The sequence below is a fragment of the Herpailurus yagouaroundi genome, unplaced genomic scaffold (assembly GCF_014898765.1).
Source record: "Herpailurus yagouaroundi ecotype Mexico unplaced genomic scaffold, PumYag 193, whole genome shotgun sequence".
NCBI lineage: Eukaryota > Metazoa > Chordata > Mammalia > Carnivora > Felidae > Herpailurus > Herpailurus yagouaroundi.
In genome coordinates, this window is record NW_024412424.1 from 2,768,672 (window position 1) to 2,822,110 (window position 53,439).

General features: G+C 56.3%; 2 protein-coding genes across 3 annotated transcripts; both read left to right on the top strand.

The window, feature by feature from the left end:
- The first annotated feature begins 5,502 nt into the window (after nt 1–5,502).
- On the top strand, nt 5,503–10,643 carry TMEM59L (transmembrane protein 59 like). Its single transcript, XM_040444972.1, has 8 exons — nt 5,503–5,779; nt 6,757–6,913; nt 7,015–7,124; nt 8,270–8,422; nt 9,008–9,110; nt 9,434–9,551; nt 9,653–9,770; nt 9,988–10,643. Exons 1-8 carry the CDS (start codon nt 5,603–5,605, stop codon nt 10,114–10,116), a joined length of 1,065 nt encoding a protein of 354 aa, XP_040300906.1. The 5' UTR covers nt 5,503–5,602; the 3' UTR covers nt 10,117–10,643.
- Nucleotides 10,644–23,590: 12,947 nt separating this feature from the next.
- KLHL26 (kelch like family member 26) lies at nt 23,591–52,901 on the top strand. Of its 2 annotated transcripts, XM_040444974.1 has the most exons (4): nt 23,591–23,857; nt 25,667–25,764; nt 47,677–47,859; nt 50,025–52,901. In XM_040444974.1, the coding sequence occupies exons 2-4, from the start codon at nt 25,733–25,735 to the stop codon at nt 51,604–51,606; spliced, it is 1,797 nt and encodes a 598-aa protein (XP_040300908.1). In that variant the 5' UTR covers nt 23,591–23,857; nt 25,667–25,732; the 3' UTR covers nt 51,607–52,901. The 2 variants fall into 2 exon arrangements, with proteins under 2 accessions (XP_040300908.1, XP_040300907.1); XM_040444973.1 differs by lacking the exon at nt 25,667–25,764.
- Nucleotides 52,902–53,439: the final 538 nt, after the last annotated feature.

Genomic DNA, 53,439 nt, shown 5'->3' on the forward strand with positions numbered 1-53,439 from the left:
CAGCCTGAGAGCCCCTTCCACCCCCGCCGGCCCCCCCACTGAGTGGTCCCTGAGCCCCGCCTGCTCCCATTTCCACCCCTCCTTCTTCCCCAGGGGCCCAAGAGTCGTACCCCCCAGCCCCACGCCCTGGGCGCGCGGATCCCACCGCTCTCGGCCCAGTGCCCCCCGCCTCCCACTTCATCCCGCCTCTCCTCGGTCCTCCGCGCGCAGCCTCGGTCCCAGGCTTTGCTGGAGGGAAGACTGAGAAAAAGCTGGAAGCCAACGGAATCCCCGGCCCTGCCCTGGCTCAGCTGTCCCCTTCACGCAGGACAGGGCTGAGGTTCCTCAGGGGGCTCTGGGGGCCTTAGGAGGGAGCTCCGGCGCGGACAGACTGGGAGAAATGGGACCTGGTGGGAGCGGGGACGGGGATTTGCCCCGGTCCCGCAAGCGGGACGGGAAGGGTACCCACGAGGAGAGTGGTGAGGAGGCCCACCCCGACTCACTGACACCCCTCCCCACGGAAAAATCAGTTCAGCGGCCCGCGGGTGGGGTGCGCCACGCAGTGAGTAATAGCTCCGGCGGCCGCCGCCCGCCGACTCCAGGTAACGCCGGCTGCCCGGAGCGACGCATACTTTGTCTTCCTTTTTTTCTGCGCCTTCTCCGTGTTATTATTTTTGGCCACTGCTTGGGTTTCGGGACCCCTCCTGGCCCGGGCGCCTCACTCCCCTCCTGTCGGTCAGCACCCGATGCAGTGCCCAAGATAGAAGGGCTCCTGGCCTCTCCGGAGGTTTAGAGGGTGCTTGAGATGAGAGTTCCAGGGACACCTCCAGCCCGAAGGTTTGAGTCTCAGCCCTGCCCCCAGCGGTGTGCCCAGAGAGAGAAAGGGCTCTAACTTCCCTTACAGAGGGGTTCCCTTAGAGGCCTGGACCCTCTCTCTCCATGTCCCTAACCATCCAGAGGGGTAAAAGCTTCTGAGCGTGGCTCAGGAGTCCTCACCTTGTTTGCTCAAAAGCTACCCTCCACTCCTGTTGCTTGGATCCCCAACTCAGACCCCAGACTGTCAGAAAAGAGGATTGGAGGACAGGATCCTGGGGGCTCTGCACACGCACATTCTGGATTCTGGGTGGGTTGATGAGAGAGTAAAGCCCTGGAGTAGTACACTGCCGTTCACTGATGCAATCAGGCCTCAGTTTTATCCTCTGTACAATGGGTAGCTCTCAGACAGCCTAAGGTCTTCTGTGAGAAAATGCATTGCTACAGAAGGTGCCACAATCTAAGCCCTCGGCACGGCCGTTGGCACTGGAGGTATGTTCTTTTGTGGCAAAGATGGTCCCCAGGCCTCAGTTTGTCACCTCTGAAAAAGGGAGCCAGAGTTCTACCTGCCAGGTGGTCCAGATGGTTAAGAGGCATTGGCAGTTCGTCACTGGAATGGTTTGCAGGATATGCGCAACCCCTCCCCCACAATCTTTGCCCTGCAAAGTTTGACTCCTTCCAGGAGGACTTAAGACTTCTCGAGTGAGATCTTGATATCCCCTCCCCCTATCTCTGCTCCTCCCCCAGTCATTCCTGGGTTTTGGGAAAAGGCTCCCCCATCCACCCAGGTGCTCAGGCCAGAGACCTGGAGGCGTGCGTGACAACTCTCTCCTTCGCTCATCCCCCACGTCCAATCCATCAGCAAATCCTGTTGGCTCTGATTCCAAAACACATCCCCATTCTGAGATTCTGACCCCTTCTCCCCACCCCATCCCGGTCCAGGCCCCACCATCTCCCTCTGGGATACTGCTCGGCCTCCTCCTGGGCTTCCCCGGTGACCCTCCTGCCCTGGTCTGCACGGCAGGCAGGAGCTCTTAAAAGAAGCAAGGCAGGTCTTCTCTGCCCAGCCACCCTATCCCCCCTCCTCTCCCTTCCTCTCCTCCACTCTCTTTTTCCCCTTCCTCTCCCTCACTTCGCTCCAGCCACTGCAGCCCTGTTTCCCCAAACACATCAGGCTTGTTGCTATCACAGGTCTTTACAGATTTGCTCTTCCATCTACAGGGATGCGATTCCTCCCAAAGCTCCCCCCACACACACTTAGCACCTTATCTTCCATCAGGTCACAGGTCAAGTGTCACCTCAGAGGGCATCCCCCGCCCCCCCCCCCCCGCCCTTACAAGGCACCCTTCTACCCCTTCACCTTTTCAAGTTGTCTTTGTAACACAACTCTTTGAACATTGTCTTTCTCTTGAGACGTATTTTCTTTAGACTGTGAACGCCCTGAGAGCCATTAGGACCTCATGCTGGGCCCAGTGAGGGCCACAGGAGAAGAGCTCAATGAATATTTGCAAAATGAAAGGATGGAGAAGTTTCAGTCCTTCCAAGTGGCTAGAAAACGCAGTCCCAGTGAATCATGATGCCTGGGGTCTCAGTGAGTCCCACGCTGGGACCCTGACTTGCTGTGTGACCCAAACTGGTACCATCCCTCTCTGGTCCTTACCAACAGAAGGGTAGGGATCATTTGCCCAGTCCTGCCCTGGAGCATGCCCTCTACCCTCTGGGTAACTTTTACTTCATTACCTTTGACTTTAAGGAAAGAGACTTGACCCCTGGGTGCACACTTCCCAGCCCTGGCACTCCCGGAGGTTTAACCCCTTCCTTCCCAATCCACCGCCTTTTGCGAAGGAAGAGGAACCAGCATTGACGGCACTTCTAGCAAATATTGACCCAAGTCCTTGAAGGTGTCTGGGAATGTACTGAGGGGGCAGATGGAGAGAGGGCCCCACGGGGGCTGGGGGAGGACTCCTCCTTAGTCTGCATACTCTGTACCTAAGGATTAGGTCGGGGAAGACCCTCCAGCCCCAGCCCCCCATGTAATTGAAGAGCATTGAGGGGACACTGGGGAGGAAGCAGCAGTAACAGCACTGGCCCGGAGGAACCCAGAGCCAGTGGGAGTGAGCAGAGCAGAGATGCTTCTCCCACGCTGAGACCCCAGTGCTCAGTGGCCCTCAGTAGGGGATTAGCCTGTGTTCCAGGCCTGTGTTCCCAGGAGGCAGGGGCGGTGAGGGTCCGGACCTGGACATATGAGGTTGGGACAGCAGAAGGCGGGGCTTTATCATTGCTACCCTGGAGCTTGCGCCTGGGTAGCTGGGATGCCTAGGTTCAAAGCTTTGTGCGCTGAACTTTAAAAATTCAGACCCCATAGGCATTGGAGGTGGGGCCTCAGGAGTGCTGCCTGGGTCCAGGTCAGGGCCCCTGGACACTCTGGAGAACTTCGGATGTTTGGGTTCCAAGAGGAGAAAGTTGCGGTGTGGGGGGGGGGGCGGGGGGGGGGACGGACAGCTGGGTCCCTTTCTCCTCCTCCCCCCACTGTCAGCAAGCGCCGGCGCCACGGTGCCGTGCCTCCTCCTCAGCCTGTACCCAGCTTGGGGGTGGGGGTCAGCGGGGTCGTGGTGAGGGCGGCAAGGGACAAAGGGCGCTTGTCCGATGCCCGCCCTGACCTCGGCCGCCGCTTCCCGGACGCCGGGCCCGCCGCTGATTCACGCCCAGGCCCGCCGCAGCGCCCCGCGCCTGCCGCCCCCGGCCGGGCCGCCCCGGGGGGTAGGAAGTGGGGGGGGGGGCGAGGGGCGGCGCCGAGTCAACTTTCCCTCTTAAGCCCCGAAGGAATGTCGGCGGATTTCCTGAAACCCGACCCCGGCCGCCCGCCGGCCCTCCCGCCCCTCACCTGGACCTGCTCCCCCGGGAATGGCAGGAGGGGCGCGGGGGCTCACCTGGGGGGCCAGGGTCAAGTCCTCCTTCCGCTCCCGCCCCCAGCGGCCTCGTGGAGCGGAAAGGGGGGGGGTGGGTGGGTGGGCAGCAACCAAGCCCTGTCGCTCTTCTCCGGCAACCGACGCCAGCTCCCCAACCACTCCAGCCTCAGTGTCCCCTTCCCCAAAAGGATGCAGGGAGTCCTTCTTTCCTGCTGCTCTTTAAGTGACGCCTCTTCTGCCCTCGGCCCGCGTCTCTTTGCTCCTCTCGCTTGTATCTGGGCCCACTCCTTTCCCACCCTGAGCCTCAGTTTCCCCATCTGTAAATTAGACAACGCTACCGGCACTTCCTTATAGGGTTGTTGCAAGAACACACCTGGGAGGGGCTTTGTTTGCAATGAATGGAAGTCCAGTAACTGTGGAAGGTTTGAGCGCGCGGGGCTCTGGAATTGACATGTGTGGGCTTGAATCCTAGCTCTGCCGAGGGGTCCTGGGGCCCAAGTTTCCCACCTGTGAGGCGGGGGACAGTATCAGCCTTAACCAATGGCTGTTTCCCAAGGCACAGGGCCCAACGCGCGGGGGCTTAGCCCCGGGGTTCCCTCGCTTTCGCGGAAACCGCGGGCTGGAGGCCCTTGCCGCAGGGTCGCCGCGGCGTAGCCCGGGAGGGGCGGGGCGGGGGAGGGGCCGCGCCGGGATCCAGATGTTCAGGGTCCGCCAGGCACAGCCGCGCCTGATTAAGCCACGTGGGGGCCGGCCGAGGCCGCGGAGATGAAAGCGCCGCGGCCGGCCCGGGGAGGGGGTGCGCCAGGTCCCCCCGGGTCCCTTCCTCCTCGGCCGGAACCTGCGGCGCCCTTTGACCCACCGACCCCGCGTGGCTGCCGCCCCGTCTGTGGGGGTGGAGCGTTGATGGAAGCCAAGTGGACGGCTGCGCGACCTCCGCAGGCACCTGCACCGGGCATGCTAGCGAGGGATGGAGGGGTCATCTTTGCAGGGGACCGAAGCGTAGAGGGGCGCCCACACTACCCTGCCTGACTGAGAGGGAGCTAGGGAGACCTCTTAAACCGAGATACAGGGGGGTTCAATCTGTCACCTTGGAGCGTGGCAGTTATGGAAGGCAGCAGTGTCCCTGTGTGCCCCAAGCTTTCCCACAAGAATTAGGAATTTTAGCAGCACCTACACGCGCCTCTGTGCCCCCTCTCACTCAGCGCCGGGCCGAGAGGCTCCCAGTCTGGGGGAGAGAGTGCTAGATCCCCCAAGCCTGTGGATCAGGGCTGGGCCAGGAGGGGGCGAGGCTGGGGGAACCCTGAAGGGCCCGGAAAGGCTTCCTACAAGAGGCAAACCAGTTACAAAGTTACCACCCCTCTCACTTGGATGGCGCAGACCTTCCCGAGGCCTTCACCGACCCGGTCTTGTGATCCTCACGTCCCTCCACCTCCACTCTCTGGCTTCAGCACCACCACCCTCCTACCCGCCTCCGCGTTCTCCGTTACTTTTGCCTGGATTGCCCTCCCCGCTTGGTCAGCTCAAACTTTGCCTCCTTGGGGAGGCCCTCGCTGAATCCCCTGGCGAACAGAGACGCCCCAGCCCGTCACCCAGTTTGTTTCCTTTTGGCCCCAAAGCGCTGGCTGAGATTCTCCAGCCTGCGTACGAGGGAGGTGTCGCGGCACCCCCGAGATGGGACAGAAGGTCCACCTGCCCCACCCCACCCGCTCCCCGACGGTGCCGCAGCGCAGCTCCCCCGCCCGATCTCCGCATCCCCCGCCCCCCCTTCCCAGGCTGCCTCGCTCGGGTGACGTCAGCGACCCGGTCCCCGCCGCCGCCGCCGCCGCCGCCGCCGCCGCCGCTGCATCCTCGGTGCCTGCCAGGAGCCGGCGTCCCCCGAGCCCCTCGCGCCCGGCACGGCCATGGCTTCGGTGGCGCTGATGCCGCTCCTGTTGCTGCTGCTGCTGCTGCTGCTGCTGCAGCCTCCACCTGCCACCCCCGCGCCTTCCGCCCGCGACCCCTTCGCCCCGCAACTCGGGGACACGCAGAGCTGCCAGCTGCGGTGCCGCGACCGCTATCCCGGTCCGCAGCTCTCGCAGGTGAAACGCATGCGGCGCCAGCCGGAGGACCCGAGACCTCCCTGGTGGGGGAGGGGTTGGGGATGCGGTTCCCACCGTCGGGAACGCGAGACGGGGGTTCTTCGGAGGGGGAAGGAGTCGGAAATGGGGCTTCCACAATGGGGATGGGTCCCTCTGGCGAGGCAAGGGCTGGACTCTCTTCTGTTGAGGCGAGCGCAGGGGTCGGGTGCCCCTCCGATGGGGCTTGGGAGTTGATCCTCCCGCGGAGGAAGGGCTGGGGGGGGGGCGGTGGTGGTGTCCCTCTGATGAGGGAGGGTTTGGAGATGCAAGTCCCTCTGATGAATGCGGAGCTGGGGGGGGGGGTCCCTCCAAAGGAGGGGCTGGGAGGGGGACTGAGGTGTCTTAGTCCGCTGCGCAAAGACCCTCCTCGGGGCGCCCATCCCCCACCTCCCTCAGGCCTGACGGTCCTCTCCTCCTCCTCCTCCACCTAAGCGACTTCCACATCCTCCTCCCTCCCCTCCCCCCTCCAAGAGCTACCAGCCCTCATTCACCTCCTCCGCGCCCCCCCCCCCCCCAGCTGGATCTCCATTTTCCCAGGCCAGAAAATACGACAAAACCTCCTCCTCTTAGCCTCCTCCCTCCTTCCTGAGGCCTGAGAATCCCCCTCAATCTCTGCCCTCCTCCCTGGAGCCTTGGGGGGGGGGGGGGGGGGGGGTTTGGCGCCCTCTTATGCATTTTACAACCATTGCCCAAACCCAGTGCCCTCCACGGTCCATCCCCCTTCTCAAGCTCCCTCCCCTTCTCTCTTCCTCAGAGCTAAGAACCCCCACTAATATTCTTAGCCTTCCTCTCCCCACCTCAATCTCTCTGCATTTGGGGGGGGGGGAGGAGGAGGGAGAGGACCACAAATCTTCTATCTCCTGCTCTGAGCGTGTGCTTCCAGCGCAGATCTCCTCCTGCCCCTCCCCCTGGCCTGAGCCCAGCGTCCCCTCTCCCAGGCAGAGCTGGAGGAGGAGGACCCCACGGAGTCCCCATATGAGTATGACAGGGCTGTCCTGATCAGTGCTTGTGAGCGTGGCTGCCGCCTCTTCTCCATCTGCCGATTCGTGGCCAGGAGCTCCAAGCCCAATGCCACCCAGACTGAGTGTGAAGCAGGTGAGGGCTGGCTGGGTGGCCGGGGTGGGGAGGGGTGGCGGGGGAAGGGTCAGCCTGTAGTCACCCCTCCTGCCCCCTCCCCACTCCAACCCATCCCCCAGCCTGTGTGGAGGCCTATGTGAAGGAGACGGAGCAGCAGGCCTGCAGCGAGGGTTGCTGGAGCCAGAACCCGGAGCCGGAACCTGAACCTGAGCCTGAGCCAGAGCAGAAGGTGGGCACCCTCCCACCCGTGGCCCTGGGATTGTCACCACTCTTCTCTACCCCCGCCCTGCAAATCTGCACTCATATCCAGAGTCTCCCAGGCTCTGCAGTCCATTCTGGGCTTACCGGGTGCCCTCGATGGAGTCAAGTCTGGTCTCAAGCCTCAGTTATCACCTCTGTGATATGGGAAGTACTCTCTCCTCCCACCACCTTACGAAGAGTAAGGAAACAGCCACGGTTTGTCAGTCATTTGTCCTGGTCCAGGCTCAGCCATAGCCTGTCCCAAATTCCTCAGGCTACCTAGAGGCACCTGGGACAGCGCCACTCCCATTTCGTGCCTTCGAAGCAACTACCCGAGTTCATACATTTAGGGCTGTACGAGATGGGATTCAAAGCCAGTGCCACCAAGGCTTACGAACACCTCTCCCCTCACTCGTCTTCTGTGCTATTAGAGCTGACTTTATCGAGCACTTACTACATGCCAGGTGCTGGTCTGAGCACCTTCCTTGTGATGAACAGGTGGCCACTGTCATGGGGGCGGGGGCTCAGAACTGAGTTTCAGGGAGGAGCACCCCCCCACCCCCACTGCAGGGAGAAATAATAATTGCTCACCTGTCATGTCCATAAGTGAGTCTAGGAAACCCTATATCTGGGGAAACTAAGGCACAGGACATCATTCATCACAGCCAGAGACCCATGGACCGAGATTCCCCAGAAAGCTCTTCTCCCTTCACCCATTTTCCTCCACCCCCTCCAGGCCTTCACTGTTCATAAAAGCACACTGCACTATCATTCCTTCCTATTCTGAATTCTCTGCTGATGCTGTCAAAATAAGAAGGATGGTGGTGACAAATTTAATAATAGCATCTACTACACATTAGGCGCTTGTGCTGTACCGTTGTCTAGTTGAACTCTCATAACAACCCCATGAGGGAAGAGAATCATCCCCGTTTGAAGGTTCAGAGAGGGCAATCCACTTCTCCGAGGGCAACAGGAAGCCAAATGCAGCTCCTAAGGCCTGTGTTCGTTGTACGAAGCCCTGTTGCCCCAAACCACTTAGCAAATTCCAATCATAGTGAATTCTCCCAGCCCCCCTCCCATTGGTGAACGCCCTACCTTGGTGACATTTCTGTGCCTTGGGCCTTCCCTTGGCAGAGAAAGGTCCTGGAAGCTCCAAGTGGGGCCCTTTCGCTCCTGGACTTGTTTTCCACCCTCTGCAATGACCTTGTCAACTCGGCCCAGGGCTTCGTCTCCTCCACCTGGACATACTACCTGCAGACTGACAATGGGAAGGTGGTGGTGTTCCAGGTGAGGGGTCTGGCAGGGGCCACACCAGCGTGGTGGGTGGGTGATCAGGGTAAGAAGGTGGGATGCGTTGGTTCTTGGCTCATGGGATGCAAAGTCCTCAGGTGGTCAAGGAGGTTCAGACACAGCTAGATTCAGGGGTTCACTGTCTCACTCCCCTCCTTGACTCTGCTTTTTTTCTGCGGTGGCTTCATTTCCAGGCAAGCTCTTCCCTCCTGATAGCTGGGTAGATGCCCAAGGCTCTAGATTATAACCTCTCTGAAGTTTTAACCAAATTGGGACTTACTTTGATTGGCCCTGGCTGGGTCATGTGACCATCTCTCGGCCAATCCCTGTGATTCTATTGGCTTGGTCAGGAGCTAAAAAGGATGGGGTCAAGATGAATTGAGATGCCCACAATAGCAGGGAACCACATCCCTGATGTCACAGCCCAGAGCCCCACAGAAGGGTGTCCTCTCTGCACCCAGTGGAACGATGTGCCAGTTGGGCATGGGACAACGTAGCCTTCATGGGCCAGAGGTGTGCTTCCCAGGGCTAACGTGGTGACTTTCTAAGTGGCCCTTCTGTGCTGTCTTGTTCTTGACCCAGACCCAGCCTGTGGTAGAGAACCTGGGGCATGAAGGGGCCCGTCTGCAGCGAGTAGAGGTGACCTGGCGGGGATCCCACCCTGAGGCCTTGGAGGTACACGTGGGTAAGTTCTGAGGCTAGACCCATGCTCCTTCCACAGGCAGCTCCACTGCCATAAGGCATCCTCCTGGAAAATGAACCTCTAGGAATGGGATTTCTGTCTCTCAACTCTTAGAATTCCTTGGTCCATCTCTCAGGGTTCTGTAGTCTGTTTCCCAGGATTCCATGATCCATCTCCTAGAGTTCCATGGTCCATTTTCCCGGGTTCTGATCTCTCCCAGGACTGTATGTCCCATTGCCCTAGGTCCTGGCTTCCTTTCTCCTCTCCATGGCTGCTTTGATCTCTTGGGGGAGGTCTGGGAATTGCTAAGAGCAGACCTGTCTCAGACCCTGTAGGCCCCTTGGACAAAGTGAGGAAGGCCAAGATCCGAGTCAAGACCAGCAGTAAGGCCAAGGTGGAGTCCGATGAGCTGCAGGACAACGACTTCCTCAGTTGCATGTCCCGGTGGGTGACAGGACCCCGGGGGTGGGATGGGAGTGGAGCTGGAAGGGAGGGTCTCCCCAACCCCCACTAGGACCGCTGAGCGTGCCTTCTGGGTGGGTCAGGCGCTCAGGGCTCCCTCGCTGGATCCTGGCCTGCTGCCTCTTCCTTTCTGTGCTGGTGATGCTGTGGCTGAGCTGCTCCACCCTGGTGACCGCACCTGGCCAACACCTCAAGTTTCAGGTGGGCGGGGCCCAGTGGGGGGGTGGGAGAACTCTCCCCTGGAGGCAGGGTCTCCTGACTTGCCGTGTGACACTGGGCAAGTTTCTTCACTTCCTTATGAGATGGGGGGAACGATGCCAACCCATAGTTGAGGTGACCTGAGATCAGGGGTGGGAAGGAGCCTTGGCAGGGTGGGAGCTCATTAGCTCTCCCTCCATCCCTCTTCCTCCCCCTGCAGCCCCTGACCCTGGAGCAGCACAAGGGCTTCATGGTAGAGCCAGACTGGCCCCTGTACCCTCCCCCGTCGCATGCTTTCGGGGACAGCCCCCCACCCTACAAGCTGAAGCTGGACCTGACCAAGCTGTAGGTGTCCATCCACCCATGCATTGCCAAGTGCAGGGGCTCCGCGAGCCTCGCTTGCCCTGTGCCCAGGAGTCCAGGCCAGGGTGGGACCATCCTTGGGCTCCTCTACCCCCGATCCTTCTTCTTTCCCCGGTCCCACTCCTTGCCCCTCCGGGCCCTGGGATTGCCACGCCCCCAATAGGGGGGTGGGATCTGGCCTTGGTTCCTCCCTGCCCCCCCCTTCCCCAGAGTGTGCTACTTTTGTCTTCTATCTTGTAGCTTCTTGAGTACTTGAGCCCCAGTTCTGTGCTGCCTTCCTCTTTCCTCTTTCCTCCCCTTTTGGAGGGTGGGGGCTGAAGGCACAGGGGAGCCACCTTGTGCTAGGGCCCCCTCGTTTTACCCAGCTCACCTCCGGAGATCCAGTCCCAAGAGAGGAGGCCCCTGAGAGAGGAGGTGGTGGGCAGCTCCATGCTGGGAGGGCGGCTGAGACTGGGGTTGCAGCATGGGGGTCGGGAGGAATAAACCATGTATATAAAAGATATTTTGGACTGAGCCTGCTTCTGTCTGTCTTTCCATCTGTCCTTGGGAGAATAGCCTGGGCATGGCCAGGACCCCGGTCCACTTGGAGATGGGGACAGCCCTGGCAACTCCCCGTGGCTTGAGGACGGACAGCCCCTCTGCCGCCCAGCCCACATCACACTTCTGACTAGGGATGTCCCTAGAAAAGTGGCCTTTGCTACCTGCTTGGCCTGGATGGGTCAGTACCCTTTCTTGCCTCCCTTTTAGGGTCCCTTCTGTGAGACGCACAGGTAGAGGCTTGAGGGGGGATGTTTGTTAATGTTGTGGCCATCAGGGTTCCATTGCCCTTTCTTTTGGGGACGGAGTTCTGCTCCACTGGGAGCAGCTTCAGGGCACTGACCTTGGGTCTTATCCCCTTCCCTATCCAAGGGATCCATCCTTGGCATGAAAAAAATTTGTTTAATGTTTATGTATTTCTGAGAGAGAGAGAGAGAGAGAGAGAGCATGAGCTGGGGAGGGGCAGAGTGACAGAACGAGAGGGAGACACAGAATCCGAAGCGGGCTCCAGGCTCCGAACCGTCAGCACAGAGCCCGACACCAGGCTCAAACTCACGGACCGTGAGATCATGACCTGAGCTGAAGTTGGACCCTTAACTGACTGAGCCACCCAGGCGCCCCCATACTTGGCACGCTTACCCCGTACTTTGCATTTCAGGAGGCTTGCAGGACAAGAGCAGCCTCCCCCCACGAGGCCACAGCCATGGCTCTCCATCCTTCCTGTCCATTCTGCTGACTCCCTGAGATTCTTCCAATAAATCCTCTTTGAGCTTCAGCCAACTGGAGTCGTTTCTGTTGCCGGCAACCAGAGATTGCTGGGGAGAGTTTGGGACGAGGGGTGTGGTGGTGGTCAATGGGGTGGCGGTTTCCCAGGGCTGATGGACATCTATGGGTGACAAGTGGGCTGGGGGAGGGGCTTTAGAGGGAACAAGGTGTGGGGCTGATTATCAGCCCATCCATGCTTCACCTTACCTTGTGTCCCAGGAGGTGGCCATCCACTTGGGCTCTCTGCCTTTTGCTAGAGTCACCACAGGTGGGAGGTGGGAGGAGGGAAGAGTGAGAAGTCCGAGTGTTTCTCTTCCGGTGTCGGTCCCTGTATCCCCCAACCTCCAGCCTGTGCGTGGTCACAGCTCCTCTCTGTTGCCCTCCCAGGGTGCTGCGCCACCTCCTGTCGGTCACCCAACCCTGCCCACACCTCTGCAGATAGCCCCTTTACTACAACTCCTGAAGCATCCATTCTGAGCGGCTCCTGCCTGCACCTTCCTCCCTAACACCATGAACATCAGGACTCAACATATAGACAATTTAGCCCCCAAGGGATTGTTCTGGGTCCTGGTGGGGTTTCAAGGCAGCCCCTTGGAACGTTGCCAAGAAATGACACCTGGGCAGAGGTAGGAAGCAACAGCAGGCCCGTGCTGCCCAGGAGAGCTTTCTGTAATGATGGAAACGTTCTGTCTGCAACACCCCCACCCACATAACGTTATGGGTCCCTTGCGATGTGGCCAGTGAGACTGAAGACTTCATTTCTCATTTAGTTAGAGTTAGTGTACATTTAAGGCTTTCCCCCTATTTTTGTGTGGTGGTAAACTATATATATATATCACATATTTTAATCTGTTTTTAAGTGTACAATTCTGTGGCATTAGGTTCGTCGACAATGTCGTGTGACCATCACCACTATTTAAGTGGTTACTGTAGGGGCGCCTGGGGGACTCAGTCGGTTCAGCTTCTGACTCTTGATTTCAGCTCAGGTCATGATCTCACAGCTTTATGAGTTCAAACCCTGTATCAATCAGGTTCTGCGCTGACAATGCGGATCCTGCTTAAGATTCTCTCTCTCTCTCTCTCTCTCTCTCTCTCTCTCAGCCCTTCCCCTGCTTGCACTTTCTCTCTCAAAATAAATAAATAAACTTAAAAAAAAAAAAAAGGCTACCGTAACTGCTCAGTCCAGTGCAAAGGGGACCCTAGTGGTCCTTTCCGCCTTGCCCACGGCCTCCCGTCTCATTGACTCCAAACACCTGGGTGGCATCTCGAGTCCTCCCTGTCCTCCCTCCACCTTATCCCATCGGCAGAGCCTATCTCCCCCACCCCTCCAACCCACATGCTTTTCTTTATCTCCATGGCAACCAGCAAGGTCTAAGCCGCTACCACTTCTCAACCAACCACTGCACCTGCTTCCCCTTGGGGCTCCCCGCTTCCCCTCCAGCCCCCCTCCAGCTCCATGCAGCAGCTTGGAGCTGCCAGGATAAAGCGATCTGATCCCAGCTATCACCCGCTTCTGGGGTTTACTGCTGCCACGAGGAGTCCAAACAGCCACATGTACCATTGAGGCAACCCACCATCTGGCCCCAATCACGTCTCCCATCACTTCCGTGGAGGCTCTCCCCATCGCTCACTATGCTCCAGTCACACTGCTTCTCTCTGGATCCCTGGAGCCTACCTTGTTCCTTCCAGCCCCAGGGCCTTTGCATTTGCATGTGCCTATACCAGGAACTCCCTCATGGCCCTGCTCTGCCCAAGTCCTCATCTAAAAGGGCTCCTCCTCCGCAAAAGACATCCTGGCCTCCTCAGACTCCTCCTCCAGAAGCCCCTGTTACACCTGTGTTCAGTTCCTGCACCTGTGCTCACCACATTTATAGTTGATGAATGATCACTTATTTCAATGTTGGCCTTCTTCAACATAATTTCATAAACTCAGTGAAGGCAGCTCCTGAGGGGCTCGTGTGTGACCTGGCATCAAGGAGTAGGTATTAATTGTTTTTGTTGGAATGTCTCCCTATTTCTCAGACCCTAGAAGCAGCCTCATCTGGTCAAGTCCCTTCCGTGCATGGGGTTAGACCTTTTCCCTCCCTTGCTGATCACCACCCCCTCATCATGAGTTGTTATTGCCCTCAGACATCACCAGATTTCCTCTGTTTATCATTTATTTATTTATTTATTTTAATTTTAGAGAGGGGTGGGGCAGAGGGGCAGAGGAAGAGAGAGAATCTCAAGCAGGCTCTGTGCTCAGCATGGAGCCCGACACAGGGCTCGATCCCTCAACCCTGGACTCATGACCTGAGCTGAAATCAAGAGTTGGACACTCAACCGACTGAGCCACCCGGGCGCCCTTATCTGCTTCTTTTTGAGATTTTTGTTTTTAAGTAATCTCTACACCCATCGCGGGGCTCGAACTCGAAACCCTGAGATTAAGAGTCACATGCTCCACCGACTGAGCCAGCCAGGCGCCCTTACCCCTGCTTAACCTTTCAAAGGCTTCCAATATTCGCCAGCCTGGCAGCCACCATTTCCTACCTTTGGGTCTGAAGACAAAATGGGTCCTACCCTCACGGTTCCCTGCAGTAACATCAGTCAACGGTCTAACCTCCGGGCCTTTGGTAGAACTGCTCCTTCTGCTCGGAACACCTTTGTGGATTTGGTAGGAATCTTCCTGCCACCCTACGTCGCCTCCTTCTTGCTTCTGAACAGAGCGCCGGCTTGGTTTGATCAAGATTATGTGGCTTCGGGCAAGCTGAGCAGCATGACCCAGGCGCGGGTGGGGTTTACTGGGAGAGATACACACACACACACACACACACACACACACACACACATGCTGTCAGCTGGGGTTGTTGAGCCGGGAGGAGGAGGATGTGGGTCTGGAGCTGCCGAGGGCCATTTGTTACCACAGCAACAGAGCCACCCAGAGGGACAGAGAGAGACCGTGTCTTTACACGCCACCGCGGGAAGTCCTGGATCAAATGTGCCTGAAGTCCACCCTGTCCCTTCGTGTTTGCCTTAAGCCGGTTTGCGTTGGAACTGCAAAGTTGTGACTGGTCCCAGTCTCTTTGCCCTCCCTCCCCCCTCTCAAGTCTGAGCCCCCGAGGGCTCCAGGTTCTTGGTATGTTTCGATGCCATGTGTCTAGTGTGTCAATTCTCGAAGCTCTGGTGACCAGCCTAGGGCTGGGCCCAGAGTGGTTGCCTCAGAGATGTGGGATGAATAATGCCAGGTGGTGTGGGTAGAAACTATGAGTTCTGTGCTGTGTGGTGTGGGGAGAGAAGTCCCTTCCAAATATGTGGCGAGCGGCGGTTGCCCAGAAGAGGTGGCAGCTGACTTGGGCTTTGAGGGATGGGTGGAATCTGAGAAGGGAGGGTGTCCTGGATATGTGGGTGTGTTAGAGGTGTCCCAGGGGTGTGCACGTGTATATGGGAGGTGTGTGAGTGTGTGCATGTGCAGAGAAAAGCGATGTTCACTTATATACACCTACCCTTTGGAGGGCTTTGTCCACCACCCGCAAAGCCTGCATGGCCTGGCCCCTGCCACCTCCTCCCTGCTTCTCCCTCTACTTTCCTCTCTCCTTGCTACAACATGCACCTCAGGGCCTTTGCACTGGTGTGCCCTCTATCTAGAATTCTTCTTCCCTAGATTATCTGGCCCTATCCCTGGATTCATTTGTTTTTTTTTTAATCTGATAGTACTTCCTCCCTGAGACCTCCTATTCAGCTCATCACCTGCTGAGTCTTTCTCCTTCCTTGACTTGCTTACAGCTTCATGATCTGTCTCCTCCCCCACCCCAAACTGGACATGCTGCAACAGTCCAGGCTCTGTTCAGATGCATGATTGGGTCTGCTGTGGCCCCAGCATCCCTACTGGCTAACTTGAGGGATGCCCCAGCAGGGCCGCCTAGAATCGCTGGAGGAGACACGCCAAGTGCCGGACAAACGCCTTTGGGTCCCTCTTCCAAGTCACCCCTGTCCCCTTCTCGGAGTCTCAGGAGTGAGAGGGCCCTTTGCCTCTGTCCGGGGCTCGTCTAAGGAGTACAGGCCCGTAGAAGTGACCTCGTGGAAGAGCTCTGACTCTCTATAGCTCTCTGAGCCTCAGTTCCCTTGTCTGTCCCCACCCCCCCAACCCAGGTCTGTGAGTCATCTGGGAAGCTGCCCCCTCTGCCCCTTCCTCTGCCTTCCTCCCGCACTGATACAGACCTGATGGAGGGTGGGTGGCTGTCTGGCATCATGGCAAAAGGCAGGAGCACCCATGTGTCTGGGGAGTGCAGTGTTGCCATGGCAACTGGTGGTCCTGCTTCCCTGGTGACGGCCTGAGTTCTGGGCCCAGAAGTGGTAATCTGCAGAGGAAGGGAGGAAGGGAGGGAGGTGTCCCTGGCAACATTTATAAACACTTGGAGGAAAGAATGGGGACTCGTGTCTTTCCCTTTGGGGTAGGGGTAGTGGTGCGAGTTCAGGGCAGGCCCCAGTTAGGGGCTGCCCAAGTTCCTTCTCAGAGCCAAGCGCCAGCCCAGTGGGGAAGCCGAGGGGCCTCCAGGAGTCCTATGTCACGTAACACTGCCCACTACCCCTTCACACCTGGTCCTGCCAGGCAGCTCGCGGCACTCTCCCTCCTCAGGGTCCCCACATCCGTTGTTCCCTCTGCCTAAAAGTTTCTGCTCTCCTCCTGGCCAACTCTTCAGCCTGAGTATCGTCTCTGACCTCCTGGCTCAGCCTGGCCCCTCTAAGTCACTACGCCCCAAATCAAGCCTCTATCATGTTGACAATTAAGTTATTGCTTCTCTGCTTGTGTGATGATTGGTTTAATAAATGTTCCCCCTGCCAGATGCGACGCGCTAGCAGCCTCAGTCACAGCTGTGTCCCACACACCAAGGAGGCTGCTCTCAATACATCATTGTCGACACTCTCCCTCTCACTTCAAGCCTTGCCCACATCACCCCAGACAATGTGGTCTCATCTTTGTCCCTCAGGCTCTTTCTGGCACCAGGCTTGGGCCCTACACATCACTTCCACCTGGAATGTTCTGAAACATCCTGGGCCCTTCTACAATGTTCTGGAATGTCCCAGAACATCTTAGAACATTTTGTCCCCGGCTTTTATTAGAGCTGGCACATCACCTTCTCCAAGAGGCTCTCCCTAACCTTCTGGCTAAAGCAGTTTACCTCACCTGGTCACCCTCAGCCCATTGCCTTTATGACAGTTACCATCATCTGGAAAGGCCTTGGTTGTTGATCCTTTCATGTGTCTCAGGTATGTCTTATGCATTATAGGGGCACCTGGGTGGCTCAGTCAGTTGAGGGTCCGACTTCAGCTCAGGTCATGATCACGTAGTTCGTGAGTTCAAGCCCTGCGCCCGGCTCTGTGCTGACAGCTCAGAGCCTGGAGCCTACCTCGGATTCTGTGTCTCCGTCTCTCTCTGCCCCTCCTCCACTCACACTCTATCTCTGTCTCTCTCAAAAATAAATAAACATTAAAAAAAAAAAGAATACGTTATTGCAGAGTATCCTGGAGCATGAGGGCAAGATACCAGATCTTGTCTGGTATGCATATAGTTAAATTCCCAGTACCTGGCACACAGGAGGTGCATTATAAGCGTGTGTTGATTGAATGGAGGGGGTCAGGGATGAAACCAGGGGTTGGTGCTGAGCTCCAAAGTAGGACAGCTCTGACACCGTCCTGCTGGGGCCTTGGGAGAATTACTTATCTCCGTGAGCCACAGGGTCTTTCTTCCATTTATTTATTTTTTAATTTGAAAGAGAGAGAGAGAGAGAGAGAGAGAGCGAGAGAGAGAGAGAGCGAGAGAGAGAAGGGCAGAGGGAAAGAGAATCCTAAGCAGGCTCCATGTTGAGCGTGGGGCCCGATGTGGGGCTCGATCTCATGACCCTGGGGTCATGACCTGAGCCTGAATCAAGAGTTGGACACTCAAATGACTGAGCCACCCAGGGGCCCCTCTTCCTTTCTAATTGAGGTGTAGTTTACAAATGGCAAGGTGAGCCCATTTTCACTGTACAGCTCCATGAACGTTTACACTCTCCTGTGACGGAAATACAGAACACCCCCAGCTCCAGGGGGGCCCCCCTCATGCCCCCTTCCAGTTGGTTACCCCCTAGAGGTAGCCCCAGGTTTGACCTCTACCACCTTGGCTCCATCTGACCAGTTTCCTGTTTGTTTGTTTTTTAATAAGTCAGCTTTAATGAGGCATACTCGCCATCCAATAACACAACCGTTCTGAAATACCCAGTTCAATGAGTTTTGACAAACGTAAACCTCCCTGTTGTTCCATCACCAAGATAGCAGAACATCCCATCACCCTAAGTGCTGGGCGGCCAGGAAGGCTCCCTGGAGGAGGAGACCTGCAGCGGACGTGAAAAATGTGGAAGGATGTGCAAAGACCCCTCTGACCTTCCCCTCTGTCATGCCTGAGTGCACAGTTTCTTGTGGCGGACATAACAGACGACCACAGACCGGTGGCTTAAAGCGATAGAAATTTATTCCCTCACCGTCCTGGAGGCCGGAAGTCTGAAATCAAAGTGTTGGCAGGCAGGCTACCTCTGAAGGCTCCAGGGGAGAATGCTTCTTTGCCTCTTTCCAGCTCTGGCCGCCGCAGGTGTTCCTTGGCTTGTGACAGCCTCACCTCAATTTCTGTCTCTGTCTTCACATGGGCTTCTCTCTGTTTGAATCTCCCTTTTCTTTTTTTTTTAAATATTTTATTTTTAAGTAACCTTTATACCCAACGTGGGGCTTGAACTTATAACTCTGAGATCAAGGGTTGTACACTCCACCAACTGAGCCAACCAGGCACCCCTGATTCCCCTCCCTTTTTTTTTTAGTTTATTTATCTATTTTTTTTTGACAAAGGGACTGAGTTCGTTTGTTTATTTATTTAATGTTTACTTATTTTTTTTAATTTTTTAAAAAAGTTTATTTATTTTTGAGACAGAGAGAGACAGCATGAACGGAGGAGGGTCAGAGAGAAGGAGACACAGAATCCGAAACAGGCTCCAGGCTCGGAGCTGTCAGCACAGAGCCCGACGCGGGGCTCAAACTCACGGACCGCGAGATCGTGACCTGAGCCAAGATCGGGAGTCGGACGCTTAACCGACTGAGCCATCCAGGCGCCCCAAGAGTTTTCCTCTCTTTATGAGGACACCAGTTAGTGGATTTCGGGCCCACCCTACTCCAGGATGATCTCAGCGTGAGATCCTCACTTTAATTGTTTCTGCCAAGACTCTTATTCCAAAGGAAGGTCATTTTGAGGTTCCAGGTTAGGTATGTCTTTTGAGGAGGACACCATTCAACCAGCGTCCTGAGAGTTTGTTCAATGCCTTTTCAGCGAGACTGTTCACCCAGGGGCAGGGCTGTCTTAGCTTTGTCTGGCACGTGTGTCCCATGCCCACCATGGCCTTTGGTGCACGGCGGACCGTCAATGGGTACTCGCTGAATGCCTGGATAGAAGAAAGGAGAGAGGGAGTCAGCATGGGGCTCTGGAGAGGGCTTGAGACAGGTTGGAGGGCGGGGTTCCCATTTCCTGATCCTGAGCCTTGGCAGGCTGCTTCCACTGTCTGGGCCCCACCTTCCCTGTTTTTCAAGGTCATCACGAGACCAAGGGTAAAAGGTGATGTAAAACCCACCATTTTATTTTATTATTATTTTCTTTTTAATTTTTTTTTCAACATTTATTTATTTTTGGGACAGAGAGAGACAGAGCATGAACGGGGGAGGGGCAGAGAGAGAGGGAGACACAGAATCGGAAACAGGCTCCAGGCTCTGAGCCATCAGCCCAGAGCCTGACGCGGGGCTCGAACTCCCGGACCACGAGATCGTGACCTGGCTGAAGTCGGACGCTTAACCGACTGCGCCACCCAGGCGCCCCTAAAACCCATCATTTTAAAGCGAACAATTCAGGGGCACCTGGGTGGCTCGGTCGGTTGAGCGTCCGACTTCAGATCAGGTCGTGAGCTTACGGTTTGTGAGTTCGAGCCCCGCCTCGGGCTTGCTGCTGTCAGCGCAGAGCCTGCTTCGGATCCTCTGTGCCCCCCACTCCCTCTCCGCCCCCCTCTTGCCTGCTGTCTCTCTCTCTCTCTTTCTCCAAAATAAATAAACGTAAAAAAATAAAGTGGACAATTCAGTGGCATTCACAATGTTATGCAACTACCATAGCTAGGAAGAGAAGAGGGTCTTCGCCCCTTGGGGAGTCGGCATTCTAGGGGGAGGATGGAAATAGATGACAATTCCCCAGAAAGTTCCTCATAGAGCTACCCTCTGGCCCAGCAATTCCACGCCTAGAGATGTGCCCAAGAGAAGTGAAAACAGGATATCTGTATACACATGTTCACAGTAGCGCTGGTCACAGTCACAAAAAGGGAACAACCCAAATGTCCATCAATGGATGAATGAATAAATGCAATGTAATCCATCCGCACTACAGAATATTACTCAGTCATGAAAAGGAATGAAGCACTGGGGCGCCTGGGTGGCGCAGTCGGTTAAGCGTCCGACTTCAGCCAGGTCATGATCTCGCGCTCCGTGAGTTCGAGCCCCGCGTCGGGCTCTGGGCTGATGGCTCAGAGCCTGGAGCCTGTTTCTGATTCTGTGTCTCCCTCTCTCTCTGCCCCTCCCCCGTTCATGCTCTGTCTCTCTCTGTCCCAAAAATAAATAAACGTTGAAAAGAAAAATAAAAAAAAAAAGGAATGAAGCACCGATATTCGCTACAAAGTGGGGGAACTTTGAAAGCATTATACTAAGTAAAATAAGCCTGACCTAGAAGGACACATATTGTATGATCCATTTATATGAAACGTCCCAAACAGGCAAATTCGTAGAGACAGAAAGCAGGTGGGTGGCTGCCAGGGGCTGGGAGAAGGGGATGGGGAATGACCGCTCATGGGGATGGGGTTTCCTTTTCGGGACAATGGAACTGTTTTGGAACTAGGCAAATGTCATGGTTGTATGACATTGTGAATGCACTAAATGCCATTGAGTTGTACACTATAAAGTGGTGAACTTTATGGTATGGGAAATACATCTCAATTTTATTTTCTTAATATATTTTTTGAAAGTTTATTTATTTAGGGGCGTCTGGGTGGCCCAGTCGGTAAGCGTCCGACTTTGGCTCAGGTCATGATCTCACAGCTTGTGAGTTCAAGCCCCGCGTCGGGCTCTGTGCTGACAGCCCAGAGCCTGGAGCCTGCTTCGGATTCTGTGTCTCCCTCTCTCTCTGCCCCTCCCCCACTCACACTCTGTCTCTCTCTCAAAAATAAATGAACATTAAGAAAAATGTAAAAAAGTTTATTTAGTTTGAGAGAGAGAGAGAGAATGAGCAAGGGAGGGGCAGAGAGAGAGAGAGACAGAGAGAGAGAGAATCCCAAGCAGGTTCCACACTATCAGCACAGAGCCTGACACAGGGCTCGAACTCATGAACCGTGAGATCATGACCTGAGCTGAAATCAAGAGTCAGACACAAGAGTGAGCCACCCAGATGCCCCTTTGTCTCAATTTTAAACAGGGGAAACCTGAAATACCATACAGAATTTGTTAAAATCGGGGGAAAAAATCAAGCAGGGCTTGGGCACCCAGAGTAGGGGAGGAAAAATGCTGGGAGCTGCCTTGGGCTTGAAGCCTACTACCTGAGCTGTCCTGAGTGCTGTGTGTTGTTTATTTCATCCTGGTCTTGCTCTGTCCCACAGGGACGCTTTAAACTTGGGAGAACTGAGGGATAAAGTGCTGCAGCGTCCCGCCCAAGGCCTTGAGGCTTATAAGAAGTAGGTGCAGAACTAAGGGTAACAACAAAGGTTAGTGACATTTATTCGACGTTGACTGTCTGGTTTACAGAGAAGCAAAAGGAGGCATTGGGAGCATCAGCAGCTTGTTTCTGAGACCACTCAGTGGTGAAGGGCAGACAGGGTGGACGCTGGCCCCAGCCCGAGGCTGTAAGAAAACGAGGCTGGCTTCCAGGCTTCCTGTTCCTCCTCTGCAACACCTGGGGGTTACAAGGAGGCCTCAGAGCTCTGACCTGGGGCCGCGAGTCCCACAGCTGGTCCGGAGCAGGGGAGCAGGTGGTGAGGCCCCCCGCCTCCGAGAGAGCAATGCCAGCTGCGGGCCAGATGGCGGCCAGGCCTGTGGACGCTGTCTGCTGTGTCCTGCCTCCAAGCTCTGCCAGACCACAGGTCAGCATTATTGGATGAGGGTGTGCGGTAACCTTGGTGGGCCCTCCAGTTCCCCCACCTGCCAGGTTTTCCACCTGCCTGTGTCCCCTCCCCGGTACAGCAGCCAATCAGACTCAGGTCAAGAACCCTGGGGGAGGTCCCTGGCCTCGCTCTGCCTCACTCTCACATTCTATCTGCTGTATCTTCTGTTGGCTTCTGCAAAGTACATCCCAGCTAGGACCATTTCCCACCTCTCCCTGGGATGAGTCCCATCACTTGGACTAAATACTTGCCTCCTAAATAATGTCCCTAATTCAAGATATGGTCCACAAGGTTCTCTGTGACCTAAAGCGCCACTCATTGCTTCCCACCCCGCCTTCTCCTCCCCTCTCTGTCTCCTTCAATTTTCCCTCGCCAGAAAACACTCCAAGCATGATCCTGCCTCGGGGCTGTTGCACTGGCTGTCCAGTGCCACACGATCTTGGAATGCCTGGTATGTCCATCGTACCATGCCTCTGTAGTGTGCCAGGGGCCCAGTGAACCTCTTCTCGCTTATCTTCAGCTGTATGCCTGTATGTCTGACATGTGGGGCGGATCTTGGTGTTTATGAAGTGTGAGTGCATATGGATGCCATTGACTGCAGCCGTATGTGTGGCGGGCGTGCGAGCTGTAGGTCTCTGCTGAGCAGGGTTTGATGCCTGCATGTGGGTTCATCTGGAACAAAGGCTCAAGTGGCAGGCCGACCTCGGGCGGGCAAGGGTGTGTGCGTGTGCAGAGCTTGCCAGAACTTGAGCTCGTCATGCGTGCACATATTTAACATTTACTGAGCGCTTATTGTGTGCTAGAGAAGTCAGCGGGACCTCTCAGCACCTGATATCTGTCAACTTGCACAATGTCAACTCCTGAGCATTTAACACAAATGACTGAGTATCTACTGTGTACCCACCCGATCCTCTGCTGCAGGTGGATCAGAGTGTGGCTCTATCTGCAGGAGCCTGCTCAAGCAGGCCCCTTGCTTCCTCCTTGCCGTTTGCATGTGTACCCCCTTCTCCTCGCGCTGATCGCAGGGAAAGCTCTGAACTTCATTTGGACCCCTGGACCCTGCTGCGGGCTGCACAAGGGAGGGTTGGAGGGGCGGAGATTCTAGGCTTTCTAGGCTACACTTTGGGGGCTGTCCTTGAAGGCTCTGGAAGCTTTACAAAGGCTTTGCTGGCCCTGGGCTCCATGGAGTCTACAGTGGGAGTTGATGGAAGAAGGGAGGGGAGGAAAGGAAGGAAGGAGAACAAAGAGAAAAAGGAGGGACACAGATGCACAGCTTTAAGCCTTGGCTGAAGATTAGGTATTTGTGGGGGGGTTGGAATTTTGGGGTCCAAGGGCATTGGGTCTGGTGGAATGGACTTTGGGGGTATAAGTGTGCTTTTGAAGGGTCTGTGGGCAAGGATTTGGGGGAGTGGGAGTTAGGATTGGAGTAGAGGACAGGGGTTTTGGGGTGTCAAAACCGGAAATGTGGGTGAGGCAGGTTTGGGGATATGAGGGCCGGTGACTGGAGTCTGAAGGTGGATGTTCTTGGGTTTGAGGGTGGAGGCTCTGGGAGGGTCAGAGGAGAGTTAGGACCCAAAGCCTGGTTGGCAGTCTCAGGCCGGGGCAGGGGATGAATTCCCACGTTTGAGGGAGGTCTTGGGGAGTGAGTGACCCTGGAAAGGGAGGGGAAGTTCTCAGAGCTCTTGGACCAGTTTCTCCATGCTCCTCCCCATCTCGGCCCCGCCCCTCCCCCCTTTTGGAACAGACCCCGCCCCAGACCAGCCGAACTTCACCTTCGGGCCAGCATCTACTCTCCGAGCCCCCTCCCGGGTCCCACCCACCCCTCTCTCTTCGCCTTTGTCCCGCCCCTTCCCAGCCTGGGCCCCGCCACCTAGACCACGCCCCACCCCTTCTCACAGACTCCGCCCTCACCCAGGCCCCGCCCCTCGACCCTGTGTTGAATTGGCCTATGCCTTCACCGCCCCAGCCCTTCCGCAGACCCCACCTCTCTCCGCCCAAGACCCACCCCCTCATTAGACTGGGCCCCACCCCTCGCCCAGGGCCGAGCTCCTTGCAGAGCAGGCCCGGTGCCGCCCGCCCCCGTCCCCCCACCCCCGCGTTTCTGTCTCCCGGGCCGGCGCGCGCGGCTCCCGTCACTTGAACGCGCGGCGGCGGCGGCGGGAAGATGGCGGAGTCCGGTGGCGGTGGTGGCGCTGGTGGCGGCGGCTTCGGAGCGGGCCCGGGCCCCGAGCGCCCCAGCAGGTGAGACCCGCCCGCAAGGTGGGCCGGTACCTGCCCCGGGGCCAGGGTAACGTGTGGGGAGTCCGGGGGATCCTGAGGGGCTGAGGAGCCTCCTGGGCTGGTTCGAGGGTCTTTGCGGGGGACTACGGGCTTTAGGGGGTCAGGGAGTACTGAGGGGGACCGAGGGCTGCTGAGGGGCAGGTGAGGGCAGGCTGGGGGCCGCAGGACCTCAATGCATCTGCATGTGGCCCTAGGGGTCTGCGGGGGCATTGACGGGCATGGGAGTCTGAAGGAAAATTCATGGACTCCAGGCTGTGATGGGGTCATGGGGGAACCGGGCATGCCAAGGGGTCTGGCAGGCAGAGAGGGCCTCAGCAGAGGACCATGGGCAGTCCTGGGGACCCTAAGGAGTGGACTGAGGGGAGCTTGAGGGACTGAGGTCCAAGGCTTACTGGAGGGTGTTGTAGGACCCTGAGGTGTCTAAATGTGGTCCTGGGGGCATACTGTGGGGTCCTGGCAGGGATGAGGACTGTGGAAGGCTGGAGGTGGTGGCTCAAATGAACCTGAGGGCCCGAAAGAGGCCTAAAGGGTTTGGAACCTGAGAGGGGAGGCTGAGGTTGCCTCCCCAGGTCCTAGTGAGTTCTGATGGGCAAGGAGGGGTCTGGAGTTCCCTGGAGTCCTAAGGGCCTGGGGTGCGTCTTGGGGAGCTTTTGGTCTAAAGAAAACACAAGGAGCATCCATCTTGGGTGCTCTTTCCTCCCATCCCTGCGGGGTTCAAATCCTCCCGCAGGCGAAAGGACTTGAAGCAAGGTCTTCCCCACAGACCAAGGGGGCAGAATTCACCCTCTTTGGTCACAGGGAGGCCTCCCCTTTCCTTTGGCCAAGTCCCGAGACTGGTTGCCTGAATCCCAGAACTGGTGTAAAAATGGAAGGTGTTTGTGTGCATTGTTTTGGATTCTCAGAGGGGGGAAACACGTGCTTTAAGTAGCACAACCTCCCTCTTCCCATTGCACAAGGCCAGTGTGGCCCGGATCCTCCCATCCTGGCCCCCTAGGAAACCCTACCACCCTTGGCTGGCCGAGGAGGAAATCTGGGCTCTTCTTGATGGTGAGCTTATGGAAGCGAATAATTTCAGTGTGATAAGTGCTGAAGTTGTTCACTACTTGTGAGCTGTGGAGGCAGTCCTCATTGGGGAGACTTGGGCTGGTGCTGACCCGAAAGACTTGATGGGTCGGCGCATGAATTGGGCTTTAGAGGCCTGCAGTGGGGAGCGAGGAGAGCTCAGAAGATTTGTAAGACACTCAGGGGGTAGAGTTGGCAGGGCTTGTTGACCAGGCATGAGGCGGCATGTAAGAAACGCATAAAAAGGGGCAGCTAATTCTGGGCCCCTGCCTTGGGCCCAGGGAGGGGATAACCTGGGGGGCAAGAGCAACGTATAACTAATTGCATACCGATCTCACGGTCCGTGAGTTCAAGCCCCGCGTCAGGCTCTGGGCTGATGGCTCAGAGCCTGGAGCCTGTTTCCGATTCTGTGTCTCCCTCTCTCTCTGCCCCTCCCCCGTTCATGCTCTGTCTCTCTCTGTCCCAAAAATAAATAAACGTTGAAAAAAAAAATTAATTGCATACCACATAATTCACTCATTTTAGCTGAGCAGTTGATTGAGTTTTAGTAAGTTCACAGAGTTGTGCATGCTTTAATACAATCCGGTTTTTAGAAGGCCTCCATCACCCCCAAGAATTCCCTCAAGCTTGTTGCGGTCAACCAAACTGCCAACCCCCTGCCCCAAACCCACCCTGATTTGCTTTTGCTCTCTGGTTTTGCCCTTTTAGAAATTTTCTATGAATGGAATTCTACAATATGTGGCTTCTTACGTCTGGCTTCTTTTCCTTAACTGAATGTTTTTGGAAGTTCATCTGTGTTGTCACAGGTATCAGCAGGTTGTTCTTTTTCATTGCTGCAGAGTATTCCATTATATGGATGAACAGATTTGCTTACTCATTTACTGGTTAATGGACGTTTGGGTTTCCGTTTTGACAATTACAAATAAAGTCCCTGTGAACATCCAGGAATGCATCTTTGCAGGGACGTAGACTTTCATCCCCCGGGGTAAATACCTAGGAGTGGAATGACTGCATCCAATGGTAGGTGTAGGTTTACACTTGATGTGGCCTGTCTTTGATTTTAGCCACTTTCAGTATATGCTGGTATCTTATTTTGTTTTCATTTATTTATTTTTAAATGTTTTATTATTTTTAAGAGAGAGTGTGCATGCTCGTGAGTGGGGGAGGGGCAGAGACAGAGGGAGACAGAATCCCAAGCAGGCTCTGTGCTGACAGCGGAGAGCCTGATGTGGGGCTCAGACTCACACACTGTGAGATCATGACCTGAGCCGAAGTCAGATGCTTAGCCAACTGAGCCACCCAGGCACCCCCTGATTTTGGTTTTAATTTACATCTCCCTAATAAATAATCATGTTGGACACTTTTTCATGGTCTCATTGGCTATTCATATCTTTGGTAAGATGTCTTTTCAGATTTTTTTGCCCGTTTTCTATTTGGGTTCTCTTCTTATTGTAGATTTTTAAGAATTCTCTATGTATTCTGGATACAAGTCCTTTATTAGATATATGATTTGCAAACATTTTCTCCCTCTCTGTGATTCATCCTTTCCTTTCCTTTCCTTTCCTTTCCTTTCCTTCCTCTCTCTCTTTTTTAAAGTTTTTTAATCTATTGATTTTGAGAGAGAGAATGTGTACGCATGCACAAGTAGGGGAAGGGCAGAGAGAATGAGAGAGAATCCCAAGCAGGCTCCATGCTGTCAGTGCAGGGCCCAATTTGGGGCTCGATCCCATGAACTGTGAGATCATGACCTGAGCTGAAACCAAGAGTTGGACACTTAGCTGACTGAGCCACCCAGGACCCCCGCTTTCTTTCTTTTTCTTAATGATATTTTTCACGGGGCAAAATTTTGTCATTTAAAGAAAATGTTTTTTTTTTTTTTAATTTTTTTTTCAATGTTTTTATTTATTTTTGGGACAGAGAGAGACAGAGCATGAACAGGGGAGGGGCAGAGAGAGAGGGAGACACAGAATCGGAAACAGGCTCCAGGCTCTGAGCCATCCGCCCAGAGCCCGACGCGGGGCTCGAACTCACAGACCGCGAGATTGTGACCTGGCTGAAGTTGGATGCTTAACCGACTGCGCCACCCAGGCGCCCCTGAAAATGTTTATTTTTTGAGAGAGAGAGAGAGAGAGAGCGTGTATGTGCGCATGCCCGTGTGAGCATGGGAGGGGCAGAGAGAGAGGGAGACAGAGAATCCCAAACAGGCTCTGTCTCACGAACTGTGAAATCATGACCTGAGCTGAAGTCAAGAGTTGGATGCTTAACTGACTGAGCCACCCAAGCATCCTGGAAATTTTGCCATTTTGATGAAGTCTGGTTTATCAGTTTTCTTCTCTTATAGATCACACTTTTAGTGTTATATCTAAGAAATCTTTAAAAAAATTTTTTTAATGTTTATTCCTTTTTGAGAGACAGAGACAGAGCATGAGTGGGGAAGGGACAGAGAGAGAGGGAGACACAGAATCTGAAGCAGGCTCCAGGCTCCGAGCTGTCAGCACAGAGCCCGACGCGGGGCTCGAACTCACGGACCTCGAGATCATGATCTGAGCTGAAGTCGGACGCTCAACCGACTGAGCCATCCAGGCGCCCCAGAAATCTTTTTTTTTTTTTAAGTTTATTTATTTATTTTGAGAGAGAGAGAGAGAGAGAGAGGGAGAGAGAGCAAGCAGGGGAGGGGCAGAGAGAGAGAGAGACAGAGAGAGACAATCCTGAACAGGCTTTGCACTGTCAGTGCAGAACCTGATGTGGGGCTTAAACCCACAAATGGTGAGATCATGACCTGAGCCCAAGTCGAACGCTTAACCTACTGAACCACACAGGCGCCCCTAAGAAATCTTTTCTAAATGGAGGCACTTTTCAAAAAGACATCCCCCCCACCTCTGAGATGCCCATTTGCCCCCTTCCATCCATCCCAGTGAAAAATTACCGCTGTCTAGAGTAACTGATAGGGAAGGTGCTCTTATCCCTGTGGTGCTGGTATGGGGAGAAGGGGCCAGAATCCCTAATATGGTGAGAAGGAACGTGTAGAAAGAGGATCAGGTTTTGAGGGAGATTGTGGCACACAGTGTTTTGCCAAGGCTCCCTTGAGGTTAGAGGCCTTTGTAGCATTGTTCATTTATTCATTCCTTCATTTATTCCAAATGGGCCGGTGAGGACCAGTGTATGACATGCCCATGCCTCATCTTGTCCATACTTCCACACTCCAAGGTCATGGCCTCTCAGAGCCATCTGCCTGACCACCTGAGCTCAGTTAGCCCCGAGAACACTTTTTCTGGGCACTTTGTATTATGTGGTAAAGTTTAAATAGCATAAAACTCACTTCCTTAAAGCGAACAATTCAATGGCATTTAGTACCTTCGCGATGTTGAGGAACTGTCACATCCGCCTAGTTCCAGAACATTTCCATCACTTCAAAAGAAACTTCTGTACCTATTGACAGTCACCCCCCGTTTCCCCCACCCCAGCCCCCCACAACTATTCATCCAATTTCTGTCTCTATAAATTTCCCTGTTTTGTAAACGGAGTCCTACAACACGTGACCTTTTGTGTCTAGCTTCTTTCACTTTGCACGTTTTCCAGGTTCATCTACATTGGAGTGTGTATGAGCATTCCATTCCTTTTTATGACTGTATAATATTTCACCATGTGGAAATAGCCCATTTTGTTTCTCCATTCACCAATGGGTAGACATTTAGGTTGGTTCCACCTTTTGGCTACTTTGGATACTGCCGCTGTGGACATGCACGTTCAAGTTTTTGTCGGAACACTTGTGTTCAGTTCTTTGGGGCATATACCAAGAGTGAGGTCGCTGGGTCTCATGGCTGTGGTGTGTCCTCGATCACGCTGTCACCACCTGCCACTACTTGGTATGTTTGTTAGTGGGCACGCCTTGAGGCTGGAGAACATGTCTGCCTTATGCTGTCTTGTATGCCTGGAGCAAGGCTGCACAGAGGAAGTAAGTGTTCGAGAAATATGGCCGGGAGCGGGGAGGGAGAGAGGAAGGGATGGATTGGAAAGGGGTGTGGCAAGAGCTCTCTAGAGTCTCTTGCAGTCTGGCGGGAAGGAAGTCCCCTCTGCGGGATTGGGTCAGTCCTTCGCCTTTTCAGGGAGACTCGCGGGGTTGCTGAGGCTGGGGGAGGCTGGCCTTGTCTGTGAGGTGGTTTTCCAGTCTGCCAGGAGGCGCCTGCATCTGCCTTTTTGTCCCATGAAGGGTTTTGTCATTTGGCCAGGGGTGGGGGTGGTTCCTGTCTTCCCCTTGGCCTTTCCAACGGTCCCACAACTCAAGAAACTGTCCTCAGGAGGGACTAAGCTCCCCCACCCCCCACCGCCCCCAGCATTATATAACTTGTTTGTTCCAACTTCACTTTTCTGCAACCAAGGGGGGAAAAAAAGAAAGAGAAAAGCTTATTCTCCTTCCTTCCCATCTCGAGGGATCAACAAAAAACTCGTTGCCTAGTAGAGATGGTCGTTAATAACCAAGCTGAACCTCCGGGATGGATGGAGCGTGGCTGTCTCAGCCGAGGGCTTGCAGACGGGAGGTGGGGTCCTAGCTGCAGACTCACTCGCACAAAAGACACTTGTTCTCTAGTGGGCCCCCTCCCAGCTCCACCTCAGGCCTTCCACGAAGGTCTGGGTTTCGGGAGGGAGAGGAGGTTTGTGGCCACTCGGGGTGTTGTGAGGGGGTGGAGGAATTCTCCTGGGAGCTGCACTTCCCCGGCTAAAATTCCATGACTGTGAGGTACCGGGCCGGTTGACTTCTGGAGGGACCTTCTTGCTACGGAGGCTCTTCAGATGTTGGGGCATTGGCATCCTCAGTCCTCGGCCCATCTTCCCTAACAGCGTCTGGATGGGGCCCCGTCTCGCTGACTCACGCGGCTCCCGGGGGCTGAGTCGAGGGTATCCGGTAAGGGACGTGCCGGCCACAGGTGTTTTCATGGGAAGTTATGGCCCAGACACAGCGTGAGCGGGTTTGGCAGTTCAGCGAGGCATCTGCTTCTGGCTTGGTGACCTTTGCTTGTTTAAACGTTCTTAACAAGCCCTCTCTGCCTGTGCCCTAGATTGTCCCCACTCAGCCCCGAGGCCCTAGAAGAGTCCAGCCCCCCAACCGTTGTGTGAAAGACTGGGGGACCTTTTGGCCTTTTGAGAAGGTTCTTGTTCCTTTGGCTTTGTCCTCTTTTCAGCCAGGAGGGAGAGAGGGAGTGTTGACTCTTCAGAGATGGGGCCTCAGCTCCTCCTCTTGAGAATTCTGGGAGATCTGGTGGTATCGGGGGCCTCATCAGAGCCACCTGTGTCTGTGGTCCCTCCGTCTGGCAAGCAGGGCGGCCCCAGGTACTCACCGTGCACCTTGGGCGTGTCTGCAACCCTTCGTGCCTTAAATTGCTCATCTGGGAAGGCCGACTGGGAAGGGCATCTGGGACGAAGTGACCTATGTGAGGGTGCACCTGGATGTGGCGTGTGCATCGAAATGTTAATGTAGAGGTGGCGATGTCACCCTGCAGTCCTGATGCTGCCAACATTCTGGCCGCTGCAGCCGCAGGGGGCACGAGGGGATTGTGGGGTTTGGGCAAGTCTCGCCTACGCGTCAGTGTGGCAGGTGGGAAAAGAGAAAGCTGGTGTGTTAGCCCATTCTGGTTGCTGAATGTCATAGACTGGGTGGCTTGCAAATAATGCACGCATTTCTGAAAGTTCTGGAGGCTAGGAATTCCTAGATCAAGGCACCAGCAGGTTTGGTGTCTGGTGAAACCACTTCCTGGCTCACAGATGGCTGTTTTCTTACTGTGTCCTCTCATGATGGAAGAAGCAAGGGGGCTCTTTGGGACCCCTTTTTCTTTTTCTTTTTCTTTTTTTTTTTTTTAATTTTTTTTTAACATTTATTTATTTTTGAGACAGAGAGAGACACAGCATGAACGGGGGAGGGGCAGAGAGAGAGGGAGACAAAGAATCGGAAGCAGGCTCCAGGCTCTGAGCCATCACCCCAGAGCCCGATGCGGGGCTTGAACTCGCGGACTGCGAGATCGTGACCTGAGCTGAAGTCGGACGCTTAACCGACTGAGCCACCCAGGCGCCCCTCTTTTTCTTTTTTTTAAGATTTTCATTACTTTTTTTAAAAATTTTTTTTTTCAACGTTTATTTATTTTTGGGACAGAGAGAGACAGAGCATGAACGGGGGAGGGTCAGAGAGAGAGGGAGACACAGAATCAGAAACAGGCTCCAGGCTCTGAGCCATCAGCCCAGAGCCCGACGCGGGGCTCGATCTCACGGACCGTGAGATCGTGACCTGGCTGAAGTCGGACGCTTAACCGACTGCGCCACCCAGGCGCCCCAGATTTTCATTACTTTTAAGTAATCTCTACACCCGACGTGGGGCTCGAACTTACAACCCCGAGATCAAGAGCCACATGCTCTACCGACGGAGCCATCCAGGCACCCTTGGGTTCCCTTTTATAAGGGCACTGATCCCATTCGTGGCCCCACCCTCATGACCCAATCACCTCCCAAAGCACCCCCCTCGGCCATCTGAATACCATCACATCACGGGTAAGGCTTTAACATGTGAACTTTAGGGGGACACAAACATGCAGTTGTCCTGAGCAGTTGGGAGGATGGTGGCACTCTTACTTGGTGGCCGTGAGAGGGTCGGTGGCAGGGGCAGTAGGAGAATGGAACACATCAAGTCCAAGCTGCTTCTGCATCATGGAGAGGGCAGGCGCTTCCAGGCGAGCCTCGCACCCGGCAACAGAGGGCAGAGGACAGCTCTGTGGGTCTCTACAGAGTATTGGGGAGGGGGCAGTGGAGTCTGAGGCAAGCTGGAGGGAGCGCTGGGCTGGAGGTGCTAGAGGGCCGGGTCCGAGAAGCTCAGCTCCTCCTCAGGCAGCGAGGTGCCCCCTTCCTCACCGCCCCCTTCCTCACCGCCTCGCCAGCAGGGTCCCGCAAGCTCACGATGTGAAATTGCTCTGAAAACCACGCGCTTCACCCCGAGTTGTGGAGCATTTGTCTCCCCGCTGGACGGCTTCCACCTGGTAGCTGCGACCCCCCTGGGGGACGGCCTTCTTGTCGTCGGCCATAGGGGTAGAAAGGTTTTATTAGCCTCTGCTATCATAGTGCCATCTCCAGGGAGCCCATGCGGTGTGTCATCCCACTTTTCTCAACGCCGATTACTTTTTATTGCCGATCCACACGGGAGAGCTTAGCGAGACCAGGTCGGAGGTTTGCGCTCGTATCGCCCACCCCAGACACTTTAAAAGCGGGGCTTTCTCTGCATTGCTACCCTTTGGCCTTAGGGCGTGTCACAGACTTGGGGTTGAAGGCCCTGGAGAAGGGGAGGGGAGGAAGGCCCAGATAGAAACGATTCCTCCACATAGGCGGCTTCTGGCATCCCTGGCTCTGGCTCCTTTCTCTTGCGGACGGGACTTGTTTGACGCCTTTCCCTTCCTCTGGTGATTGTCGTATGGTTCCTGTGTGCCTGCTGCTGTGCCTGACGCTAGCCCTGGGCCCCCAGGACAGACAGGCTTTGCCCACGTGGGACATGTCAGCAGGGTTAGCAGGACAGTTGTGTAGTCATTTCTTTGCACTTGCCATAAATGATCCTGAGGTTCCTGCCTTTTCTGGAAGGTTCTGAGAGCCTCGTGGATGTGGCAGAGCTGAGTCTGACGGTTAGTGTCATCAGCTCAGAGGAAGGGGGTCGTGGGAGGTAGACTATTTTCTGGGTACGGGCAAGTGGCACGTGAAGGTTCTGAAGGAGGAGCAGCCTGGCTTTTCAGGAGTCATGAGGGCAGAGAGGAGCTGGAGAGGGTGGGAAGGAGGAGGCCAGGAGACTCAGGGGGTGCAAAATTTGAGTCAGGGGAGCCTGGGTCAGATCTGTGTTTTAGAAGGATCCCTCTTTCGAGAGACAAGGGGGCCTGGACCTAGCTAGGAGCCGTGGAGATGGTGAGGTGGGCATGAGTTTGGGGAAGATTCGAGATTGAACTTGTGCCATGTGCTGTTGGACGGTGGAGGCCAGGCACGGAGTCACTGGCTCTCAGGTTCCCTCCAGAGACCGGGGAGTGAGTACTGGTTGTTGACAGGTGGGCAGGTGAGCTGGCAGGAGGTAGGATGAGGCCCCACTTGCCTGAGGATGTGCTGCCTGTGAGCATCCAGTGGAGATGGGGGGCAGAGGTGGACAGCAGCCCGGAGGGCTTGAGGGCTCGTCTCTGTTCTGGAAAGCCCTTGTGCCCTTGTGCCTCTCCTTGCTCAAGGGCCCCAGGTCTTCCAGCGAGCAGTTGCTGGTCCCAGGAATGTCCCTTCTCCTGAGAAGAGGCTTTGGCCTAGTCTTAGCCACCCAGGGAGGTCTCTCCAGTTTGGATTCTGCACCCCTGCTGGAAGCTTCGCTTTGAGAGCACCCACCCCGCACACGTTCATTTGCTGTCTCCTCCCCTCATCTCTCGGCCCACCATGTTGGTTCCACCTTTGAGCCACGTCCCTGTCTGGCCCCTTCTTCCATCTCTTCCTCATCCCTGCTCTGAGCCGCCGCCGTCGTCGTCGGCTCCTGCCCTCCCAGCGGCTGCTGCCCTGCACTCCAGGGGGTCCTTCCCGAGACAGGCGTCAGACCCTGTGGCTCTGCCTGCCTCCTGCCTGGGGGCTTCCTCACTTTCAGAACAAACTTTACTTCTCCATGGGACCCCCACCCCCACCCCCACCCTACAGTGAGGCCCTGCCCACCCGCTGTGTCCTTGTGCTTCTGCAGCCCTGCTGGTTTCCAACAGCACTCTGCTGCCACCCCTCCTGGGCCTTCCACCTGGCTCTTCTTGGCTGGAGTGTCCCGTCCCTGTGCTTTGCACAGCCCCCGGGTGGCCTTCTTGGGGCCTGGTGGCTCTGTCCACTTGCCCTTCTGCATCCCCCGCCCTGTGATCACTGTACATTCTGTGTGCTTAAAGACCCGTGTCCCCTAGAATGTCTGCTTCCTAAGGGCAGAGCCTCCCTGTGGTGGCTCCGATTTGCTCCAGCAAATACCCCACACCTAGCCTGGGATAGGTCTTCGAGGGGACCTGGCCTGACCTAGAGGCTTCTGGAACAGCCTTCCGCACTCCGCTGGGTGAGGCTCCTCCGTTCCCTCGCTTTATTTAACGGCACGGTCTGGGCAGGGAACCAGAAGCGGGCATGTCGGTCAGTGAATCAGCCCGTTAGAGAGAAGCCAGTGAGCGGTCCCCTTCTGCGTGTGCTTCACTTAGTTAACGGACAGGATCTCAGCGCTGTGTGCGCAGGACGGGAAACGGCCGGCCGCTCTCCCTGTCCAGCTGCCTGCAGTGGGAAGTGGGGGCCCGGGCCGCAGGGTCCCCACTGCCGGCAGCCCCGCCCTCCTCCTGTGGTAGCCGCTCCGCAGCTGTGCAGACGAGCTCTTAACACTTGTTAACCCCGAGTCTCCAGTCTCTTCCTCCTCCCCCGCCCCTTTCCCATTTCTCTCCAGAGAGGACCGCTCAGGATTCGCAGAACTCATCCCCCACGGCTACGAGAGCGCTTCCCTAGCATTCCTCCTCAGCGGAGCGGGTTTTGGGGCACAGCCAGCGTGGTTTCAGACCCCGAGCAGCCGAGGGGCCGATTGCTTCGCGCACACCGCCTCACCGCACACTGAAAATATTGTGATTCGGGAGGAAGTAACCGGCACCTTTGGGGAATCGCAGACCTTTCCTGTGAGGGAAGCAGCTTCCGGAATTGAACAGCTCAGCCTGGAGGAAATCTTGAGGGGTGGACCTTTGGGCTTTTAAAGGCCTCGAGGGGGGTCACCCGAGTTGAGGCCGAAGATGTTTTCTAACGCCACAACTGCAGAATTCCACAGGGGTCAAAGACGGATCGGCCGGGAGCCGGAGCGGGCTGGGCTGCATATCCGGAGAGCTCTCCTCTCAACGGGATGTTAGAATTTGAAGCAGCCTGCTGAAGGAAGCAGAGCAGAGAGACGTGATCACCAGAATCTTCCGAGACCGGAGCCCAGAGTAGGGCACTCTCCCAAGGCGGGGTTTAGGGGGTGGCACTGTGTCCCTTGAGCCTCAGGCTCAAGGGACACAGTGAGCCCCATGGGACGGGGGGTACGGGAGCCCCACTGAGGATCCCCGAGGCAGCCTCCACATGGACAACTTACAGGACTGTGTTTAAAAGTGGTAGCCTTGGTGAAGTCTGGTGGGTCCCTGGAGGGCATCTCTCGCTCTCTTTTCTCCCCTTCTCTGTCCTGCAAGGGGGTAAGGCGGGGCAGTTGGGAGCACACAAATGTTTATGCTCCACGTGAGTCACTTGCAGCAGCAATGGGTGGTGTTTTTCTTGCCGAGGCTGATGGCCTCGCATCGCCCTGCAGCTCCAGCCTTAGGCTTGCCGCCAGCATCTTAGCATTTAGAGTTGCTGAACTTTCGCAGTGGGGGCCACGGGTGGCTTGCTGACCTTTCGTGGAGAGCCAGCTGTCTTGTCACAGGCAGACAGGACTCAGGCTGAGTATGGCCACTACCCACTTGCTGCCAATTGCCCAGGTTGGACTTCCTCAACGCCCCAGGCTCCTCCCATCCCCCCCCCCCCCCCCCCGGGGTGGGAAGATTAAATGCAGGGTAGGGAGAGGCAGCAGCTGGAGAAGTGTTAATTCCATGGTGGTTTTCTTAGAGGCTCATCTGCAATGTGGTGGACAGGAGCCCTGGATCAGAGATTTCTGACGTCGAAAGCCCCCTTTGGTTATGAAGTCTAGAAACTCAACTCTCTGCCTTCAATTAGAAAATGAAAGTTCAGGGGCGCCTGGGTGGCTCAGCCAGTTGAGCGTCTAACCCTTGATTTCGGCTCAGGTCATGATCCTGGGGTTGTGGGATCGTGTGCTGCATCGGGCTCCGTGCTGAGCATGGGGCCTGCTTAGGATTCTCTGTCTCTCTCTGTTTCTCTCTCTCCTCCCTTCCCCTCTGCCCCTCTACCCTGCTTGCATGTGCTCTCTCTCTTTCTCTAAAAGAAAAAAAAATTAAATAGATAATAAAGTGTTCCATTAAAAAAAAGAAAAGTTCATTGTTCACATAAAAAAAACGTTCAGAGAGAGTTCTAGTTTTAGGTACACTGAGATTCAGGGCTCAGACGATTCCCTTGGAATCTGTGACTCCTTTCTCTCAGCCCTGCCTTCCCTCCTCCTCCCCACCATCCTAGCAATCACAGGGGGAAGGCAAATCTCCATTCTGGTGGCTCCAGCAAAAGTCCCAGGGAGGATTCTGATTGGATCACATGGGTCACACCCCCATCCTGGGACCAATCAGTGTAGGCAGGGATCTGGGAGGCTCTAATTGGTCATCAGTCTCCCTTTTCAGCCCAGGGATAGGGTCTCCTGATTCCTACCACGGGGGAATAGGAGGCTCCCTGAGGAAAACAGGAAACCCTTATCTGAAGAGGGGAGGGATGTTGGCACCCCCTAAAATGGAGGTGTTCATGACAGGCTCCTTCTGCTGCCTAAATTTGTGCTGCTGTTGGAAGGACTAGGCTGAGCTATCTCCATGTCTGCATCTGCCTGTGTCTGGCCTAGCACCACTGGTCATGTGCATGTGCCATTTGGCAGAACTGTCCCTTTTAGGGCCTTAACACCTGCCCTGCCAGGGGAGGTGGTTGGGCTGGCACTGAGATGCCGGAGTTTGGCAGTGCTAGAATCTCACTGGGCTTTTGAGTGGTGCTTTGGGGCCATGTAGCCATGGACCTACTTGCCTGATCTGCAGAGGTTTTGCTTATTTAAGTGGCTCCATCGTCAAGCCCAGTGTGCTGGGGGGTAATATGCGGGGGGGATGGGCTCTGACTGGGATCAGCCTTGTGTCAGTGGGTGGGAACGAAATAGGCATAGCCTCAACCTGAGACTTGTCCACGAGTCTGCCCCTGCTGCCCCTCACCTGGAGGCCCTGGCTGGGCTTTGAGGCGAAAGGGAGGCTGTGGAGAACCCCGGCTGGGGCGCGAGGGCAAACATGGCCATGGGGAGACCTTCTACTTTCAGAAGGCGGGAGGGTAATGTGCCAGAGTGCATGGAAGAGTTGGTGGACTTGGAAGTGGGACATAAGGAGGAGGGTTGGGGGGAGGCAGGAGGAGTCAGCCCTTCAACATAGTGAACAGTATGAGCGAAGTGTGGAGGCCAGACATTCCAGAAAACGTCCTGTTGAGGGCTTCCTGATTGAGCCCAATCAAAGGATAACATACTCAGTCCCAGAACTAGGACCAGGAGGTTGAATGAATGGGATGAAGAGGGCAGACATATGCAGTAGCTATCTGCAGCAAGCAAAGATACGAGTCGGGCTCCAGCCAATGCTGCCACCTGGCAGCCATCCACCTGCCACCTCACCAATCCATCTACCTACCTATCCACCCACTTATCCGTCCATCCGTCCATCCGTCCATCCATCCATCCACTCATCCACCCACTCAGGCATCCAGCCATCTAACCAATGAGCATGACTGAGCTCTGAGCACGTGCTGGGCACAGTGCCAGGTACTGGAACACAGCAGGAGACAGAACCCATCCTGCCCTGCCCTGGTGAGGTTCCTGTTTCGGCCTCAGGGAGATAGGCTGGGAACAGATGGGTGGTGTGCCCGATGGAGCAATAATCAGGGGGCAAATAGAGCTGGGTTGGGGGTCAGAGAAGCCTCAGGGCCTGGATGGGGCTCTCCCACTCTCCCAGTGACCTGGCAGGATGGGATTACATCCCTTGTAGTGGCTGGAGGATTAGTGGGATAGTCTACACCCTGGCCCTGGCCAACACTGAGGAGCCACATCTGGATCTTCCCGCTATCCAGCTCTATGTTCATTCATGGTTCAGTGTCCTTAGGGAGTGGTTTCAGCTCTCCCAGCCTTGGTCTCCCCATCTGTATCATGGAGCTGATACGGGGCAACCCACCTGGGGCTATGGAGCTGCTGACACCAGGCCTCTTGTGTGCTCTGTGGCCTTGGTTGGGTGCCTGAACCTCTCTGTGCTTCGGTGTTCCCATCTGTAAGATAATGGTATCCTCCTTTCCAAACTGCCTACCGAGAGGTGAGCTGGGAGCCAGGTTTGTACCTACTCCAGCCCAGTATGGAGTGGGTGCTCACTCACCAGGACAGGGAGGGGTGGAGGTACTGTGAAGGCAGAGAGCTTGCTGCTGGTGAGGGAAGTAGGGTCTGGGCGTCCCCTTTTCTTTTTTCTAGGCTTGAGAAGGGCCAGAATTGGGCAGGTATGGGATCAGAGGGGTGCTGCCCACAGGGTCCTCTGGCCGATCAGCAGTGGCCAGGTCCCCATGTGTTCTGGGCTCACTCAGAGATTGGGATATGGCCCAGGGTCCAGGCAGGAGGTCACAGCCCAGCTTGAGGGGCACTGGGCTGACAGCGGCCCATGAAGAATGAGGCTGTGGAGGGCCAATGGGGGGCTTAGGCAGGAGAAAGATGGGGATTGATGTTGTTGCCTTACCCCGGTGGGAGGGTGGGCAGTGTCTGCAGAGTTGTCATCAAAGACCCAGTAAATATTTGGGGAGGCAGGGGTTCATGTGGTTTGTCCCTGTCCTAGAAGGGCAGGATGGCCAAGCTGTCAGGGCCCGCCTTGAGTAGAACCAGCACTTGAGCGTGGCCACCCCTTGCCGGGCTCTGTGCACTTGGAATCGCGGGGGGCTTCCATGTGGGCTTGCGGGGCTCTGATTGGCAGGCTTGTGCTGTGTGGGGGCAGAACCTAGCCTCTACGCCAAGTCCTGAGGTGTTTACTTCTCTCCCCATGCCGGGCCCTTGGGAGGTTCAGGATGGTTCTTTCAAGGTGGATGTGGGAACCTCTGCCCGCTTGCCTCGATGACCTCCTCCCCACCTCAGCCTCCCTGGCTGTCACGTGGGGGCTCGCAGAAGTTGCCAGCCCCAGGGGCCTGCAGCCTGCATGGTCACTTCCTGCCGGGAGCTCCCTGACAACCCCTCTGTTCTGTCACCCTGTTACTGCCTGACGAACCCTGACGGACGGGAGGTAAGGATATACACATAGGGAGATGGCTGTGATGGTGATGCCATGAAGAAGGTGAAGTAGGCTGGTGTGGCCTGGGGCTCCTCTGCAGGGCTCAGGGAGGGCATCTCTACAGGCAACATGCTTCTAGGATGGGCTCACAGTGGGCCTTAGTCATGCCCACGCCTCTGGTTCTTGGAGGCAGGTTGGGTAGGCGGCAGCGGGTGAGACCCCATTGGCCTGGTGCACCTGCCCTCCCGGGATACACAGATTTACTCACAGGATGCACAGATAGTAGGCCTTGGCTCTGGGCATCGTGTTTTAAATAACTGAGGCAGACATGGGAGAAAAACCAGCATGATGACTAGGAGTGAGAAATAAACAACCACTGGTGGCATGGAGAGGGCCCAGGCTTGGTGGGGGAACGTGGGGTCCGGGGGCCCTGGCTGGATTTCTTCTCTGCCTCTCCAGGTCTCTGTCTCCTTCCCTGGCTGGCTGTCCTCCTCTGTCTGGGTCTCTGTTCCCTCTCCCTCTGAGTCTTTGTCCCTTCTGGGTCTCTGTTAGTGGTTTGGTGACCTGGCCTGCTGGGATGCTGCAGTGAAGGACCTGCATCTACCCCTGGGCTCCACGCTTGTCCACCCAGAAGCTCTGGTCTTTTGTCTGCTCCCCTGGGAGCCCAGGGGTCAAGCCTCATGAGACAATTGCAGGCAGCTCCTTTGGAGCTTATCAGGAAGGGTAGCCCCAGGAATGGGCCTGTTGCCGCCTGAGGGGTGAGGAGGGCGGGCTGGCCTCTGGCGAGCAGTCCCAGGAGAAATCTCACTGACGTGAGCATGGAGGCTGCTGGCCAGCCTCAGCATTTGAGGGCCCGTGCAAGGTGCCAAAACATGGTGACTCTATCCTTTGGGCTGGGAGCACAGTACCCGGAGCTGTGAAATATTGTGGGAACCATGGCAACAGTAGCTGGGGGCGTCTGCCTTTGTGGGGCATGTGGGACTCTGGCTTAGATGCACTTTTTACCCACGGAGCTGCATGTCCAGGAGCCAGTGCTGTGGCCTTGGCAGTCAGCAGGCTGCGGTATAGCAAGAAGCTGGAGTCACCTGCGACTACATTTGTGCACAGGGCTGTGCTGGGCCTCAGTTTCCCTGTCTTTTTTTTTTTTTTTAATTTTTTTTTTCAACGTTTATTTATTTTTGGGACAGAGAGAGACAGAGCATGAACAGGGGAGGGGCAGAGAGAGAGAGGGAGACACAGAATCGGAAACAGGCTCCGGGCTCTGAGCCATCAGCCCAGAGCCCGACGCGGGGCTCGAGCTCATGGACCGCGAGATCGTGACCTGGCTGAAGTCGGACGCTTAACCGACTGAGCCACCCAGGCGCCCCTCAGTTTCCCTGTCTTGAAGGGAGATTCATGAGGTTGCATGTGAAGAACCCGGCCCGGCATGTGCTCAGTCAGTGGGCCTGCCTTGCAAAGAGTCAGAGGTGGACGGGAGAGAGAAGGCAGAGAAGTTTCCAGTATGGCTGGAGGACAGGGGGTAGGGGAGGGTGTTGTGTGAAATAGGGCAGAGAGGTGGACCAGCTGGCCGCCAGAGCTTCTCCAACACCCCCCCCCCCGCCCCGCCCTGGGTTCTGTCTCCCTCTCTGGGTCTCTATTCCGCCCCACCCCCCACAAGTCTCCTTCTCCCCTTCATTCTGGGTCTTTGTCCCCCTCTCTGAGTCTCTGTCCCCCTCTCTCCTGTGAAATGCAGCATCTTCCCTGCTGACGCACCCGGGACCCTCGGGCGGAGTGGCCTGCAGCTCCCTGGTACGTCGACGGCCGGGGTGTGAGCCAACCAGCTGTGCTGTGCTGCTGTGCTCTATCGAGCCACATGGACAATAAAACCGAAATTGGCTTTGAAAGTGGAAGTGCTCTCCGTTTTGAGGGGAAGTGAGGGAATTTGCATGTCAGAACAGTATGTTAAAGGGGCAATACCGTCAGACTCTGTTCTGGCCCGAGCTTTGGGCTCCATGTGGGGGTGGGAAAGGATTTTACAAAACCCCAAAGAAATGTTTCCATGAAATTCTTTCTTGTTCTTGCCTTTCCTTTCCTTTTTTTTTTTTTTTTTTTTTTGACATTCCAATGAAAAGAAATGTTCTGGGGCTTCAGATCTCTCCTGTAGGGTCGGGAAACCAACTATGGGGACCAGGGCCAGCAGCCAGATGAGGGCAGGAGTTGGGGAGCACCCACCCCACCAGGTGTCACTTCCAGGGCAGCCCCCACGTCCACTGTGGGGCCCTGTCAGTGGGGCGTGGGGACGGCAGTTGGTGTGGTCCTGCACCTCTTGTGGCCTTCCCCACTTGGCCATCTTGTCTTGGGTTGGGTCCCCCTAAAACAGACTCTCAAACAAGGATTCCAGCCCATGATGTATTCTGGGGGTGACCCCACGAAGGACTGCTTTGTGTGGGGAAGGAGACCACACGGGGGTGTGTCAGCAAGGAGCTGGAGACGAGGTGGGCAGAGGGCTTGGCTGGCCGTGGACCCCCAGGGGATTGTGGAGATCTTGCCACAGATAGTCCACCTGGGGTCTTCACCCTGCCCGGTCCCACTTTACATTAGCCCTGGTGTAGGGGAGACTCCAAGGGAGGCAGTGGCTGTGTCCCCATGTCCGGTACAGGCCTAGGCCTGGCCAGAGGTGCCCAATGACAGTGCTGGGGGATGGCAGTGTGGGAGTATGGGGTCAGGACAGCCCTGAGCTCAGGCCAGGCCTGAGGGGGGCATGTGTAGCCCCTCAGAGGCCAGATCCAGGCCAAGGGTGCAGCTGGGGCGGCAGTAAGCGGCCTCCAGAGACATCCTGACCCGGCTGCTGACGCATTGGCTCCGATGACTCAGTGCGGGTGACCGTGGCTCGGGTGGCCGTCTGGAGACTCGGACAGGCTCAGGGCCGCCGCCGCCGCCTTCCTGGGGGCCCGTGGCCCCGCCGCGCCGGCCGCCCCCTGTCTGGGCTGGCCTGAGTAATGGGTCCTACCCTTAGTCATCGGTCCCAGGCCTCAGCCCTCCCTCCTCCTCCTGCCCACCTCCGCCCAGCCGAGCCTGTCTGTCCTGGGGACTCCAGCTCTTGCTGGCTTTCTCCCTCCTTCCCCGAACTCCCCAGAGGCTGTGAGGTGTGTGTGGTGGGTGCTGATGGGGGCTTCAGGGACAGCTGTGCCATCTATGAGATGAGAGGGGGAAAACAACCTTGGAGGGTACTGTGAGCCTTGCCAGGGGCATGAGGAGAAGGGCCTGGAGGAGGACGAGGTGTGTGCAGAAAGGGGCCGTTCCCCCCCCCCCCCCCATTCAGCACAGCTCAGGTCTCATACCCTGTTAGCAGCTGTGCGGTGGGCTTGGTCGGGGGCTCTGGGCTAATTCCTGTGTAGGAGCATTTTAATGCTTGAGGTGCACGCGGACTCTGTGCTCAGCTGAGGGCAGCCCTTGGTCAGAAGGTCCAATAATTCTTCATACCCCTTTGGAAGGTGTTTAGCTGGTTTCTCATCTGTGGCCCCCAGAGACGGTATTTGGTGAATATCCTCCTGCGTCCCTCATCTTGCACATGTAAGTATATCTCAGATAAATCCCAGAAGTAGAGTTGCTGGGTCAAGGATGTGAGCCTTTAGAATTTTGCTAGGCCTGTTGAACTGCCTTCCTGGGTGTTGTTTCACTTCACATTCCCACTGGGAACTAATGTGAGTCTTTGCGACCAGACACAATGCTTCTGCTCACATGAAGGGTGAAGCCAGTCCCTTGCTGTGTGCACGTATTTTATCGTGAGCCCTTCTGACTCTTAGGTCTCTCCAGCCAGCTGTGCTTCCTTTCCTATGAACCATCCTTTGTGCATCTTTCTGTGAGGTTGCTGACTTTGTATTGATTTTTTGGTGCTCTTTATATATGAAGAACCATAGTAGATATGTACGGCCAGGAACCGACCAGTTCCAGGATGAACTTGCCCCTGGTGTGAAATCTTTCTTCTGCTGGAAGCATGCATTGGCACGACAATTCTTAGGGCTTAGAGGAAGCACACAAAGTCCTTTTGCCCTACCGCACAATCTCCCAGCAGCTTCTAAGAAAAAAATGAAGCGTAACGGCAAAGGCTGGGGTAAGGGCACACATGTACAAAGTCTGTGAGGCAAGGTGTCCACAGAGTGGCACTGCCATCCCCGGTGCTGCCCCTAGCTGCTGAGTGTGAGTCTGTGTCTCGACATAGTCCCTGTTCACACGTGTGGTGAAGTTGGAGACGCGCCTCTTCTCCACTCCCTGGCCCTGGGAGGGAGGCTCTGAGGGGTCACACCAGCTATCCCTGACCCCTGGGCCACTCTGCTCCACAGAGAGGTAGAGTGCTTGGCCCCAGGCCAGAGGGCCCTGTGGTGTGGGGAAAGGCGGTTCCCTGTGCTGTCTGGGCCCCAGGGGCTCCAGGGAGAGGGTTGGCTTCTCAGGACAGGCCTTTTGTGGAAGCTGGGACTTTGGGGCCAATCCCCAGGATGCGGCCAAGCCCTCTGCTCCAAGGTAGAGGCTGGGTGTCCCTGTCTTAACTGTGGGTGTGGTGGGGCTAGGGGCACCCTATCCTCTGCACATCTCTGCTGCAGGCTCCTGTCCCCTCCCCAGCTGTGAGGTACTCAGAGCTGCAGTGCGAAGCTGATTCTGGACGGTTCGACCACTTTGGGTCTCCATTCCCCAGACTGCACCCAGTGAGGGCAAGCCCTCTCCATCTTGTTCATTCTGTATGGTCCCTGCCACCAGAAAGGGACAAGGGGCTGACAGGCCAGTGAGGTGAGAGGAGGGTCAGGGGAAGGGTGCACGGATCTGAGCACCTCAAGGGTCCTTAGAGGCTCATGCGGCATGTGGCCTTGGAGGATGTCAGTGAGAAGGCACAGTGAGACCCCATCCGGCAGCCCTGGCCAGAGGATGGCCACACTTTGAAGCCGGTGGATCTGTGAGCCAGTGACATTCTCTTTGTGATCCTCAGAACTTGGGGCCACTGTAGGGTCTCGGGAAACTGGAAGAACAGAGACTTGAAGTCCCAGCGGCGGCCTGGTCAGGCACGACGGGCTAGATGTAGCAATGTGGGAGGGGCACAGGGCATGTGACACAGGGCATCCCTTCTACCTGGCAGAGAGAGGTGGCCAGACCAAGCTAGAGACTTGGGGTCTTTCTGGGCCCCTTTCCTTCCCTCCCTCTGTGGCCTTCAGCGGGGCTGCGTGTCAAACCTCGCAGGCAAACCCAGGGTCTGGCCACGGGCACCACCGGCATCCCAGCATTACCAGCCCAGATGACCGTGGTGCTGGGTTCTGAAACATGCGTTCCCTCCTCCCGGGATGGGAAAGCCTTCTGCCAAGTGCAGACCATGTCCCCCAGACATGTCCTGTATCCCCGCCACTTCCCCATGTCCTCCCTGCCGTGTCCCATGTCCCCTATGCTGTGTCTTATGTCCCTTTCTCCCACACACCGGGTCCCAAAGGTCTGGGACCTTGCAGGCCTATTGCCAGCACCCCGGGGCCCTGCAACCCCTTGGTTGGTTTGCCTCCCTTTCCTGAGGCTCTCTTGGAAGGGCCACTGAGGCTGGTAGCCTGTGCCAGGGCAGAGGCCTCTAGTTGGTAGCAGTTGCATTGATCGAGTGCCGACAGTATGCGCCGTGCTGGGCATCAGCTCTTTTATCCGTGGTATTGTTTGGGGAGCTGCTGGACAGTGGGGGCTGAGGAGCCTTCTTTCTCCTGCTTTCTTGGAAAGACCAGTGCCCACATTCCTGGCCCTCATTTGTGGGCAAGCGTTAGTCCCAGGAATGGGAAAGCAAGTTCCAGAGAGCTGGGGGCCTTGGGGAGAGAGCAGAATACTTGGCCTTGCCTTGGGATGGGTGGGGTGAAGCATGGGTTGGGAGAGTCCTGGCAGGGGTTCTTGACCCTACAGGGGCCTGACCCTAGAGGTGATGGCACTATTCCCTCCTGTTAATGTTTGGGAGGTGAAATGATGTAGTAGGGCCGCCTAAGCCGTTCATTCTTTAATGCATTCAACAAGTTTTCTAAGATGAGACGGCAGAGGGGACAGTGATGCTGGAAGGGAGGGGATGTGGGGGTGAATGAAGCAATGATCCTCGTATACTGTGGGGGTGCTGGTGGTTACGGCAGGGTTTTATGCAGGACCTGAGAAGGCCCAGATGTCCTTTTGTTTATTTTTATTTATTTATTTAAATTTTATGAGAAATTCACATAACCTAAAATCTACCATTTTAATTAAAAAATTTTTTTTAACGTTTATTTATTTTTGAGACAGAGAGAGACAGAGCATGAACGGGGGAGGGGCAGAGAGAGAGGGAGACACAGAATCGGAAACAGGCTCCAGGCTCCGAGCCGTCAGCCCAGAGCCTGATGCGGGGCTCGAACTCCCGGACCGCGAGATCGTGACCTGAGCTGAAGTCGGCCGCTTAACTGACTGAGCCACCCAGGCGCCCCATTAATTTTTTTTTTTTAATTATCTTGGGGGCAGGGAGGGAGAGGGAGAGGCAGAGACAGAGGGAGGCAGAGAATCCCAAGCAGTCTCTACAAGTCAGTGCAGAGCCCAGTGCAGGGCTTGAACCCATGAACCATGAGATCATGACCCAAGCCAAAACCAAGAGTCGGATGCTTGACAGACTGAGCCACCCAGGTGCCCCAAATCCACCATTTTATTTTATTTATTTATTAAAAAAATTTTTTTTAACCGTTTATTTATTTTTGAGAGAGAGAGAGCGACAGAGACAGAGCACAAGCAGGGGAGGGGCAGAGAGAGAAGGAAACACAGAATCTGAAGCAGGCTCCAGGCTCCGAGCTGTCAGTGCAGAGCCTGACATGGGGCTCGAACCCACAAACTGCGAGATCATGACCTGAGCCGAAGTCGGACGCTCAACCAACTGACCACCCAGGCGCCCCCAAATCCACCATTTTAAAATGCACAATTCAGTGGCATTTAGTGCACTCACAGTGTTGTGCAAACATCACCTCTAACTTGTTCCAGAACAATTCCATCACCTCAAAATGAGACCTGTGCCTCTCAGCAGTCATCCCCCATACGCCTGACGCCCAGCCCCTGGCAACAACTAATCTGCTTTCTGTGTCTATGGATTTGCTTGCTCTGAACTTTTTATACAAAAGGAATCATACAATTTATGACTTTGTGTGACTGGCTTCTTTCACTCAGTGTCATGTTTTTGAGGTTCGTCCACGTTGTAGCGTGATTCAGCTTCATTCCTTTTTGTGACTGAGTAATATTCCATTGTGTGGATGGCCACATTTTGTTTCTCCATTTGCCCTTTGGTGGACCTTTGGGTTGTTTCCACCTCTTTCTTTTTTAAAGCTTTATTGTTCGTTCTAAGATGACCTTTGCCTCCTGAGTCCTTATTTTGAGGTGCAGGAACCTCTGTTTCACTTGTCCCCATCCCCCCATTGAGCCACCCCCACAGGTAAACCCATCCTTGTAGGGCAGATATTCTTGGTTTTGTGACTTACCCACAATTTGCTGTGCCCCTCCACCTCCCCTGCTTCATTGACCCTGACAGACAGGGAGATCCCACCTACTCTGTCATGTCCTGGGCCTGGGCTCAAATCTTGCTGGTTGTCTTACAGCTCTGGGACTATGGACAAGCCACTCATTGTGTCCCTGTCCCTGGAAAGTAGGACCAATGGGCCTTTCGCCTAGACTGGGCAGTCACCATAGCCTAGAAGCAAATTCTTCAGAAAATGACTTTGTGGTCATGTGGTTGCCCTCCCCTGGGGTGCTGGGCACAAGGAGCTCACTGGGCAGGTGTCAGAGTAGCTGGGCCTCCAAGAAGGTTGGCCTTTCCTGGCCTGCGACACCCCAACCCTGGGGACCAGAGCTGCCCTGGAAGCTGTCAGTCGTAGAGCTCCTCCTCCATGCCTGTGCTGGGGCCCTGTGCCGGCACTGTAATCCCGCCCCCAGCCCCTGCAGGGGAGAGAAGAGAGGTTTGCCCTCGGTGGGGGGGAGGGCAGCTTGCTAGGGTATGGGGGACAGTGATGTGACATGAAGAGTCCTGCACTGCAGAATACGCACTCAGGAGACACATTGAGAGTGAAAAATAATGAAATAAAGTTTAAGAGAAAGGGTGGAAGGAACTCAGATGTCCACAGATGGGTGAAGGGATCAAGAAATTGTGGTCCGGCCACACGATGGAACATTACTCAGCCATGAAAAGGAGCAAAGCATCGATTCATGCTACAACGTGGATGACCCTCGAAAACATGCTGAGTGAAAGAAGCCAGACACAAAAGACCACACGGTATATGATTCCATTTACACGAAGTGTCCAGCGGAGCCACATCCAGAGGCAGAAAGCAGATTGGCCGTTGCCAGGGGCTGGGGGAGGGGGAGGGGGAGGGGGAGTGACTGCTGATGGGGACGGGGTCTCATTTCGGGGGATGAAAATGTTCGGGAACTAGATAGAGGCGACGGTAGTAAATGTCAGTGAATTGTTCACTCTGAAATGGTGCATTTTATGCTATGTGAATCTTACCTCAATGAAAAAACAAAAGGGACATTGGAGCCTCCTCAGTTCGAGCAGAAACCCTGCCCCTTTCACAGGTGGCAAACGGAGGCTGGAGAAGCGGTGTCCTTTGCCAAGGCCAGTTGGTGGCCAGGTGGCAGACGCGGCCGGGACCCAGGTTTTGTTTCTGCCTCTCCGGGGCTGGTCCTGGCGAGTTGGCGCCTCAGGCATCTTTAGAGCCCAGGCGAGCCAGCCCAGTGTCCCCGGGCGGAGACCAGACAGACCTGTGGCCGCTGAGCTGAGCCCCCACCTCTGCTCTCCTGCAGCATGGCTGACAAAAATGGAGCTCTCAAGTGCACCTTCTCGGCGCCCGGCCATAGCACCAGCCTGCTGCAGGGCCTCGCTGCCCTCCGTGCCCAGGGCCAGCTCCTGGACGTCGTGCTCACCATCAACAGAGAGACCTTCCACGCGCACAAGGTGGTCCTGGCCGCCTGCAGCGACTACTTCAGGTGAGCACAGGTCTCGGGGGACAGGCTGGAGAGCGCCCACCCTACTGAGAGGGAGTGTGATCTCAGTGCCAGCCAGCCAGCACGTCGCTGAGGGAAAATGGCTGGCGTTGGCCGCACATTCGGTAAACCTGTAGCTTTGTTTAGGTTTGTAACTTTCTCAAACTTTTGGGGCCCATGGTGCAGGCAAGCAGAACATGCCTGGGGGATGGAGGTGGCCCGTGGGCACTGGATTAACCGTTTCTGCCCTGGGGGAGTGGCAGGGCTTGGCCAAGTTTTCACTCTTTGTTTGACACTGGCGTGTCGCAGGCACTATGCTTGGCCTTGGCGTCCCAGCAGGGATAAGACAGACATAAGTCTCTGTCCTTGTGGTTCCTCTACTCAGGCTGAGGGATAGGAGGGATGCCTAGATGGGGGTCCCCGCCTGTACCTGGGACTGTGTGCAGTCCCCTCATCCCGGGTGAGGCCTTGCTGGGTGTACTGGTCAGTCTGCTGCGAGGGTCTTCTCCTAAAGTCTCCTTCCCTATGCTGGGCTGGGCAGGGGGGTGAGGGCCCCTTGGAGAAGGGCGAGGGCCATTCTCACCAGCTGGGGGCTGTCACGGGCTGAGGACAGTCTCCTCATTTCCTCAGTGACCAGCTGGCCGGTTCCTCCTGCCAGGCTGTGACCCTGCCAGAGAGAGCTGGGGCGCTGTCCTGGGGTGGTTCTCTGGCCCCACTTTGCCAGTGGTGGTTGAAGTGCCCCTGCAGACTGCGTCTCGGAGCTCCAGCCTCGGCGTGTTCCGAGGCCCGTACGGTCCTCGAGGCCAGGGTGGCGAGGCTGGGATGGCTTGCCCGGTGCGCCCCCCAGCTGCCCGCCCCCCCCCCCCAGGCCCAACAAGGCCATTCTGGGGAGACAGAGCAGCCAAGCCATCTGGGGCGCCGTTTCTATTTTTATTCTGGATTTGGGGACGGGTGGGCCGGCCCAGCCAGAAATGCCCTTTAAAGGCTCCTCTGCGCTGGCACTGCAGCCGGCAAGGCCTTAAAAGGCAAAGCTCCCTCCCGTCGCCGTGGCTGCCTCTGTCTTCAATGGGCTGATGGGACTCATGGGGACAAGAAGAGGCAGGGTCCGGGGGGCTGCCCGAGCTCTGCTCCTAGAAGGCTCCATGGCGCTGCTGCTCACAGGGGCGGGCAGTTGTTAGCTGGTGGCTCAACTGCCTTTATTCTGGGACCTGACCCCAGACCACGCTGGTTGTGTGACTTCAGGACAGGTATCCGTTGGGTGAATGGATGAGGGGAGTTCCTTCTCCTTGGTCAGCCGTCACAGTGCACATCTGCCCCGTGAGAGGAACCTCCGATGAACTCCCAGCAGGTGCTGGGGTTCTTTCCCCTCCTCCTGACGGGGGACCCCAAAAGCCACGGGGTGCTCTGACCCAGGTCCTGTTTCTCTCACTGGTGCTCACACTAGCACTGCTTTCCAGAGCAGGCAGAAAGGCTGACAGCTGGTGTCACTCACTGGGAGTCTCACGGTGGGCTAGGGCTCCTGTGGGTCATCCTCGGGGGGGGGGGGGGGCTTTCCTGACTGTCTGGCCTCTCTCTGGAAATGACAGTGACCTTGGGTGGGGCCTCCTAGCATGTACTCTGACCGGGGAACCCTAACCCTCTCCCCGTCCCTGTGTGACAGGGCTGAGATTCAGGCTGGGGAAGGTGGGGCCACGGGCCCACATGTGCCTGCTGGTGAGGGGCTGGGCTCTGAGAACCATGGTGCACGGTGTTCTTGGGGTCCCCACCTTGTCTCCTGAGCCTGCTGTGTGTGTGGTCTTCCAGGGCCGGGTGCCAAGGTAGGGCTGCACCTGTCTCCAGCGTCAAAACCAAGGTTTTGCCTTCTTTTGCCCACCCGTACCTGCCCCGCCATGAGCGGGCCCTAGCACTCCACACCCCTGGGTGGGCTGAACCCGGCCCCCAAATAGAGGGGCAGAGTGGGGAGTTGCCGTTTGTAGGAACACATGTGGCTCGGGTGGGTTAAAAATCTTTCTTTTCTTTTTTTTTTTTGCGTGTCTTTAATGAGCATCTGGCCTCTTTCCCCTGGCTGGCCGTGCCCTGCTCATGGTGTCCAGGGGCCAGGCTATTCCTGGGTGGCCACGATGCCCCTTGGCAGCCCCGAGCCTACATGCTGTGTTTCTGAACTTCAGGGCCATGTTCACGGGTGGCATGAGGGAGGCGAGCCAGGATGTCATCGAGCTGAAAGGCGTGTCGGCCCGCGGCCTGCGGCACATCATCGACTTTGCCTACAGCGCCGAGGTGACGCTAGACCTGGACTGCGTGCAGGACGTGCTGGGCGCGGCCGTGTTCCTGCAGATGCTTCCCGTGGTGGAGCTGTGCGAGGAGTTCCTCAAGGCCGCCATGAGCGTGGAGACCTGCCTGAACATCGGCCACATGGCCACCACCTTCAGCCTGGCCTCGCTCAAGGAGTCGGTGGATGCCTTCACCTTCCAGCACTTCCTGCAGATCGCTGAGGAGGAGGACTTCCTGCACCTGCCGCTGGAGCGCCTCGTCTTCTTCCTGCAGAGCAATCGGCTGCAGAGCTGTGCCGAGATCGACCTGTTCCGCGCCGCGGTTCGCTGGCTGCAGCACGACCCGGCCCGGCGGCCGCGCGCCAGCCACGTGCTCTGCCACATCCGCTTCCCGCTCATGCGGTCGTCGGACCTGGTGGACAGCGTGCAGCCGCTGGACATCATGGTGGAGGATGTGCTGTGCCGGCAGTACCTGCTGGAGGCCTTCAACTACCAGGTGCTACCCTTCCGGCAGCACGAGATGCAGTCCCCGCGCACGGCCGTGCGCTCGGACGTGCCCTCCCTGGTCGCCTTCGGCGGCACGCCCTACACGGACAGTGACCGCTCCGTCAGCAGCAAGGTGTACCAGCTGCCCGAGCCCGGTGCCCGCCACTTCCGTGAGCTCACGGAGATGGAGGTGGGCTGCAGCCACACGTGCGTGGCCGTGCTGGACAACTTCGTGTACGTGGCGGGCGGCCAGCACCTGCAGTACCGCAGCGGCGAGGGCGCGGTGGACGCCTGCTACCGCTACGACCCCCACCTGAACCGCTGGCTGCGGCTGCAGGCCATGCAGGAGAGCCGCATCCAGTTCCAGCTGAACGTGCTGTGCGGCATGGTGTATGCCACGGGTGGCCGCAACCGGGCCGGCAGCCTGGCCTCCGTCGAGAGGTACTGCCCGCGGCGCAACGAGTGGGGCTACGCCTGCTCTCTGAAGCGCCGCACCTGGGGCCATGCCGGCGCCTCGGCGGGGGGCCGCCTCTACATTTCGGGGGGCTACGGCATCTCGGTGGAGGACAAGAAGGCGCTGCACTGCTACGACCCCGCCGCTGACCAGTGGGAGTTCAAGGCGCCCATGAGCGAGCCCCGCGTGCTTCACGCCATGGTGGGTGCCGGCGGCCGCATCTACGCCCTCGGGGGCCGCATGGACCACGTGGACCGCTGCTTTGACGTGCTGGCCGTGGAGTACTACGTGCCTGAGACAGACCAGTGGACCAGCGTGAGCCCCATGCGGGCTGGCCAGTCAGAGGCCGGCTGCTGCCTGCTGGACAGGAAGATCTACATTGTGGGGGGCTATAACTGGCGTCTCAACAACGTGACGGGCATCGTGCAGGTGTACAACACAGAGACGGACGAGTGGGAACGCGACCTGCACTTCCCAGAGTCGTTCGCGGGCATCGCCTGTGCCCCCGTCCTGCTGCCCCGGTCAGGGACCAGGAGGTAGCTCCCGGGACCCGTGGGACCCGGCCCAGCCTCATGCCGTCTCTGCCAGGGGTTTTGGTGAGCGCACACCGGGGCTGAGGACCACAGAACCACCCCCCCCCGGCCCGCGGCCTGACATCTTGGGGCCTGCTGTGTCGATAAGGCCCCTCCCCCTGGGGGTCCCTCCTTCCTTCCCGAAGCAGATCCTGGCTTCGTGCCCACCAGACAGAGGGAGCCTGCCGGCCCTGAGGCCGACATGTCATGGCAGCGGGGGTTTCCTCACCCGCCCCACATCCTCGCTCATGGAGGGAATCGGGGTCTCCTTTGGGGTGTTGTTGTGTGGCTTACGTCCCACTTCTCTCTCCTCCCCCAGCTCGGCAGTCTCAGATGCTCAGATGCAAGCTCATTAGCATCGAGCCCCAAACCCATGGTTTGCACCCTGCCCCCTCCCAAGTTTCTTGCACTGTGCGTTTTTAAAAAATAAACACCCCCCAAACTCTGTGACACACAGAACTCCAGGAGCTGGTAAGGTGGCAGGGGTGCGCCCTGCTCAGGGTTGACTTCAAGGGTGGGCATGTTCCTGCCCCCAATAAGCCTGAGCTGCCGGGGTAGGGAGGATGGCCTTGGACGAGGGTCTCGCGCTTATCTTCATTCCTGTCCCAACTCCCTCAACGTGTTCTGTCGTCCACTTTCAGAAGGAGAAAACACAGCCGGCTCTCAGAGAGGGTCCTTACGGTTTCCCAGCCTTCTATTTGGTGCTGGGCGTCTCAGGGGTCCTCAGTGAGGAGTGGGCCGACACGCTAGGGGGACACCTTTAGAATCTCTCAGTGTGTCTGCATTCCACAAGTCTGATGATTTTTATTTCTCTCCCTTTTTTCCAGCCCCCCACCCCCCCACCCCCGCCCCACCCATCCCATGTTCTGGTTGTCAGGCCACAGGGCCTGTGCCCTCAGCAAGGGAGGTCAGGCGGGTGGTGCAGGCTCTTCCCTTCAAGGGCTTTGCGGCATCTCTGGCCACATTTGATTTGGTGTCAAACCTCTAAAGCTGGTTTGGTCTGGTTTTGCTGTTTTAGTGTTTTGTTTTTTTTTTTTTTCTCCTTTGGTTCTGTTTTGCTTCTTTTAAGACACCGGCATTGCTATCTTATAAATGGGATTTGTACCCTCGGGGCAACTTAAAGTGTCTCTTCTGCTGCTAACGGACGATTGATGTTGTGTCTCTGTGACCCACTCACCGTGTAAAGAATTAACCTCATATCTTAGCAGATGTCGTCTCCTAATATTTTCCTTCATTTAATAAAAATGTTATGGTGAAGAGATGGAGAGGGCCCAGCGCTGAGCTTGTGGGGCCTGATGGGTCACAGATTCCTCACGTCCTCTGTGTGGTTAGGGGCTCCTCTCCCCTCCTCACCCTTTTCCAGCATTGCAGAGGGGCTGGAAGAGGGGCTGGCCTTTGGCTCAGGGGCGTGGGGCAGTGGGAAGTGTGGCCAGAACTTCCACCTAGGGACTGGAGGAGAAGACAGATCCGCCCTGGGCTGGGTGGCCTTCGGTGAGACTCTCTCCAGGTTGTTCCATGCGCCTGCTGGCTTCGTCCCCGGCCACCAGACAGCCCCCAGCTCCTGGCAGGTTGTCTCCATCTGCTCAGTCCTGGGGTGTGAGATTGGGGAGCCAGGGAGCCCCTCTCCCTGGAGGCCATGATGGGGGAGACGCAGGGCAGTCCTAAAGGAAGCATGAAATCATCACCATTCCATATGGGCCTGAGAGCTCCGTGAATCGCCCCCAACCCCGGCTCTCATGCCTGGCCTAGCCACGGACCAGGCTGTATGTTGGTGGAGAATGCCTGCTGTTCACGGACAGCT

Bases quoted from the DNA above. Each gene is read 5' to 3' on its own strand.
- TMEM59L (XM_040444972.1), top strand. From the start codon at position 5,603: ATGGCTTCGGTGGCGCTGATGCCGCTCCTGTTGCTGCTGCTGCTGCTG. The intron at 6,914-7,014 runs GTGAGGGCTGGC...CCCATCCCCCAG, and splicing joins CCAGACTGAGTGTGAAGCAG to CCTGTGTGGAGGCCTATGTG. The intron at 9,552-9,652 runs GTGGGTGACAGG...TGGGTGGGTCAG, and splicing joins TTCCTCAGTTGCATGTCCCG to GCGCTCAGGGCTCCCTCGCT.
- KLHL26 (XM_040444973.1), top strand. From the start codon at position 23,781: ATGGCGGAGTCCGGTGGCGGTGGTGGCGCTGGTGGCGGCGGCTTCGGA. The intron at 23,858-47,676 runs GTGAGACCCGCC...GCTCTCCTGCAG, and splicing joins GGCCCCGAGCGCCCCAGCAG to CATGGCTGACAAAAATGGAG. The intron at 47,860-50,024 runs GTGAGCACAGGT...TCTGAACTTCAG, and splicing joins GCCTGCAGCGACTACTTCAG to GGCCATGTTCACGGGTGGCA.